Source organism: Vicia villosa, linkage group LG7 (genome assembly GCF_029867415.1).
Source record: "Vicia villosa cultivar HV-30 ecotype Madison, WI linkage group LG7, Vvil1.0, whole genome shotgun sequence".
Lineage (NCBI taxonomy): Eukaryota > Viridiplantae > Streptophyta > Magnoliopsida > Fabales > Fabaceae > Vicia > Vicia villosa.
The window spans coordinates 118,239,455-118,311,543 of record NC_081186.1 but is presented as its reverse complement, the minus strand read 5'-3'; the positions used below and the strand labels follow the sequence as shown (position 1 = coordinate 118,311,543).

General features: G+C 33.2%; 7 protein-coding genes across 13 annotated transcripts; 4 read left to right on the top strand and 3 right to left on the bottom strand.

Moving 5' to 3' along the window:
* Positions 1-35,861: 35,861 nt before the first annotated feature.
* On the top strand, positions 35,862-37,200 carry LOC131618409 (4-hydroxy-tetrahydrodipicolinate synthase, chloroplastic-like). Its single transcript, XM_058889639.1, has 2 exons — positions 35,862-36,018; positions 36,129-37,200. Exons 1-2 carry the CDS (start codon positions 36,008-36,010, stop codon positions 37,057-37,059), a joined length of 942 nt encoding a protein of 313 aa, XP_058745622.1. The 5' UTR covers positions 35,862-36,007; the 3' UTR covers positions 37,060-37,200.
* A 5,991-nt stretch (positions 37,201-43,191) lies between these two features.
* LOC131616715 (4-hydroxy-tetrahydrodipicolinate synthase, chloroplastic-like) lies at positions 43,192-46,075 on the top strand. Of its 2 annotated transcripts, none has more exons than XM_058888137.1 (3): positions 43,192-43,402; positions 44,699-44,782; positions 45,068-46,075. In XM_058888137.1, exons 1-3 carry the CDS (start codon positions 43,338-43,340, stop codon positions 45,993-45,995), a joined length of 1,077 nt encoding a protein of 358 aa, XP_058744120.1. In that variant the 5' UTR covers positions 43,192-43,337; the 3' UTR covers positions 45,996-46,075. The 2 variants fall into 2 exon arrangements, with proteins under 2 accessions (XP_058744120.1, XP_058744121.1); XM_058888138.1 differs by lacking the exon at positions 43,192-43,402 and adding an exon at positions 43,551-43,805.
* A 1,519-nt stretch (positions 46,076-47,594) lies between these two features.
* On the top strand, positions 47,595-50,056 carry LOC131616714 (4-hydroxy-tetrahydrodipicolinate synthase, chloroplastic-like). Of its 2 annotated transcripts, none has more exons than XM_058888135.1 (3): positions 47,595-47,752; positions 48,756-48,836; positions 49,043-50,056. In XM_058888135.1, exons 2-3 carry the CDS (start codon positions 48,811-48,813, stop codon positions 49,968-49,970), a joined length of 954 nt encoding a protein of 317 aa, XP_058744118.1. In that variant the 5' UTR covers positions 47,595-47,752; positions 48,756-48,810; the 3' UTR covers positions 49,971-50,056. The 2 variants fall into 2 exon arrangements, with proteins under 2 accessions (XP_058744118.1, XP_058744119.1); XM_058888136.1 differs by having other exon boundaries at positions 47,637-47,721.
* Positions 50,057-53,642: 3,586 nt separating this feature from the next.
* On the top strand, positions 53,643-56,386 carry LOC131616712 (4-hydroxy-tetrahydrodipicolinate synthase, chloroplastic-like). The gene is made up of 3 exons (XM_058888132.1): positions 53,643-53,880; positions 53,967-54,044; positions 54,139-56,386. Exons 1-3 carry the CDS (start codon positions 53,798-53,800, stop codon positions 55,061-55,063), a joined length of 1,086 nt encoding a protein of 361 aa, XP_058744115.1. The 5' UTR covers positions 53,643-53,797; the 3' UTR covers positions 55,064-56,386.
* Positions 55,442-58,648, bottom strand: LOC131616713 (peptidyl-prolyl cis-trans isomerase CYP18-1). The gene is made up of 5 exons (XM_058888133.1): positions 58,488-58,648; positions 58,327-58,401; positions 57,914-58,075; positions 56,220-56,378; positions 55,442-55,749 (listed from the first exon to the last, which is right to left on the bottom strand). Exons 1-5 carry the CDS (start codon positions 58,488-58,490, stop codon positions 55,666-55,668), a joined length of 483 nt encoding a protein of 160 aa, XP_058744116.1. The 5' UTR covers positions 58,491-58,648; the 3' UTR covers positions 55,442-55,665.
* Positions 58,649-60,973: 2,325 nt separating this feature from the next.
* Positions 60,974-63,071, bottom strand: LOC131616711 (4-hydroxy-tetrahydrodipicolinate synthase, chloroplastic-like). The gene is made up of 3 exons (XM_058888131.1): positions 62,873-63,071; positions 62,709-62,786; positions 60,974-62,608 (listed from the first exon to the last, which is right to left on the bottom strand). The coding sequence occupies exons 1-3, from the start codon at positions 62,950-62,952 to the stop codon at positions 61,684-61,686; spliced, it is 1,083 nt and encodes a 360-aa protein (XP_058744114.1). The 5' UTR covers positions 62,953-63,071; the 3' UTR covers positions 60,974-61,683.
* A 2,933-nt stretch (positions 63,072-66,004) lies between these two features.
* Positions 66,005-71,364, bottom strand: LOC131616710 (pentatricopeptide repeat-containing protein At4g32430, mitochondrial). 5 transcript variants are annotated; one of them, XM_058888130.1, is made up of 4 exons: positions 68,556-71,364; positions 67,983-68,365; positions 67,803-67,863; positions 66,007-66,672 (listed from the first exon to the last, which is right to left on the bottom strand). In XM_058888130.1, the coding sequence occupies exon 1, from the start codon at positions 71,214-71,216 to the stop codon at positions 68,844-68,846; it is 2,373 nt and encodes a 790-aa protein (XP_058744113.1). In that variant the 5' UTR covers positions 71,217-71,364; the 3' UTR covers positions 66,007-66,672; positions 67,803-67,863; positions 67,983-68,365; positions 68,556-68,843. The 5 variants fall into 5 exon arrangements, with proteins under 5 accessions (XP_058744112.1, XP_058744109.1, XP_058744110.1 ...); XM_058888129.1 differs by having other exon boundaries at positions 66,005-67,863; XM_058888127.1 differs by having other exon boundaries at positions 66,006-66,672; positions 67,164-68,365.
* Between the last annotated feature and the right edge of the window lie 725 nt (positions 71,365-72,089).

The following is a 72,089-nucleotide window of genomic DNA, read 5'->3' as shown; positions in this document are numbered from 1 at the left end:
AACCTAGAACAGTAGCCCCCAAACCCTTTTCTCTACTATGCGGGATAACGGATTTGTCGTGTTCATTCCTAGATTGGATGTCAGCCAAGGTAAGTGAAGAGTATTGATGGGACATCATTAATAGAATTGTGAACATATGCATTAAATGATTTCTTGCAATAGATGGTGTTTTCCAAGGAGGTCTTGAAGTGTGTACCTAACTTGTCACTAATGATTTTTCTTTTGTCTTAAGACACCCAAGTGTTCTGACCACCATGGGCGTACTTTGATAGGAAGTATTGGATTTAAGTTTGGACTTACTTTAAGTTCTTTATTTGACCTTGTTCTTCCTTATGATAGAGTCTATCCTTATGATGGCAGCACCAACCATAATTTAGAATGCAAAAGGAATTATGTCAGCAGATTGGGTAGATCAAGAGACGTTGGATATCGTCTCTTCCTTTGATAGCAAGGATGGTCTAGACCGTGGTTTTATTTAGATGAGGTCTTCATTGGATTGGGGGATACTCTCTCCAGATGAAGATAAGAGGGTATGCAATAAATATGACATATGTGTCATCCTCTTCATGAATGCTTATTCTCTTTAATTGGTTTCTCCCTTCTTTTCAACGACTTTAAGGTAGCCATCTTGAACTACTTGGTAATTTATTTTTTGCAACAAAATCGGTGAGTTGGGTGTACATCAAGGTCTTCTAACATTTATGCGAGTACATAAAAAGTGTTCCAACCTTAGGGATCTCCTTCCATCTCTTCAAGGCCTGATGCAGCTCAGCTCATCACGTGCAAGGTCAAGGCTTGATTTTTCTGAGGTAGGGTACCAGGTATTTTGAGGCTTACTCGAATAACATAAGGCATTTTAAAGACAAATATTTCACTATTACTCCCCTTAATGAAGAATCTCACGCGATGATATGCAAAATAGATGTTGGGCCACCATATACGTGTACCAACATATTTTGCATGTTTTGGCATCAGTCAATTCTTTGAGGAGTCTGGATATTACGTCTATATGGAAAATGACTTGTTTGACAAAGAGATGCATCTGAAAAGAAAACTAATATCTTTATTTAAAGGTTTTGGTTATAATGGTGGTGTTACCTTTCCTGATGCAGCATCAACAAAATGGCTGAAGTAGTTCAGTGAGACTCACTTGCTTGTGAATACTAACACAAAAGACGCTAGACCGATTATATTTGGTGGGTAGCACTTGCGCCTTGCTTCTTCTTAATATTTCCTTGGCTTGTTTCTTATCTAATATTGATGTTTTTCATCATGCATATCAGATGAAGTATGAGAAAAAAATGATGCAATATATACTAAACATTCTTCAAAGTTCTTATACCTATTGAAATCCCTCATTCAAATAAACAAAATATTATCTATGTAAATACATGAATAAATGCAGAATATTAAGACTAATTTTTCCAATAATCTAATTTGCTTGGAATCATTCATAATAATGTGGATAAAAAAAACCTTCAACATCTGATTTTCATTGTGTTGGAAATTGTCTGTCGATGAAAACAAGGACCAATTTTTGTAGTAAAGTTTCTAGCAAATTTTTGTAGTATATGAACTTTGAAGAATGTTTAGCATACATTAAAGATTAATGCTAGAAAATGAGTAACCTCAATTTGTGCAATGAGTTACTCCATAATTCCATAGCATTATTTTATGTCGCTTGTTATTTTTTCGTTTGGATTTTGGAATGGATTTTTCAGTCTTTTTATGGGAGATGCTGGTGATGATGGCACAATTCACTACTACAAAATATAACTTTGGTAACATAATATAACTACGGCCGTTTTGTCAATCGTAGTAATATCACATTTTTAATGCGCTTGGTTTTTTTTATTTTATTAAAAGACTTTTCATCATGGTTCTTAATTTTAGTCGTGGTCATAGATTAAGGGTTACAAGCTTCTATTCCCAGCATCAAAATTTTTCTATTTTTTCAATAAAATAGTGCATGTCCCTTGACATGTATTGTTAAATAAAAATTGAATTTTTTTTAGCTACAGTTGTTTTAATCAACCGTGGTTATATTTTCCACATTTCACTTGTTAGAACATGAAATGTTCTGATCAATATTTCTAGTTTTGATGATAACATTATATATGAAGTTTGTATAAGACAATGTGGTACTCTAATTATTCACGTTTTCCATTTCAGGAAAAGACTAAAAGAGTATGCACTAAATCATCATTCAGAAGCTCTGACCCAGAAGATCTGGATGGCTTCATCAGAAAATGGTCTGGAAGACATCAGAAGATGGTCTTGAGAAAATCAGAACATGATCTGGAAGGCATCAGAAGATGGTAATCAGAAGCAAGGCTCTGAAGATCTGATGGTATCACGCTACAAGGAACTTCCAAAATCTGATGACTGAAGTTGCATCTGCACCAACGCTGAAGACTCTGATATTCAAACGTTATTCTACTAGTCTGAGTCCAGAAGCAAGTACAAGATGAAAAAGCTACAACGTCAAATCTGACTGATAAAAGGAATGTTAGAAGCTACAAAAGGCAAAGTCAGCAAGAGCAGTTGAAACAAGGCTCGAGGTAGTTGACAAAAGAGTGAAACATTAAATGCAGTAGTGTACTATTCACGCAAAGCATTTAATGCTATTCAATAGTCACTTTTCTCACTGCCTATAAAAGAGAAGTTTTGGATGCTGAAGAAAATACAACACACGCTAAGAGACCTTACGCTGCCAAATTGATTTTCAATGTTATCATACAAACAGCAAAGAAACTTCATCTTCAACCTCACAAATCTTGTAATATCTTAGTGAGTGTTAGAACTTAATCTTGAGAGAAAATCACTTTGTGATTATAGCTTATTAAGAAGCACTTTAAACTCTTGTAATATTGTTTACTATTTTGTAAAAGGAATTCCTAGAGTGATCAAATTGTGATCTGTATACTCTAGAAGACTTAGAAGTTGTCTAAGTGGAAAACCATTGTAATCAAGGTTGATTAGTGGATTAAATCCTCAGTGGAGGTAAATCACTCTGTAAGGGGGTGGACTGGAGTAGTTTGATTAACAACGAACCAGGATAAAAATAACTGTGTGATTATTTTTTATCTGCCATTTTTAGAAACAACCCTTATTCAATCCCCCCCTTTCTAAGTGTTTTTCACTCCTTCATCACTACGTTGGGTTCAAACAACAGTGGTGAAATTATTTTCTGCAAAATAAAAACATAACAATTTATTTTATTTAGATCATAACACATGCTCTAGCAAACCAGACGACAACGATAACAAAATCTTCATTTATTTCTTGGAACGTCCAATCTTCACCATCTTCGTTCATTTCTTGGAATGTCCAATCTTCACCATCTTTATTCATTTCTTGGTCTCTTCCTCCACTTTGAATTATAGTAAGTTACCTTTTTGTGTTCGTTGTTTATTTTTCATCTTTCATTGTTCAATTCTTGGTCTCTTTCTCGCGCTTTGGTGAGGTTTTCCTTTAGGTGTTGTGGATTTTTGTTTTGTTGCAATTTGATTACTTTGTGTTTTGGTTTTATTCATATTTTGTGATGTTTTTGTTATTATAAGGCTATGTGATATTGTCATGTGTCATGTTCTCGCGCTATGATGTTTTTGTTGCTATAAGGCTTTTTTTTTTTTTACAACTCTATTGTAAATGAAGAAAGAAATGTTGTTTTTTCGTTTTTCAAAATTTGTTATTGATCATAGTTGGATGAAAGCTGATATATTAGGCTCGGTGTATGAGAAAGGAGTTATTGAATTCCTTGAATTCGTGGAACAAAATCTCATGGCAATAATAGTCTCTTTTATTTTCCTTGTGTTAATTGCCAAAATATTAAAAAAAGGTTCAAAGAAAGAAATATTACATCACCTATATTGTGATGGAATATGTCAAAATTATACAACATGGACGTGGCATGAAGAAGTGGATAAAGGTCGAAATGAGACGTCACAAATGTAGAAAGTTGATGAAGATATGTATGATCGACTAGATGATATGATCCGTGATATGGGAGAATCGTATTTTTGTGAAAGAACGTATTTATGATACTTTATGTAGTGATAAGGACACGCCTTTATATAAGGGGTACACATGTTTTACATGATTGTCTACGTTGTTAAAATTTTTTAATCTGAAGGCAAAAAGTGGGTGGTTCGATAAAAGTTTCATGTAATTGCTTGATTTGTTGAAACAAATGCTACTTGAAGATAACGATTTGCTGGATCGTTGTTATGAGGCCAAGAAGATATTGTGTCCAATGGGTATGAAGTATATCAAGATACATGCATGCCCTAATAAATTCATATTATATAAGAAATAGTATAAAATTTGGATCAATGTCCAGAATATGGTGAGTCGTGCTACAAGTTGAAGGACGAAAATGGTGATCAATTTTTCTTGGCAAGGCAATTTATATGAACGAACCATTCATCATGGTTACTCAAACAAAACAAGTTTTTTATGTGACAGACACTTCGGTCTTATTGAGGAGATGATCAATTATTCTCCAAGGAAAATACATTCCTCACAGTGATGAAAATTTTGATATTCCTTCCACTCCTTCTTACGCAACACAAGTGCCTACTTCATATGAAGAAGTTGATAGAGATAATGTGCATACTATTTGTAACGATCATTAAGAAGGCATATAGGAAAATTAACAAGTTGTCATACCCTAATTTTTTACCCTAAGATTATCCAATCATTTGCATTTCAATCATTAATCAAGATCATAATGTTGAGGCTCCAATTTTAGTGTTGTGCTCACTTCATCTTTAGGAGGGATCACCAAGCACACATATTTTTTTAGCTTGTATATGTTATACTAATCAAAATACCAAAATATTTCTTTGTTCCTTTTGTATGTTTGTGTTTTGTAGGTACCAAGCCAAAGCATCCAATCAACAAGGCATTTTTCAAGATTTTCACTAGTGCAGTCGATTGCACTAAGGGAGCAATCAATTGCACCCTTTGTTTTTTCGCCAGATATTCCTTTTGATCAGTGAGAAATCGATTGCACTAAGGGAGCAATCGATTGCACCCTTTGTTTTTTGTGACGAATTTTCCTTTTGATCAGTGAGCAATCGATTTCTCTTAAGGTAAATCGATTGCACCAAGGCGAAATTTGAAAAATGAAGGCAATTTTCAGCTTTGTGGGTTATGGCACATTTTCATTTATTGGGAGAATATTCTTGATCTCATAATTGATTCCCTACTTCATCATCATTAAATTCTATCATACACCCTCATTTGATGACATGTGCACCACTTGATTATAATTTTTGCTCCACATTCATTTACCAAGCCTAATTTTGTTACCAAACCAAACTTCAAACCACCACTAATCCCAAACCTAAATCCTATAAATAGGGGGCTTCTCTCATTCAATTCTGAAGCTTTTGATAGCCAAATTCACTCTTGCAAAATACTCTCTCAATTCTTTCCAAATCCAAAATTTCACTCAAAGCTCCATTTTCCAAAAGTTAGTGATCACATTAAATCTTACTAATCTTTAGTGATCCATTCACTTTTTCTTCATTAGTTATTGGTAGATCAAGGCATTTGGTGGTAGTTCTTGAAGTTTTTATTTGAAGTTTGAGCATAAATTGGTAATTTATTGATTCACTTTCATCCTTTAAGATGTGATACTTTGTGAATCTTGATTGATACATCTTTGGTGTTACTTTGGTGCTAATTGCTTGTGCTTTGATGGAATTTTCGTGCACAATTGTATCCAAGATCACAAAGTGTTTGATATAATGTTTAATCAAGTTTTCTCCCTTTAGATGCTTTTTTTTTTTTGAAAAAACGCACAGTGCAAATCGATTTACTTATGGAGTAAATCAATTTTCCTAGCTGCTTTTTGCGTAGATTTTGAAAAAATGCACAGTGCAAATTGATTTACCTCATGTGTAAATCGATTACACACTAACAGAGTGTTGTTTTTTTTGCCCTTTTTAGTTGTTTTGGTGATTTCTCTTCTTCTTCTTCTACTCATTTCTTTTGATGGTTACTTTGAATTGCAAATTTAGAGGTCTAATTCCTCTTCTAATTCAATGGACTTAGGGTGTTGATGAGGTTGGATAAACATTCTTTAAATCAAATCTATCATACAGTGAATTATTCAATTCATTTTTGGTGCTTTGAATTAATGATATGTTTAGTGTTTTAATCCATAATATTAAGTGATTGAACTTGAAGATGAAATGAACTCTGAATTTGTGATTCCTTTTTCTTCTTCATCTCTTTTATTTTGGTCGATGAAAATCTTCGATATCATTAAAATTCTTTCGAGTTCTTGATGAAGATTAGACCGTTACCTCTTTTCTTTTTGAGCGGTATTGCTTTTGGAGAACGATCTACAGATCGTTTCTCTCGCATGCATTAGCACTCAAATTGTTATTGACCGGCCTCGTTGTAGGGGGAATTCTATATAAGTTACTTGGCGATTGATTAACATAGCGCTACATTTTTTGCCCCGCATCGAAAAAGTCCTGTATCGGAAAATGATCATTTGTGGCATAAATCTATGTTTATAAGCCCAAGAAGGTTGATTATTTGACAATTGGCCCAATACCTTTGAAAGCTTATTGTGTAGAGATTTTGGTTCTATCAAGTCTTCATCAACCTTGATCAACCTTGATCAAGTCTTCATCAACTTTGACAACTAACAATTAACAATTTTGGTTTATTTTTATGCTTTATGCTTTTATTTTACTATTTCTCATTCATTATCATCTTTATGTTTATGTCTATTTTCCCTTTGTCCATTCGGACCTATCTATGTTTATTATGCACTTTTTCTTTTGTCCACTTGGACCCATATATTTTGTGCTTAAGACATTAATAATCAAACTTGAACCTTAAAAAACTTAATGAGGACTTGGACCTTGATTACCTTACCCTAAGCTTGGAGGATGGACTATTGGACTGACACCCCGAGACCTTGATATTGTGATTGTATTATGTTTGTTTGTTTGGAAGTCCTTGGAGTAAAAGGTGGTTCTTTAAAAGTCCTAGATGATTAATTTTTATATTCTATAACATAAATAAATATTACTGAAGATCAAAATATAATCAAAATCGCAATTTTTTTTAAAATAACTTTATAAAAAAATTATTTGAAATATTTTTTAAAATTTTAATATTTAAAAAAAGTTTCATTAAATGATAAAATATTCAAAATAACATTTTAAAAATAATTATTCGAAAATCAAATTTTTATTTGAAACTTTTATAAAAGATTTCTTTGTAAATTTTTTTATACAAAATTTATAATATAAAATTTATTTTTAAAAAAGTCAAAATAAATCTTTATAAACTATAAAAAAAAGTGTTAAATGAGCTTTTAAAAAGAGTAGGTTAGTTAGATAAAGAAAACCTATACGAGTTACAATTTAGTTTAATTAATAAAAAATAATATTAAAATTCCTTGTTAAAAATTTGCAACGAAACAACTTTATAATATAATTAAAAAAATCTTCATAAAATTTATTATTGTACTTCCAAACAAATTGATATGAGACTAAATTTAAAAGGCTGTCTATTCAAATTAGTATTTTTATTGTTATATTTATTATATATTATACATTCGGACAATTTTATCTTTCAAAATTGCGAAGGATTCTTACCGGTTTCAAGAACCGAACGGCTACCAAACAGAACAGTTTGGATTTGAAACATTTCAATTAACTGAGCCCTAAACCGAACTGGAATATTTATAAATCGAACTGGATTGAAACAGTTCAAATAATTGGAATAAAAAACCGAACTGGTTTGAAACAGTTCAATGAACTAGTTAAAAAAACCGAACTGTTGTGAGTAATAATAAACCGAACTGATTTGAAGAATAAACCGAACTGGTTTGAAACAGTTCAATGAACTGGTTTAAAAAACCGAACTGGTTTGAATAACTGGTTTAAAAAACCGAACTGGTTTGAAACAGTTCAAACTGGATTTTTACCGAACTGTTTTGACTTTTGAGTAACTGGATTAATAATAACCAAACTGTTTTGAGTAACTGGATTAATAATAACCAAACTGTTTTGCATAACTGGATTTAAAATAAACCGAACTGTTTTTAAGTAAATGGATTTAAAATAAACCGAACTGGTTTAAAAAACCGAACTGTTTTGAATAACTGGATTTAAAAACCGAACTGGTTTGAAACAGTTCAAACTGTATTTAAAAACCGAACTGTTTTGCATAACTGGATTTAAAATAAACCGAACTGGTTTTAAAAACTGAACTGTTTTGAATAACTGGATTTAAAATAAACCGAACTGGGTTCAATTAACCAAACTGTTTTGAATAACTGGATTTAAAATAAACCGAACTGTTTAGAATAACTGGATTTAAAAACGAACTGGTTTGAAACAGTTCAATTAACCGGATTTAAAAACTGAATTAAAAAAATTGAACCTATTTGAGGAAAAGTATGGATAACTGATTATGAGAAACATATGAATCACCAGTTTTCTATCTATCACCAACCTTCAATGCAAGAAGTAGATTGAATCAAATCTGATCATTATCAAAAACATATCGCAGTTCCAATTTCCAAATCACCGTCGGCAACGTACAGCATTGCGATTTGCATTTCATTATGAATAAATCAAAACCCTAAAATCATTATCAAACCAGAGACTGTGATGATTGATAAATTATTGTGCTTCACGAAAAAGAAAGGTGAGGACTAATTGATGTAAGATGAAGAGAACAAGAAAGCAAAAACGGCTAAACCCTAGTATTTTGTTCTGATTGTCCATTCTTTTTGGGCCTTTTAGCCCATATCACTGTTAGAGATTTTATGGAGGCATTTATCTCCCACCCAATGCTATATATCTCCCACCCCCTCAAATTAAATGAATATGTACCTTTTATAATAAAAATAATGACTCTACAGCTTTTTTTCATTTAATTTTTTATAGCATTCAAGTCCGCTTTTTCAATCCAAATAATTCAAAATTACATTTGGATTCTAAAATATGATATTTTTATTAAAAAAGTTATAATTTATTTTTATATTAAAACTTTAAAATATATATATCTACACTCTTACTATAATTATCTTGATTCATAAACTGACTTGGTAGTTGGAGTGCTAATCATGCAGGCATACCCCTTATTTGGTTCACCGTATCAGAGATTAGCTACATTAGTTCAAGATCAATGTCTCCGATTCAAGAAGCATCAAGATCTACAATCTCCTCAAAAAATTTGCAGAACAATGGACATCATATCCAGATATAGGGTTGTGTTGGGGTATGAGGACGATTTCCATGAAAGTTGGGCCAAAATATCGCAATCCACTGTCCGACCTATCAGCGCCCGTACTTTCCGTCATCACCAGGATGGACTATAGGATTGAGACCCCGAGATCTTGATATTGTGATTGTACTCTGTTTGTCTGGAAGTCCTTGGAGTTTATTACAAGGGAATGGGTTATTTCTCTTTGTGTATGTAGGTGGTTCTTTAAAAGTCCTTGATGGTTAATTCCAAGGCATTGTGATTGGGAATTCATATGTACACAGCCGTTACTCTGCCCAATTTTTGTCTCAAGTTCCATGGTGCATTCCAAAGCTTTGTGCAAGTTATACACGAAGATGTTATGTTCATCTGGACCTTACTTGGTTTTGTGCTTGCTTGGTTATGGTTTAAATCCAAAGGATGAGAAATCTACATTAACTCTTTAATGTCAAGTGTTGGCTTCTTGTTTGGTTAGATTGTTCTTATCTTCAGCTTTTACTTTATGCTTTAGGATAGTCCCTTCATCTCCTCCCATCTTCTTTGATTTTCAAAACCTTCTCCCTTTTTCCTAAACCTCCTTCTCCCTTTTTCCAAAACCTTCTTATATTTGCAAATTTCTTTTAAAACTTTCTTAAAAAATATCTTTTTCCCTTTGTGGCTTTTCTTCTAAAAAGTTTAAGCATGAGTAATTATTATGGTGAAGATGTAATTCTCAAAAGTCTTGATATTGATTGATGTGATGGAACTTTTTCCACTTGAAAGGGTTTGTGCATACCTGATGATTTATCCAAGTTGGAGCCCTTGTTTCATTTGTGATGTAGGTCCATTTGTTCTCATGTTCAAGATAATTGGTTGAGTATCATAATGACAAAGTATTTATTCAGTTTTAAAATCCTTTTGTTTCCCTTTTAGGAGGAACTACAGTTGTTCTAAATTCTCCATTATACTCGCGAGGTATTGTTGTATCCCAATTTTTGATCCAAAGATCCCACCTCATTTACAAATCCGCCTCTGCATCCTTTTGAAGTGAAAAAAAACTGAAAATCGCATTTCATGCATTTTCAGTGCCTCATGCGTCTTCTTGAATTATTCTACTATTTTCAGAATAAAATTTTGGTTCTATAGGCAGACCAGTTAAAGCGATTAGACACTGTGTGGAAAATTAATGGGCAAAATATTTCGAGTTCTGATCTTTAACTAACAATTTTATGAAATTATGTGACGCATAGTTTATTTTGGTGTGCTCGTTTTATTTTTTCAATGATGTTTGTGGTTGAATTTTTACTGGTCAGGGTCTGTTTAACAGAGTATTTTTATTTGTGATTTTAGACTTTTCGAGACTTTTTATGAAACTTCGTTTCACATAGATCATTTTGATAAGTTCATTTTTATTCTTTGATCAAGTGCACGTCTGACTGTTATCTGATTTGATCCCTTTCTTTTGTTTTATTTTTTTAATAATTAAGACACCCAAAAATACTAGTGATAATTTTGTTTCATATTTTCTTTGATTTCTTAAGTGAAACGTCAAGTTTTATTCATAATTAATATAAACCATCTGCATTAATTTCATACATATATATTGCAAACGAAAATGAAGAGAAGAAAATTGAATTGGAATTTCATTTTGAATTGTCATATTTGCAAGTTTGTTACAGTTTTGCATACAAAAGTTTCTGATTGTCCAAAACCTACTACAAGAAAAAGCAAAAGAATAGTATAGCTGGATCAGAAAAGCAACAAGATAAAAGCAAAGTCAGCACCATAAACTTGTGACTAAGTCTTGCTTTAATCCTCCCCTTTACTCTGCAAAACCATGTTGCTGTCCATAATCTGAAAAACCAAAAAAAGGAGGATAAATCACATAGTACAACATGACATAAAAAGAGAAAAAGAGGGAGTGAAAAATATGTATTTTGATCTTGTTCACCAAGCTAACTTAACTTAAGAGTTAAGTTTGCTATCCTTCAGTTTTTATCCCAAATGTCCACCCACTTTCTTCAATAAAAAGCCACCAAGACAAAAGGGAAAGGAGGAGGAAAAAGAGATATCAAACCTTGTTCTCATATTCTGTTAAACCTTCAACTCTCCAAAACTCCCTCCTCAAACTTACCCTGCACAAAGAGAGAAAAATCATCAAAAAAAGCTCACCTGCAAATACACAAAAATTAGTCCCTTAACTTCAGCTCATTCCCTCAAATCCTTGTACAAAAATCAACAAGAACACAACCATACAAAAACTCTCCATAAACTCCTTCTTCAACAGACACAAACCTGCAAAATCATTTCACAAAACCAATAACATTCACCAAAAATCAGACACAATAATACAGAGAAAATACCAAACCAGAACTTGTTATGGTTTTCTTCTAAACCTTCACATCAGTTACAAAACCATATAAACCACTACAAAATAAACCTCTAAACCAGTATCAACAAACAATAGCCTCATCATTCACAAGAACCTGCAATAACAACGATTCGCAACAGAGTCACAATCACTCGACAACAACAAACTTGACGTATTCATAGAAGGGCATAACAATCGGCTAGAGCAAAGAGGATAAATTCACAGACGAAGGAAGAGAGGAGGAATCTCAAAATCTCACCTGAGTTACCGAACCGCCACCGAAGGAGGAAGTTCTGTCTGACTAGCTCCGACTCTCTAAGTTTTCCTACGTTTCTTTATGATCCGCTGTCGCACACGGATCAAAAACGAGTAATTAATAAAAATGATAGTTTAGCGGTAACGACAACTCGAATATCGTTCTCACAAAGATTCTTGATTATTACTAACCAACAGTAAATCGATTTAAGGGGGTTTGGTTTTAGGTTTCAATTTAGAAAATGAATTAAAAGAAGTGATTCTGAAAAATAAGCTAAAAAGTCAACTCGCTGATTCAGTCCCTATCTATCATCGACTATCGTAATTTCAATCTACTAAGCGGATTGTCTATTCCTATTCGACTACAAACTCAGTGACAAGTGCGATGAGTGTTGTGTGATGTATGATCCTATCACCCGAATTAAGCAAACAGGATTAATTTTTATGAATTAAGCAAACATGAATTGATCGGACACGATAACGGATTAAGCTAACACTAACGTGACAATGGTTAAGATCATACAGTCAATCAAATTAAATCAATATAAACTATGCAGATTGGATTAAGCATACAAAAACATAGAATAACATTAAAGGAATTATACTGAATTGAAATTATAATAGTCTCAAGGTCGGAACCTGAATACAACGAATTATCGGAGGAATTAGTTCTTCATCGCAAGATTACAGAGCAAAAAGTATTTTCTTGTGAATAATAAAAGTGAATGAACAGTAGCAGCCAGACCTAACTATAGGGAAGAAACAATAAATTCGGGTTATAATCCAACTGGGTCAAAAACATGAAAAACCCGGCCCAAAACCCGATCCAAAACTAACTGTTTCTAAGCTGCATTTTCAAACGAAATTCTGGTAAATTATGCACTCACAATCTGCCTTTGACTCCAACATGAAAGTTGTAGCTCTTTCTCTTAGCTTTCTGACGATTATTAGAACGCGTCGATCTGATTCCCGTAGCTCCAGTTATGATCATTTTAGTACAGACTGCTAATGCTGAAAATAAAGTGCGAAAATCAAATAAGTGCAAAAATAAACTAATTTATAAAAACACATTAAAATAGAAAAATAACTAAGATAAAGTATGGAAATGCATAATTATAAACATAGAGGAATGTGCATCAAAATGCACGAATCACTTTACACCATAATAATAATCCTTGTGCTTCACTGATTATTGTTAGAGATAGGTGTGATAATCCTGGATATCTTCAAGAATCGTGTTCGTTCACTTTCCGAACAAAGTATTTCGACCCTATACTTGTCTAGGTTCACGAAATCTTTGCGGGGATAATTCTTGAAGAATCAATCTGTTTCTGACAATGGAGAACAGATCAGAATGTAGAGGAAGTATATGATTTCGTGTATCAAATCGAGACCAAAAGACTCCTTATATAGGAGACCAATAATAGAAACGAACAGACACACCTTTTCGGAAAACAGTTATGTCTGTTGGAACGGGTGCAACTATTCAAACGAATCGTTATGTCTGTTGGGAACGGGTGCAACTATTCAAACGAATTGTTATGTCCGTTGGGAACGGGTGCAACTATTCAAACGAAACGTTATGCCCGTTTCTATTATTCATATTCAATTACGCGTTTGGCTCGACGAGCGTGCACTCCGAACTACCCTAACTCATTTCAAACTTAACGCATAATTGCATTGGCCTATAGTAAATCACATTACTACCAAAATGCATTGATGATACTAAAATCACCAACAAACTCCCCCCATTTTAGTATAATCCTTGATTTACTTTACAGGTATAACGATCAAACAAATGCATAGAAGAAAATGTCTTACGATTGAATTTTCATCTTAGTACAAATACACATTCCAAATATTCGAAAATCGGGGTGTCATAATGATTGAACCCGTCAATCCATTTGAATATCTAAAGATATAGTACACATATGTTTCTTACAATACTCTACTATTCATACTTGACACTTTACAAGCCATGTGTCCTTATCCATTAATAAGCATATAGGAAGCCAAGTCCAAGCTTCTTGAAGCGGCAAAACTTCATGCTCACATAGGTGATCCTTTTAATCTTGCACCTGCATTTGCAATTTTTCAAAAGAACCATTAAGAAGATATACTTCAACCTAGCCATCACTTGCAGGTCTGAGCACATACCTTGGGAAGATAAACACAATTGCTCCAATCTTTAACTATGATCTTTCCACATTGAATTCTGCTTCTAACGTTGTATTAGAAGGGAATTGGGTATACCATAACTAATAGATTTAAATGGACTTTAATCCCATCCCAATTACCGACTTCTTCACTAAGTCTCTTGCTAACCCCTTCGTCAAGTGGTCAGCTAAGTTTTGTTGCGACCGAACAAACTTAATAGATATCACCCCATTCATGATTAATTCCCTAATCATACTATGTCTAATACCCAAATGTCTAAACTTTCCATTGTATATTTGACTATATGCTTTAGCCAGTGTGGCACTACTGTCACAACGGATAGAAATTGGTGATATCGGTTTAGGCCATATCGGAATCTCATACACCAAGTTCCTTACCCATTCTGCTTCTTTACCAGCAGCAGCTAATGCTACAAACTCAGATTCCATTGTGGAACTAGTTATACATGTTTGCTTCTTGGAAGCCCATGAGATGGCACCTCCCCCAAGCAAGAACACCCATCCACTTGTAGATGATGATTCTTCAGCATTATTTATCCAACTAGCATCCGAATAACCTTCTAACACCGGAGGAAATCCCAAATATGACAATCCATAATTCATAGTACCCTTCAAGTACTTGAATACCCTAGTTATCGCATGCCAATGATGTCTACTAGGATTACTAGTAAATCTGCTCAACTTTCCAACTGCATAAGCAATATCCGGTCTAGTGCTAATCATAGCATACATCAAAGAGCCTATAGCTCTTGAGTATTCGAGTTGATCCATAGGTTTACCTGTATTTGGCATAAGCTTTTCTCCCGGATCCATGGGAGTACTTACTGGAGAACAATTTTCATAATTGAACTTCTTGAGTATTTTCTCAATGTAGTGAGATTGCGTAATTACAATCCCCTTATTCTCCCGTTTAATCTTAATACCAAGAATAACGTCCGCTTCTCCCATATCTTTCATGGAGAACTTTGATGACAAGAAATTCTTTGTTTTATCAACTTGATTTTGGTCGGTGCCAAAATCAACATGTCATCAACATATAGACAAATGAAAACTCCTTTACCGGATGTATCAAATTTGCTATATACACATTTGTCAACTTGGTTTAGAATGAAACCATTAGACAAAACAACCTCATCAAACTTTTGATGCCACTGCTTCGGAGCTTGTTTCAGCCCATACAACGACTTAACTAGCTTACACACTTTATGCTCATTACCAGGCATTACAAAAGCTTCAGGTTGCTTCATATACACTTCTTCTTCCAAATCACCATTCAGAAATGCTGTTTTGACATCCATTTGATGAATCACTAGATTATGAATAGCCGCCAAGGCAATCAACAATCTAATCGTAGTGATACGGGCAACTGGAGCATAGGTATCGAAATAATCAATCGTTGACAAACTTTTGTTTTGTTTCAACCATCTGCGGAGAACCTTCCTCACGAGGTTCTTCAAATTTCTTATCCTCCTTGATAAGGTTCTCAAAATGCCACATCTCAGCATTCAATAGTTATATGAGACTCCAAATCCAAAAGTCTATAGAAATCATGATTCATCTTCAGTTGATCTTTATATGCCTTATAATAATAAATTTCATTGAATTCGAACTAGCATATTTATCATATTTGAGTCAAATGACCAGTCCCCGGATTTTACTTTCTGTATAATACTTTATAATTTTTACGTGAATCAACTTATAAAGTATAATAAATTGGTTAACTTCTATTAAACCACTTGAAATTTCACTAGCAAGTGTATCTACTAACAAACAATAATAATTTAAAATAAAAGAACATGAATCCTGAATAATATCCATATTATCAAGTACAAAATTAATTACAGATTTATATGTTCATTTAATTTTCATATTTTTCATAATGTCATTTATGTTTTGCACTCAAAAAAATTATTTGAATATTTCATTATCTGACAGCAAGCATTTCAATATTTTGTGAAACACAAAGGCACCATTAATGCTCTAATACTAAATGTGATGTTTGGCCCTTTTACTATAGACACAAATCAAGTAGAAGCAACATCTCTTTTCGTAATACAAAAAAAAAACACACCTTTTCGTATAATTATTCAAAGTAACACATACTTTTTCGTTCAAATTATATATGAAACGGTACAATGGTTTGGTGGAACTGTTTCTCAACGTATGTGCTTGAGGACCAACCTCAGTTGCAATTAACATAATATGTATCAAGGTTCATGCATATATCAATTAATTTAAAATATATTTGTATAATTTAAACATTAAGTGCATATGATCATGACAATGCAACCAATTGGATAGAAACAAATCACTTAACAATGATTAATACTTACGAATAAGTAGCCAATTTCATAAACATATCATAGACTCATACAATAGAAATGTGTACCTTTCACCGTGATCATAAATAAACAAGAATGATTGTTCATTTCTCCATCAAAGTTGCAGTCGTTAATTAAACACAAATGAATCATAAATCGAACCTTTTCGTTCAAATCCTAGATCGAATGATGCAATGGTCCAGTGGCATTGGTTCCCTCTGTACCTTTTGTTCAAATCGAATCCGTAGTAACACGTAGAGTTGTTGCTTTGCATCTCCAATTTCACTTTATATAATTCACATGCAAAAAACAGTATACATGCCGACTTATGATGTAAATTTTTCGTGTGTTCACCATATGTAAATTGTCCTTGAAACTTGTCCAATTTTCCAAAACTCTTAGTCATCTCCTTGACGGTGCTTCCTCCTCCAGCCATGATTATCAGAAAAATACTTTGTTCGTTTGTTAGAGATAGGTGTGATAATCCTGGATATCTTCAAGAATCGTGTTCGTTCACTTTCCGAACAAAGTATTTCGACCCTATACTTGTCTGGGTTCACGAAATCTTTGCGGGGATAATTCTTGAAGAATCAATCTGTTTCTGACAATGGAGAACATATCAGAATGTAGAGGAAGTATATGATTTCGTGTATCAAATCGAGACCAAAAGACTCCTTATATAGGAGACCAATAATAGAAACGAACAGACACACCTTTTCGGAAAACAGTTATGTCTGTTGGAACGGGTGCAACTATTCAAACGAATCGTTATGTCCGTTGGGAACGGGTGCAACTATTCAAACGAAACGTTATGCCATTATTCATATTCAATTACGCGTTTGGCTCGACGAGCGTGCACTCCGCACTACCCTAGCTCGTTTCAAACTTAACGCATAATTGCATTGGCCTATAGTAAATCACATTACTACCAAAATGCATTGATGATACTAAAATCACCAACAATTATTAACCCTTTGCCAATCGTTTGAATCCTCGCCATAATGCCATTTAATTTGATTTTGGTAATCTAGGGTTCATGATGAAAACTTTGATATTAGTTGACATTGGTTGAGATTTTATAAACTTAAGACACAAATTTAAATTCTAAGGTGAAATCGGCCATGATTTTTGTTTTATAGATCGAAAAGAGAGAGATCGCGTTAAGAGGGGATTTTACCTTATAAGTTTTTTTTTTTTGCAGAAAGGCTCGTAAGAGCACAAAGAGAAAGAGGTAGCGATTTTGAGGGAGAGATATGGCTCACACTTGTTTAGAGATATGGCTTTGATTAAAAAATATAAAAAAATACCAAAAATATTTTAGACGCATACCTAGATTTATGTTTCTAATTAATTTCTTTCTTTCATAAAATTACAAAATATTTTCTCTTAGAATTAATTTTGTTTGAATTTGATACTTTCGTGTTCCACTTGTTAACTTGTGTACCTATTTGATTAATTCATATACTTCTATCATATACTTTTGTCATATACTTTTATCTTTATATGTTGTTGACTAACCCCACTTGAGATGTTTATCCTTATTTCTTGCGTGAGATTTTTAAATCCTCATTGATGCTAAAATCCAAAGGAATGAGAATGGTATTGACTAAAATTGTCAAGGTACTCAATCTCTCTTCCAGCTCTTTTATCTTTGTGCTTAGTAATGTTAAAGCTTTGCACACTGTTCTCAGTTTCAAGAAGAGACAAGAAGCAACCAAAGGAACACTACAACTTCAATAAAAAAATTGGAAGGTCAAGTGGGTCAGATAGAACAACATTTATCTCTGCAGGCCCAAGGTACTTTTCTGAACCCAGCTATGCAAAATCCAAAAAATCAAGAGAATATGAATGTTGTCACGACTAGAAGCCAGAAAGTGTCAGAGTCTAAGGAAAAAAGGAAACAGATGACAATTTGGTCATAGAGGTGGATTTGGAAGTGATGGAAAATAAGAAAAATTACGAAGAAGTTGTGCCACCAGCAAAGCCAACTGAAGAGAAAAATAAAAATGAGTCTAAATCGGTGATTAAGCTACTATTCTCAACTAGAGTAGCAAAGAAGGATTCAAAATATAAAGATTTTAAGAAATTCACTACACTATTCAAAAAGTTAGAGATCAATTTAAATTTTTTGAAGAACTTGAGCATATGCCCTTGTACAAGAAATTTATGGAAGAGGTGATTTCTAAGAAGAGACCAGTAGGAGATGAGCCGGACATTGTAACAGAAAAGTGTGGTAGAGTCTCGCCAGAAAGGAGGATCTCAATCAAGAAGAAAGACCCTGGAGCGGTTGCAATACCTTGCTCTATCAATGATAGAACATTCAAGACTTGCTTTCCTTCACTTTTCACAAATTAGGAACAAATTAAATCAAATTAAATCTTAGTTTTATAAAAGCTGAATCTGTTATGACAGTAGGACAAGATGTTACAAGATCTTGCTCAACATTAGATAAGAACCATGTTTTAGCAAAATTAGGCCAATTACAAAAACCATGGAACTAACAAAAGAAAAAAAGAAAAAAAATTCAAAAAATAAGGATCACCAGAAGTCTTTAACAAAAAAAGCAAGAACAATCTTGTATGACTACCAAACAAAAAGTAGATGACTGCCACTTCAAGAAAAAAACCTCATTGGTTCTCGAACCATCACATCTCTACCTTCAAAACCTCTTGGAAGTTGAATGTATGTGTTGGATTAATTGAATGTAGGACTGGAGAACATCAAGGAGAATGGGGTGGGTTAAAATCACATTTTGAGCCTTATATCCTTTTGTTTTGAAAACCATGAACCAGGTCACATTACATCCCTCAAAAGACCTAATAGAAGCAAGGTTTATTTTGAAAGTATACGCAACAAGGTTGTGTTAGCCTGACTCTTAAAGATATTTGCTAATCATCTGTCATGGTACCAAATTCCATCATCATTTTTCACACTCTGAATAAACCAGTGACCATTCACTATTTCTTCTCCACATCATTTCAATAATGACGTTGATTTCAAATTTTGCATAAGCATTGCATTAAAATTACCATTTTGAATAACAAATCTTATCTGCAAATTAGCACTTAGCATCAAAGAAGTTCCAACAGTGAAAAATTAGCGAGGAATTCAATCATTTGTAGAGGATCCAAGTTGGGGCAATCCATTCCAAGATTCAGTCAATCTGGGGCAATCACTTCAAGAGCACAGTGAAGCCAATCGCTCAAAGAACTGATTAATCAGGGGCAATGCATCTAAGATGTTGGGGAAGGCCATCTCAAGGCCAGGTTATGGCAAGCTGCTTCCAGATATGTGATTCACCTTATTGGCACCTGAGTATATATTTCGGACTCGCCTCATAAAACATGGATTGCCCTAGGAAGGTTATAATGGTTACACCTTATGCAGATAGGGAGAGAAACGAGACTAAATCACTTCTCCTTTTCTAAGCCCTTGTGCTTGAGGGACTGTGTATTAGTATGCTCGGGACGGGCCTACAGGGGCGACATGGGAAGAAATTGGTGTAACATCTCACCCGCGATGTCTTTCTGATCACTCGTTTTCTAGATCGAGCGCACATTTATTGGAAGTGACACTCTTTCCTTGAGAATGTCGCCCTTTTCCAGTGTGGCCCGTCCAAAACGTGTGAATATGAGAAGTGATGTATCCCTGGTCTACAACGGTGTAGAAGTCAATGAAAAAATAATTTATTTTTAATTTATTTTTTTATAAAAAAAAGGACAGTCCCTTAATTTTAAAGATTTCACTTTGAATCATTCTGAAATCGTGGTAAAAAACTTGTTAAAAAATATATATTTTGTTGTAGTCATAATAGAGATAAAAACAATATAAACCGACAACAAAAACAATAAAAAAATAGGTGAATTCTTATCTACCCAACACAAAAAGTTGGGTAGAGTTATCTCTAGTGTAAAATGCATTAAAAACAACCAAAAGTGTATCATTTAATAAATAATTAAATATGATAAAATTAAATAGTATTATATGATTGGTTGAAGGTACATTAATTAACTAAATTTTTGTGATGCGTAGAGAAGTTGTCAGCTAAAAACATACTTGCAGTTAGTTGTCATCTACTACTAATATAAGAAATTTGAAACCTCGTATATTTACATACTAATCATAAACTAATCTATGGGCTACTCAATTTTTAAGGATAAAAACGTCATTAGGAAGTTTTTAAAACTTCCAATTCCAATGAAAAATTAATTCTACCTCTATTATCATTTCTTAATCGTTGCTAATTATTAATTCCTTATTATTCAAATATTTTATTTAAACGGTCTTTCATCTTTTACGGCTCTTTTCTCTTACCTAGATTAAGTCATCATTTCTACAACTTTAATGTAAACTTTCACATTCCAAAGCAGACAGAGAAAAAGCATTAACCGCGTGACCACTTACAACTTTTTATATCTAACCTAAATACTTTCTAACTTTTCCAATCTATCAGAATCGTCGTCATCAACATTGAACCCAATTCCTTCGTCGTTCTCAGTCGAAACCCATCTATCAGAATCAACTTTTTCAACATAAACCCAAGGTTAACGCCGTTTTCCATCGAAACTCCCCGGCCGTCACAACTCTGCCCCAATCTCCAACCACCACCGCATGCTCAATTCCATGCTTACACCAATTCCTCATCACCGATTGTTATTGTTTCAACGAGTTAGGTTTTGTTGAATAGCTGATTTTCGATCAAAAGGTTCTATTTTTATTTATGTTTCTGTTTTCTGAATTTTGTGGTTATTATTATAGATTTGGAAGAAATTGAAATTTTGTTGTTGATTATGAATTGAACAGAGAATGTGGAAGTTTCTTTTGGAGACGATGAGTAGCGTATTTCAGTGATATGAACGCCAATACTGCGAGCTTTAATGATGGTAGTTGAAATCTACTAGATTTCACTCTTTTTATTTTTTGTTGGTATTTTGAAAATTTTATTGATGGGTGTGATCTTTGTTATAGAATAATGATGGTAATTATAAAACAACCAGTTCTTTGACAACATTTGATAATTTATTTATTTCTAATCATAAATTTGGTTGTTTATTAATATATTTGTTGAAATTGCTTTATTTTTTTTGAAGGTTGGGCTTAAAGAGAAGTCTACAATCAAATAATAGTGTGAATGATCCAAGCACTTTTTTCGCTTTCAAGTTCAGAACATTAATGATACTTTTTTTTCATTCTTTCATATTTTTTATGTTTTTATACTGTATTGATGTTTCAGTTTTCAAGTTCTTGAGATTGTTTTCTCCAATAAATTGGACAATAATTTCTAGTTCAATTCTTTCCACCATATTACCAACTATTTTATGGCCACCTTAAGCATTTTGTTCTAACATCGTCAGTGAAAAAGACACAATTCAATGAACATATTACTATGATTTGTATAATTCACATCATAATTTTTCTGCATCCATCCAGCAAGTATCCAAACCCAGCTGATATTGATAAAAAAATTTCAGCCAAAATACCTGATGTGGAATCTGATACAGAGTTGTATAACTTGGTAAAGGTACATATGATACACGGTCCATGTGGAAGTGGTATCCGAAATGCCCCGTGTATGAGGTATACATGTATTTCTATTCAAATTCCAAACCAAGAACTTAATTGATTATTGTACTTTTCAGCTTTTATAAATTATGTGATTATCATCATTCAATAATCTTTGGTTGAATAATTTATCTTATATTCATGTGTTGCTTTTTGTTGTGTATGTTGGTCCCTACCCAGAAACATGCATTAATTGTCTTAGTCGGGAATTTATTTCTTCACATTAAAGAAATGTGAGACAGATAAATGATAATGTTGTAAAGTATCCATGTTGGAACAATCAATGTGTTTGGATTCCATAATGATACCAAAGATTTTTTATAAAAATACATTTATAATTTTTATGATATCTTCTATTTAATATAATAAAATAGTTTATAAGATATGTAGCATATTAAGTTTTTTTTCATAGATCTACACATCTTTCCTTCAGCCTTAGTCTCTATGATAGGAAATTATAAATGTTTTCATATTGAAGAATTGTTAGAGATGCATAAAGATTAAATATGTTTAGTCTCCTATATTTATAGTGTAATATGATGATATATGACATGATTTTATTAAGCCACACAACTTAATATCTAATGGAAGTCAAAATTATAAGAGGAATAACAATTGTTTTGTTTCAATTCACCAACAAAACCCTTAAGTTATGTTTGCGAGTTTGGAGGGGAGGGAAGGGGAAGGCTTCCGAAAACGAAATTTTTAAAAAATATAGAAAAATATTTGACATTTTTTGAAAAAATAATGTTGTTTAGAATGATAAAAGAGTCATTATCATTACTAAATTTTTAATTTTCATAGTATAACAACCTAAAAGATATTTAGAAAATTTATGGAAGCCCTCCAAAACCCTCCTTCAATACAATTTTTGAGTTCCACATTTTATGGGATTTTTGGTGTTATGAATAAAATGAAACCCTCCAAAACCGTCTTATCCAAAATCTTTTTATTATTTCCACTTAATTCTTCCTATTTTCCATAAATATTTGGAAGGGAATTGGATCCCTCCCAATTTTTTTTCTCTCATAATATTGAATCATTAGATTAATCCAACAGTTAAAATGTAAGAAAGAGAAAAACATACTATTTAAAGAAGAAAGAGAAACATACTTTAATTTTAATTTTTCTTTTATTTTTTAATATTAATCTAATATTAAAGAGCAAAGATAAGTTAATTTAAAAAGATTTTTTCTTTATCCATCTCCCTATGGGGGTCACCCCCAGCGAAAACCTCATTTTACCCTGCTTCAGAAATGCATTTCTGAAATTTTTTTTTTCTAAATTTTTCCAGACTTCGGAAGTGCATTTCCGAAAAAATCCCAAAAATTGGGATTTTGACTAATTCGGAGATGCATCTCCGAAACAACAAAAAAAATCTTAAAAAATCCCAAAAATTAATTTTAGGATATTAATTAATTCACATATCATAAATTTGATATAATTTATGAGTAATGAATAATAATAATTATATATTTTGATATAATTTATGAGTTATGAATAATAGCTATTATATATTTCTATCCTGATTCATATTTTAAAATTTAAAATAATTTTAATTAAAAAAATTAAAATAATTTCACTTACAAAATAGGTTATAATTTTTTATTTATATATTTATAATAATTGTTATATATTTATAAAAAAAATGAGTGTTTTAATTTATATATTTATATAATAATTATAATAATTATTATATATTTATAAAAATTATTATATATTTATATATTTATATAATAATTATTATATATTAATTATAAATATATTTATATATTTATATAATAATTATAAAAATTAAAAAAATGAGTGTTTTAATTAATAATAATTATTATATATTTATATATTAATATATTAATTATTATATATTTATATATTATATATTTATATAAGTTAAAAATTATTTTTAACTTTAAAATTGTTTAGGAAATTTTGATTCACCTTGATTTTATTGATTAACCTTCATTTTATTGATTCACCTTGATTTTATACCTATTAATTGTATAGATTCACCTTGATTTTAATTTTTTAATAATTATTGAATTCTTTCGGAAGTGTATATCCGAAACATTCCAAGACCAATTTGGTCTTGGAATATTTCGGATATGCATCTCCTCCGAAGACACCCCTCCCAAAAAAAGTGTTTTCGGAAATGCATCTCCGAAAACCCAAAAAAGGGGTGTTTTCAGAAATGCATCTCCGAAAACACCTTTTTTTCGTGTTTTCGGAAGTGCATTTCCGAAATAAGATAAATTTTGGAAAAAAAAAAGCGTTTCGGAAATGCATTTCCGAAGTGAGGGTATTTTGTGTTTTTCACCGGAGGTGATCTAGAAAAGAGGGAGGTAGGGAAAGAAATTTCCATTTAAAAATAAAACGTTTCACATTTCTGTTTTTAGTTTTTATAATTTTTGTGGTATTCCTTGTCAGCATTATTGCTATAACAGTTACTTCAAATTGATTGTGGCTAAATGAAAAATATTTGGCTAAATTACAATTTTGGTCCCCCTGTTTTGATATTTTCACGGTTTTAGTCCCTCATTTTCTTTTTAAACAATTTTGGTCCCCCATTCCAATTTAGATCCAACTGTTCATGTACGGTTGTGTACTATTCATGTACTGTTCATGTACGGTCGTGTACTGTTCATGTACGGATCATGCACTGTTCATGAACAAAATTGGGATGGGGGACCAAAACTGTTTAAAAAGAAAATGGGGGACTAAAACCGTGAAAATACCAAAATAGGGAGACCAAAACTGTAATTTAGCCAAAATATTTCAAAATTAATTAAAGATCAAAAAAATCATCTCCACAGTAAATAAAAATTAAAAGTTTCATAAAAAATAAAATGTATTTTCAATATAATAAAAAACTAATGTGTCACATTTTATTGGTATATTATAAAAAAATTATTTTAATTAATTCTTTAGGTACAAATTTATACTGTGTATATTTTTTTAATACATTATAATTAACATATTATAAATATTTTCGTTTTAAATTCGAAAATACACAATATTTGATTAATTAATTAATCATGATGATTTATGAAAAACAAATAAAAATTTTAATGTGTAAGTTGTATGCTTCAAAGACTCCTGTAATGACTCATTTTCAAATAAAATATCTTTAAAAATGTAAAGTTTGAAAAAATAGGAGTTGATATATCATTAATTTTTATTTTTATTTAAAAGATAGAAAAAAAGTTAAAATTGACTAATTACATTAGTGACAAATAGTTTTCTCATATATAAATTGTACATTTTAACGTCTATTTTTAGCCTATTATTTTCAAAAATTAACTTTTAATCAGTAAAGTATAATAAATTATAATTGACTTATTATAATTGTTTTATATATTGACATTATTATAAAATATTATTTTTATAAAGCTTTTACTTACATAATTTTTCTATGATGTTAATAATAAATTATTATTATTTTGATTATTCTCGTTTTTACTAAATATAAAAATTAATTTTAATTGATTGATTAAATATATTTAAAAATAATTTAATTATCATCAAATAAAATGTATAAAAATATTTATTAGGTAAAGAATATTAAAATTTTAAAAAAAAACAACGTATTTTTGGCAACAAATTATATATGATGATGTGGTCTTTTTGATAAGTACCGTAGTATTTTATACATGAAAAAATAAAAGAAAAATTAAAACTAAAGTATATTTCTCTCTTCCTTAAATAATATATAAGACTATTTTAATAAATGAGACTCATTTTATCATTGAAATTAACATAATTAATCTTTTTTTTTAAATGTAAAATTTTTAAAAATAACACCTACTATTATGCAACAGTGGGAGTATGTTTTTCTCTTTCTTGTATTTTAACTGTTAGACAGGGGCGGATCCAGACATTAAATATTAGTGTGGCTAAATATAAAAGAAATTATGAACTAAATTATATTTTTTTTAAAATTATATTATTTAAATAAGTATATTTATAATGAAAATCGTCTACTATCCATTTCTTGAAAATAAGTTCAAATAACATGATTGTTAATTGTTCCAAGAACATGATTGTTAACATAATTTCTATAAAAGTTACATACTAAGGGTAAACAAAATTATGAAGAGGTTGAGATAGTTTTGATTTATGAGAAATTGATAAAATTGATTTTATTTAATAAATTGGGGTTTTATGGCTCAGTAAAAAAGGAGAACAGAATAAGAATAAATTGAATTGAATTACTCAATTTACTTTTGATTTTTAATAATCCATAAATAAATATAGTCAAATTAAGTAAAAAAATTGGAGAAAAAGAAATGACTGTGAGAAAGAGAAAACGCTATTTAAAATAGAGTCTGAAAAATAAGTTATAAGCTCGTGATTAAAACGCTATTTAAAATAGAGTGAAAAATAAGTTATAAGCTAGTAAAATAAGCTATAAGCTCGTGATTAAAAGACTGTTACCAAACAGGTCTTTTATTATCATACGAACTTATAAGTTATAAGCTAAAACCTATAAACTCAAAATATGGCTTGCCAAACAAAGCCTAAGTTAATGCATATATAATATTAAAAAAAAGAAAGTGATATACTATATAAAATGATTTATGAGAAATTAAGAAAATTGATTTTTTTTTTAAATTGGAGTTTTAGAGTTTAACTCAAAAAGAGAAAAGAATTATAAAAATTTAAAATATTAACTTTCTTTTTTATTTTCAATCAGCCATATATAAATTCAACAAAGGTAAATGAAAATATTGGAGGAAAAAAAGGGAATACTAAATTAGAAAATATGAAAGACGGTGGAGTTTGAAAAGAAGCCATTCATTGAAAAAAAAATTATGTAAATATGAAATATGAAACTATGTATATAATATTAAGAAAAAAAATTGAAAAATCTGGTGTGGCTATAGTGACACCCTGCCTATGAATAGATCTGCCCCTGCTGTTAGATTAATCCAATGGTTTAGAATTACATATGAGAGAAGACATAATTGATAGAAAAAATTGGAGAGAATCGAATTCCATTTGGAAGTGGAGGAAAACAAAAATTTCCATTCTATATTATTTTCTATAGGAGACAAATTTATAGGAGATAGGAATAGGAGATGCTTTTTTATTGCAGAAAAGAAAAAGAGGATGAAAGTTGCAGGAAATTATATAGCTATCTCTAATGCTCGTGCTGTGTTTTTGTTGTTTTGTTGATAATTCAATAATTTGATGCCTTTCCATATTGATGCTTCTCTTGGGAGTGTGTGCCTTTGGCATTTAGTATAAATCACTATTAAAGTGGTTAATGATGGTCTAATTCAATTTTAACTAATAGATTAAATAGAATTAGAATTTTTATCATAACTCGTCAACATCATGTTTCTTATAAACTATTTTCAGCTTCACCATTTCTCTACCAAACAATAAGATGGAATATCATCTAAATGACTAAAAAGATTGCTAGTATTTTTTATGTGCACATAAAGTCCATTCTCAATATACTAATTTTATATGCAAGGATCATAAAATGCAATGAAACAGATTGTTAATTAACCAAACTGGTTAATAGTTTTCTGGCTATACTATTTCTTTTCACATCTATATAGTGGTTTAAATCATCATGTAAACTTCTCTAAGTCGTTTGTCTTTTTTTTTTTTATAGAAAGACCCATGATATATATTAAGAAACGGTCAAAGGAGCCAAAGATACAATACTCTCCTCTAATTGAGGGATAAAACCTAACCAGGAGCGAGAGCCAATTTGCCATCCCAAGCCAACTAACATATGGGCATCGGAGACATTGGATCGACCCACAAAAATAACAGAAACAGAAACAAAAGACTTAAATAAAGATTGGCAATCTAGAGCTATAGATTCAATATCTGCAATAAAACCTACACCATTGATATAGTCAACAACCCCTAGAGCATCCGAGTGGAGAATGATATTCTCAATCTGAGCATCCTTTGCCAACTGCAATCCCCATTTGATGCCAAGACCTTCAGCCACATACGGGGATGCGAAGCAGGAGAGACGTTTAGTCGCAGCCAACACAACCTCACCATGAGGGTCTCTAATCACGCAACCAAGAACCACCACACCCTCTTCAAAACGCCCAGCATCGGTATGAATGGTCCAAGAGTTTCCAAAAGAATTCTCCACCTGCTGAATACGCAAGCCAGAAACATCCACCTTCACAATTGCATTGAATTCATAGATCTCAGAACTCACCTCCTGGGCAGTTAATATGGGACAAGGCACAGAACTCCTAAAGACTAAAGAATTCCTGGCCTGCCAGACTTTCCATAAACCAAAACATATAACCTGTAACACCATTGGATCCTTGCTCCTAAAGACTTGCAGCAGCCAGTCTCCAACATCCCCAACAACCGGGACTCTCACTCCCAAAGGGGCAGCAAAGAACATACGTTGACAAATGCACAGTGAAGAAAGAGATGGGAGGAAGTTTCGGGGCAACTTTCGCACAAAGGACAAGAGGGATCAATGATAATACCTTTCTTGCAAATGTTGCTACGGGTAGGAAGAATATCCTTCACCAGTCTCCATACGAATTCCTTGGTTTTGTTAGGGATAGCAGACTTCCACAGCGGTTTCCAAATAGAGTCTATCGCACTAGAGGAGGGACCAGGCATGTTCCTAAGTCGTTTGTCAATTTGAACCATGATAGGTATTTAGTTTACCTTTTTGGCAAGGAGGATTTGGAAGGTAATATTTTTTTTAAAGCTTAAATAGTTAATTTATTCGGGTAAGTTGGGGAATTTTTGTTTTTCTTTCCTATATTTTTTTTTGTTGAAAAAAAATTCATAAATATTGAGATTCATTTAGTTTTCGTGTCTCATATCAACATTCCATTACAAAAAAGGCAATGTGGCAAACAATGTTAATGGGGACTTTGTTTTTTTTAAGTTTCAGTTGGTGAATCAGATTGTGACATGGATTATGCAGTTAGAAGGTTATAAAAGGAAAGACGAAATAAAAAAAATGATATTTCAAATTCATATTCTTCTTCCTCATTCAAATTTGTTCTTGCATTACATTCTTCTTTCCTCTATTTCTGTATATTGAAGCATGTCTACCTCCTATGTTAGAAACTCAACCACGTTTGAAATCCCAGTATGTGGTTGCAATAGATCAATGAGGATGTTCATGTTCAATTCCAATGAAAACTCTAAAAGGAGCTATTGGAAATTTGCAAATTCAGGGGTAAGATTGACTTCAACTTGTACATTATTCATTTGATTATGGTAAAGATTATTGTTGATTTTTCATTGTTCATTTGATTATGTTAATGTTCATTGTCCAAATTCGCAGGCAGTGAAAAGTTGTAAGCTCTTATGGGATGATGAAATTAATGGTCATCCTCTACATGTTCGCTACATATCAAGTGAACCTAAATTTATAAGCGCTTGAAATTTCTCAGAGGTTGTGAAAGACTCTAGCATTTTGAAAGACTTTGAGTGTAGGAAATAGAGGAGATGAAGATGAAGGTTGAATTTGTAATGAATAAATCCAAGTTATTTAAGATTTTGTTGATTGTCTCTTGGATATTGTTCTTTGCATACTTAAAGATGTGTACTTAATGTTTATAAAATGAATTTGAATGTAATATTTGGAACCTGTATCTTTTTGGTTTTCATCCCTGTAAGTTTGGAAGCTTGTGACTTTCGTCCCTATAATGGTTAATTAATGAATGAAGTTGAAGATTTTGAAAAAATTATAGAACTGTTATGTACATAATGCACAAAGGTGTCTACTTAGTGAATGTGAAGTGTTCGAATGTAATAATCAAATGTTAATATTTAATTGATTGTTGTCCTTTTATGTTGGGTTTTTTTTATTTTTGTCCCTATACCTTAGTGAATTATCCCAATGAACTAAGATCAAGAATTTGCAAGAAGTCCAAAACCTGATTAGTTAGAAATTCTCAAATTGAACCTGTCTAACATAACCAAAATGCATATAACTCAAAAGGCATATGAGTTTGCCATCCATAAACCACAAGACTAGTAAAAATTCTTGCATTATGGTCATGTATATCACATCTTGTGCAACAATAACTTCTTTGTCTCATCAGGTTCCCTCCTCCTCAACTTCTTTGGTATTCCAAGTTCTCTTTTGTATGTTGCAAATAGCATTTCTTCAATGTCAATCTCAGGCCACATATATTGTCCATTAATAAGACTTCAATTAAAAATATAACATGCCATATAAGTATCCTTGGAGTAATAATCATCCACAAATTCTTCAGGGTGTTGGTTCTTGAACCCAAATGCAACTATTGTGTGTCTACAAAGGAAGCCTAGTGATTCCCAAAAATGATAGGTACATGTTCTTTCTTAAGTGACAACAATGAGGCTAAGTTTGGTATGCACGTGTTCGACTTGACATATTGTTTCACCAGACCAAGTTGGAATCCAATTACCTACATGTTAAATTTCCTTATCTAACCTAAGTCTAGGTCTAGGCATTATTCTATGTTTCCGTCTATCAACTATTTCTCTTAAAATAGCATTCATATTCATCAATTAATTTCTTATCCATTCACATATGGTTAAGATTTGTTTGTCTCTTGGAACTAATATTGTGTTATTAAATGCTTCAGACACATTATTCATACATCACATTTGGGATAGAAAGAAAATGCATGCTTATACCATGCTTTAGTACCTTCACAACAAGCTGTATTGATTTTCTGCATCACTTTCAATCAAAGCTATTGCAATCTTTTTAGCCTTCCATGCCCTATTCATAGTTATTCCAACAGAATAATTACTCCTAATTTCAAACACAATATTGCAAATCTTAACACCACTAGAAGATGCCATCCTAGCCGCCACAGTCTTAGCTACCCACTTGAAATTTACCGAGCTATTATTCAATACCTTAGCAAACGTGTGATTACCAAAACATCTTTTTCATTCTATACGTACGCTTATTCCCAACTTTACCCACAAGTGCCAAAAACCCACATTTGCCCTTGCAAATTACCCTTACTCTAAATTTTTCATTTTTTACAAATTTTATCTCACTCCCATTCAAAACTGATCATTCAGTAATTGCTTCTTTAAATTCATCAAGTTATACAAATTTCAATCCCACGTTTAAAATATAATTCTTATTCAATTCTTGCACCCTACACTTATCATACTTTGGTTCCTTATCACTATCTGAAGCATTAGGGTCATTGCTACCAAGCTAATCTCTAGCATAGTTAACCTCCATCTCATTATCCACAACTACATGAACCTATATTATCAACACCACTCACAAATTTCTTTGGAGTGTGCATGTGATTCTTCGCAACACATTTTATCCTACCTTTTTTTCATTGCCATCACTTGTTTCATAAGCTCAAAGACCCAATAACATGTTTATTTGAAAGTTATATTAACTAGATAGGGTTTGATTCGATTCAAGGTAAATTACAATCCTTCTTATAGAGATTTTAAATGGCGAACATTACACTAATAAGTTCAGTATGCATCGCAATAGTGATGCCAATTTTTTAAGCAAAGATACCCAAGATAACAACAAAAGTATCTCTAAATATGTTTTCACAAGAAGTAGGGTATGGGCTAGCAAGAGAAGTGCCATCAAGTTACATTGGTCCAATAAACTCTATAGTTTACCAAAAGACTTCCATGATCATATGAGAATTAGGAAGATAATGCTTAATCATGAAATACTTTAGAATTTGAAATGCCTAAATAGAAGGAAAGGTTGTTGACCATGTATTATTTCAAGACAAATTAACATGGGCACTAATTTTTTTTAATGGTATCTATTATGGGTGGGCCAAAGGACTGATACAAGAGGATCCACGTGTTCAACCTAACCGTGCAAAGCTTGATAAAGTTAACCATAATATATAATCTACACACGCGGGATTCAAGGTACATTTTTTTGATCTCAAATTTCCTTCACTCATGTTGGATTCTATAACTGACTTGAGCGTTGGAGTGCTAATATTGTAGATCCATCTCGAGCCACTATAACAGAGTTCAACACCACAGTTGCAAAAGTTTAACATCGTTAATCAACATCAATTATGGTTCCTATATAGAACAACGACGCCATCTTTGGGAATCAACTCCAGATTCATGTGAAATTTCATGATCAAAACATTTCATCCCCAACCTCAGCTATCTGATAATCTCATCCTTTTTGAAAGGGAAACTGAAATAATCCATGAATCAATGCTATCACAATTGAAGAAACAAGCCTTCGCAATGAATTAGAAATCCATGAATCTAAATTCATAATGGAAGCTTGATTGGTCCAAGTATATATCGAGACGAACATGAAAGTAGATCTACCATACACAGGCCGAAGACGGATGAAAAGGAAAACTCCACGAAGCTGGCAAATTTTTCAACGTCATATGGAGGTAGACATATCAACCTCCTATTCGGGTAAGATGAACTAACACACACATAAAATCAATAACTAGGTGTATTTTCTAAATGACAAAGTTGTGTGGATTCTCACACCCAAAGCAGACAATAGCTGAAGTGGTGCAGACTTCAGACCAAGCGATGCGAAATTTTTTGCCAAAAATTTATGCAACCTACCTCGATAACAAGAAAGGCGATAATCTGAAAAAATGTTGGCCCGTGAGCGAAACACCATATACGAAAACCTATAGGAGCTGAGCCTCGTGACTCATTGTAAAGAGAAAAAGCATGCATGGAAATAAATTTTGTTGATTCATTAACCACCAAGGGTAAAATTGATCTTTAGACAATAATGTAGGGACTCCTAGTGTCCATCGTCCAAGGAACGCATGCCAATCCCATCCGCATGCAAGATAAGTATTTCTTAACAATATGGAATATATTGTATTTGTGAAATAGGATCCCACTAGGCTGAACGCACTTGAAGCGCAAATGGCGCACCTCTTTTTAGGATCTAGCCATTCCATTATCATAGGAAGTGGAGCCTAGGAGACGTCCACTCCGAACCAGAATAAAACCTAGGGGCAGGGATAGGAACCCAACCTTTTCCCGGGCCGGTTTCTAGTGAAGCTAAAGACGTGCACTAACTCCCCATGACTGGGATGTGTAATGAAAAGCTTAGCAGTTTCACTAGTTTCCTTCAATTGGAACGGGTTACGACAGCGCTTGGTAGTTACTCTGGCTCTCATCGATCGGGAAATAAGATAATAAAGTTTAACGGTTATGCTGATTCTCACCAAAGATATAGGCGACATGGAGCTTCAAAGACCTTGTTGGTTCCCTCTCAATAAGGGACCTAGATAAGACAAAACAAACGGTACAAGCCCTAACTTAATGGGATAATCAAATTTAATCATAAAAGAGAAAAAATCACAATTTTATGCGAAGCTAAAAGGTCGAGTGAAGAATAACCCAGCTAGTACAACATGAATATTATGAAGAATACTAATAACTTATGACAAGCATAAATAAATCATCAAACAAATTAAGGTAAATAAATAGATATTATTATTCATACATGTAACAGGAATTATTGATTTCATTCAATATTCATTACAAACATACACTAGGGTATTTATACAAGTGGTGGGCTACAAAAGCATCAAGGAAAAAATCAGAAAAAACAAAATGTTGGATCTGTAATCGGCTAACACGAACATGTAACTGGTTACAACTGACAAATACAAGAAAAATACAACCAGGTGTAATTGGTTTCTACGATTGCGTAACCGATTACGCCAACTCCAAAATTGCTTTCATGCAGCTTATTTGACCCTTTTGATTTCTGTAAACGATGACACCCCCCATGTTAACCGATTACACCAATTTTAATTACCAACAATTCTTAACACAACACCTTAATTCATGTTTTCCAAGTCTTCCAAGCTCATGTTTATCTTCAACCTTTTGAGCACGTCATTAGGGACTCCCTTAGTCAACAAATCAGTCACTTAGTTCACTTCAACAATATCTCAACCTTAACTATAATAACTAAATTATAAATATTACTAACACATAGGCCATGTATATTAGGCAACATATTATCTCTTTTGTTGATGGTAAATAACTTGTATTCTAAATTCTTCAAATTTCTCCTATGGACCAGAGAATAGCATTAAAGGCTCAGTAAGAAAGAAAAAGTTCTGGCTATGTTTAGTGAAAACCTTTTGAAATAAAATTTTGACTAGGAGTTGGTAATATTCCTAACATTCCAAAATATGATCTTCATTTAGATGATTGATTATTTCATCATGTTGTTATGTTTTGAGGTATTCCTCTTCCTCTTTTCATTTTGTTACCATTCGATTTTTTCTTCTTAGAGATGATAGGTATGATTCATCTTCTTCCTCGTCATTATGCTTCCACAAATCAATCATATTTTCTTCTGTATCCACCATATCTAACGAACATGGGTTCAAAACTTCCATATATTTGTTCATAATTTCTAGAATATTTGCTTGATCATCTGTCACCACTTCAATATCATGAATACAGGGTCATCTTATTTTATAGCAGCAACTCTTTGAGGAAGGAAAAAGTTATCTTGATGATTGTTTATTTCATCTTATTATTATGTTTCCAGAATCAATCATAAAGGCCAATTATTATCATGTGTTGAATCATTATGATTAATAATAGGGTTAGATATCTTTTGGTTCACCTCTTCATGTCAAGTATTTTCGACTACTTCCTTGTTGATATGCCTACTAGCCACAACCAATTAGAGTTCCTAATTTTTCTTGGTACTTGCTCTGATTTCTTCTTAGCCTTTAGATGATTATAATTTTTCGGATGGGATGACCTTATATTAAAAACTTTGTGATAATGGAAATCTCAAATTTCTATTCTTGGGGACTAGACGTAGACCTCATGGCTTTACGTAAAACCAGAATAAAACATGGTTTCTTCTTCACTAGCTCTGAACTCTTTTAATGTTCTCATTTACCATGTCATTCTCTTCTTCTTCTGCACCTCTTTTTTAAATCAATCTAAAATCGACTTGATTTTTTAAGTCTTTAGATAAAATATATCATAATTCACTCTCTCACTCTTGTGTTTGAAGCCACATGTAACAATTATTTATAAGGGATATCAAAAGGGATAGGCACATTAGTTGCTTGAATAAACGTATAAAATATAGGGATGCAACAAAATGGGGCATTTGTTTACACCTAAAAATAAATAAATGCTAATCGAGATCAACATAAAATTGATTTTAGGATTAGCCGATAGTGCTCCAACCAACATAGAATCAATCGAGCATGATCAGCCACCCGAATAAGAGTCAACCGAATCATTCTCAAGTCTACGAGATATATCTTGATCGTCAAGACTCTAGACTTAGTCAAAAGCATAGTAGAGCTGAAAAAGTGAATTTGGGTCAACGAAACATGCCAAGGGATAAGAAGTCGCAGTTGAACATGAGGGGTAACATATCCCACAAATAGAAGAAAGAATCACACACTACTTACGAAAATAATCAAATAAGGCAGCAATTTGAGTAGACCACAATTATATGACCAATAAAATAGTTTTCTATATAAATATTTCACTCGGTAAATTTCAATAGATATGCAATCAATCAAACAATCTATTTACATATTTTACTATTTTTATCAAACAATCTATTTATATATTTTACTATTTTTATCTTTAATTTTTTTTATTAGTTCTAATTTTGATCTCTATTTTTACACGCACTTAGAATTTGATTCTCCAATTTCAAATTCCTATTATTATTAAAGGCCCTCTATTTTTACCCATTTTACATGGTAGTCTATACTCAATGCTAGTTGGAATAATTAATCAATTCAATATGAATTTTTTAAAACAAATAAAGTTATAAAATTAAAAAAATATAAAAATATACTAATGGGACAAAAACTATTACTAAATAAATGAAAACAAAATATTATCAACAAGCCAAATAAAACAAAAGAAAAATAATATGATTTAGAAATGAACACACCCAAGAAAATAATATAAAGAAGAATTTGTATTTTGACACATCATGGACTAAAATAGTGACTCACGCATTGGAGATGCTTACTCATTCTCTTATATATATCACCAAATATACCCTTTGAGACCGTGCCACTGTCTTGAGTCTCCTGTCCTTCTCCTTCTCTTCCAAATCATACCCCTCAACAAGCAGCTCAAAGATGAATACTAGGTAGGTCTATTTCACTATTTGATGATTTTTCTTATTTTATAGGAACCATTTTGTATACTTATCAATATGGAATATACTATTGAGTTTGTATGTATTGTATTAATTTACAGGAAACAACAGATTGATGAGATAAGAAGTCTGAGATTAATAACTGCTGTGAAAACTCCATACCTACCAAACGGCGATATCGATCTCGAAGCATATGATAACTTGGTGAAGATACAAATTGAAAATGGTGTTGAAGGAATTCTTGTTGCTGGAACAACTGGTGAAGGGCAGTTAATGAGCATAAATGATAAAGTAATGCTAATTGCTCACACTGTCAACTCTTTTGGTGATAAAGTAAAAGTCATTGGTAATGCAGGAAGCAACTCAACATCACAGGCAATTACTATAACTGAGCATGGTTTTGCAGTTGGAATGGATGCTGCACTTCATATAAACCCTTACTATGGAAAAACCTCAATGGAAGGTTTGGTTGAACATTATAATAGTGTGCTTTCTATAGGACCTGTTATTATATACAACATACCTTCAAGAACTGCTCAGGATATTCCTCCTAGTGTGGTTGAAGTTTTGGCTCAAAACCCTAATTTTGTTGGTGTGAAAGAGTGTGTGGGAAATGAGAGGGTGAAGATGTATACTGATAAAGGGATTGTTGTGTGGACTGCAAATGATGAGGAAAGTCATGAAGATAGATGGGAATATGGTGCTGTTGGGAACATGTCTGTTGCAAGTAATTTGATTCCTGGTTTGATGGTGAAACTTATGGTTGATGGAAAGAATCATTTGTTGAATTCAAAGGTTATGCCTTTGTTTGATTGGCTTTGTTTAGAGCCATGTCCTATTGCTTTGAACACTGCTCTTGCTCAACTTGGTGTTGTTAAGCCTGTTTTTAGGCTACCAAGTGTGCCTTTGAGTAGGGAGAGAAGGGTTGAGTTTGTCAAATTGGTGAAGGAAATTGGAAGAGAGAATTTTGTTGGAGAAAAGGATGTTGAAGTTCTTGATGACAAGGATTTTATCTTGGTTGGTCGTTATTAGTTTAGATTAATTGTACTTTTTGATTAAGTGTTGTTTTGTGTTACTATTTCTGTTGGGTTTTGTATAATTATAATTTCATGCATGTAATATAAAAAATGTTAAGTGATATGTATGCAAATTTGTGTGAGCATTATCATGTCATTGCACAATTCACCCCGAAATAAATGTTTCACTTCAAACTAGTATTATATAGCTATTGTACTTTTCAACATAAGTGTGAGATGCTCGGTTAGTAGTAAAGACAACTAAAAAGGAGATAGGAGTACAGTTGGAATATATTTCTAATGTCTACAAATAATTCTTAATGGAAGACAATAGTAATTTCAAATGTCTACAAATAATTCTTAATGGAAGACAATAGTAATTTTGTATCAAACCAACTAGCATGTATGTTTTTCTAATGGTGGACAACTTCTTGTTCCCGCGCGAAATAGTGGCGCCGTTTGATGAATTTGACATCAAATTCACGCAAAATTTCACAATTAACTCCCATTTGATCCAATGTCAAATTATGAAAAAATTGTATATGAAGCTCATTTGATTTTGAATCTTATGGTGGAATACATTTCCTCTTACATCCCTGATCTAGCTACTGTTTCTGATGACTATAATTGAGAAGATCTAGAAGGAAACATTAGGACAAAAATAATCCCTTCGTTATCACCAGATCTTGCTCTATTTGAAAGGAAACCAAAAGCGGATTAGCATTATCGCGCTCAGAGGAACGATCATCTGTTGTGGATTTAATATCCTTATTTATATCAGATTGAGAAACTCATTCTACAATGTAAATGGACAAGATCCAAATATAATTTGGGATAAACATGAAAAAGAATCTCTTACATACTGACCAAAATAGAGAAAGAAAGTAAACCTCGTGGATCCAAAAGATATGTCGATTGGCTACGGAAGGAGGCATATTGGCCGAATATGCTTATACCACCTGGCTAGATGAACTGGCATACGTAACGAAGAAGAAGGCAGCCTCAGGAGAAGGGTGAGGATAGTGCGAGCACAGTAGAAGGATTGTTAGAAGCTAACTTCATTTTTTAAGTAAAATACACTGAATAACTCTCTAACTTTGCACTAGTTAAGAAAGCTTCCAGAAAGTGGAGGTTGCATATCGACTATACTGATCTCAACCGAGCATGCCCAAAAGATTATTGATGCGTGTTATTCGCAAGTATACGAATCGCATCAGAGTAATATAAAAGATTATCGATCCCACAGAGACCAATCGTCAATCTATCAGCTCTATTGTTAAGGTGCTTATCTAAGGCGGATCGATTTAGTTGAGATGTGTGCAGTGCATGCAAATAAATAGATAAAATAAGTGCAGATAAAAGATAGACTCGAATGTAATTCACATTTATCAAACAATGTTCCAGTTGTATCTAGATAGAACTACTTGTGGGGAAATATTTTATACTTATAGAAAGGAACAATTTATCAGGAACTTGTCACTTTCACGTACTAAGAACCAAGTTTACTCTTTAATCCAATCCTTTTATTGTCACTTATAAAAGGTGCTTACCGCCTTAAATATGCAAACCTATTTTTAAGAAATTAGTTACTTAACTTAGTAAAAAAGTGATTTTAACTTGGAAAGATTAACTTAAAGAGATTCTTGGCTTTAGGCCAAGAATCAGATTTCAAACCTATAAATGCGTCCGTACACAATTTTAAAATTGTTTTCTAAATATATTAAAGATCCCTAATGAACTAAACAAAACGCTTCCGCCCTTTTTGAACGGTTAAAAACTAATCAAGTTTAATCTTTAGACTGGACGGCTTTCGATCTTATCCATGAAAAAGTTAAGTACAGAAAACTTGAGTTAAAAGTTAAAACATCCCCATTAGTGTTTCTATTAATACAACATTTGGAACACTATCATGACAATGATTCTTACATTCTAACCTTTAAAAGTTTAGCCAGACATGGAAGTAAAGATAAACATATAAAAGCAGTCAACATGGTAATAAAAGCAAGGCAAGAAATAAAGTAATTAAAACAATGTAAGGCAAAGCGATTAAATAAAATAAAGCATGTAAAGAAAATGGAAATAAAGGCAAGCAAGGTAATAAATCAAGTAAAGCGAGTGCAAGACAGAAAGCGATTAAATAAAAGTAAGACTCTAATAAAGAACCTGCTCCAAACGGAGTCCTTAATCTTGTACAACAGAAAGTAAATGCAACTGGAAATGAAAATGGCGGCAGGATTAACTTCTACCAAAATGCTCCAAACTCTATTACAGACTCTATCCATGGTGTGATTACTCTTCGATGTGAAAGGATTATCACTTACAAAATCTGATAATATATGGCTTAAGCATGTAACTAAGCTTGGATGCCTTGCAAATGAAGTAGAACCGACTATTTATTGAGGTTCTTGAAGTTGTGCTTTGACAGAAGTGCCCATCAACTCCTTTTGAGTGGGAAATGAAAACTAAAGGCCGCGGCCGCGGAGGGGGTGTCCGCGGGCGCCGAGTGTGGAAAAGGGGAGATCATGGGGGACGTGGCATTTGTCCACTGGATGAAGTGGGATACGTCACGACGCCTCCTATAGCGGCCGCTGAGCTGGACGCCATGTGCACAAAACGACTGAAAAATCCTGTTTTCTTGGCCTTTTCGCTTGGATTCTTCAAAGGGAGCTCAAAAAAAGGCACAATACCTACAAATAAGCCAAGAACAAACAAAACACAAGAAAATAATGCTAAAAACAATGAAAAACATGTGCAAATCAAGTCAATTATGCAGTGTGATTCAATGCGATCAATTATTATTTTAACTTAGAAAAAATGGAAAACAACTCGACCAGATACAAGTTACTATCATTAATGGAATCTTATTACGTGTGCAACCATATACCTATGTTTGGACCTATAGGAAGAAAACAACATTCATAATCGTGCAAGCTAACTACCAATATAATATGATACCGTTTGGATTAGAGAACACGGGCGCTACACTCCAAAGAATGATAGATAATGTCTTTCGAGAGAGGATAGATGAGATCTAGAGGTATACATGGACTCATATTATATTGAAGATAAAACTGATTGCTAGACGGCCAGGTGCACACTTCCTAGTGTTGATTGTCCAAGAAACATGTATCAATCCCCTCTGCACATAAGAAAAGTATCTCTAAAGATTCTGTTATTTCCGCTGGTGTCTCTGTGGTGGAAGATGGCGTTGTCGCGACCATCTTCTGAGGAGGGGGTGATGTGTGACCATCACGTAGCTGGGAGACGGTGTTGTTGGGAGGTATGACGAATCCAACGTCGTCTTTTCCCAGTAGCGTAGCATCACGGGTGGAGAGATCTTTGCCGTCGCCGGCCATGATGAATGAAGTGTGTAAGCTTTTGGTTCCTGAGTTCTTGATGACGCAAGAAGCGATCAAGAAGTGCAAGAAAGAGGACCGGGGAGGCTTAGCTGCTTCCCATAGACGGCGCCACTGTTATTTCCGGTTGAATAGGTGATCAGCAACAGTAGGCTTGATCTTCGGTGATGGTTGAGAGAAAAAAAAGGGTTGTACCTGCAAGGTACTCTGATGCCAAAGTAAGTGAAGGAACAAAGAGGTACAATAGAAAGTATTAGATTTTGGGTGAGAGAAATGAATTACCTTGCCCTCTAGAGGTAGATGACTATTTATAATGGTCTCTTTGGATTGGATCCCCTACTTTCGTGGGCTTGGGCGCTATTTGCGGCCTAGACTACAAGAGTTTGTTAGACTGGGTTCCGACCGGTTGTGCCCGGGGGAAATAGCCGTTGCCGAGGACGGGATCTTTGCGTGCCCGGCGGAAAGGGATGTGCCTTTGCCTGTGGATGGCGTGCGTTGGGCCAAAGAGTGGATTGGTCCAATTGGAATAGTTGGGCTAGTCCAGAACTGATTCTTTTAAATTCGAATAAATAAATCTTTTTCCTAAAAGAAATGTTCTATGCACAAGTACAACTATAATCCTTGGCAATATAGCATAGATTATGTTTATGAAATAGGATCCCATTAGGCAGAACGTGCGCCTCCTCTTAGGATCTAGTCATTCTAAGAGCATAAGCGATGAAGCTCTAAAGACGTCGATCCTGAACCAGGAAAAACCAAGGGGCGGGTAAAGGAACCCTACATTTGTCCATGGACGATTCCTATTGACGTTGAAGACTCGCACCAACTTCCCTCGACTAGGACGAGGAGCGTCAGACTTAGCAATTGCACTAGTTCGTCCCTTCGGCTAGGATAAGTAACAACTAAGCTTGGTAGTTACTCTAACTCACATTTATTGGGACAAAAAATTTAGCCAATGTGCCGAATCTCACCAAAGAGACAAGAGGCAGTGAGCTTCAAAGATATTGCCAACTCGCACTCGAGAAGGACCCAAAGAGGACGATAGTACTAATAGGGTCAATCCCCACTTATAGAAACAGTCGAATTCAATCATGGCAAGGACAAGAATCATAAGCTAGTTAGAAACTTAGAGAACGAGTCGAGAACGACTCAAATAGTAAATTGGAAATACCATAAAGAATATTAAGTAAATTACATCATGCATAAAGGAAACATTGAATGAAAAATGTAAATAAATAAATATTGTTATTCATACAGTAAAAATACAAAGGCAAAACACCATGCTTACATTAAATTTAAAATGATATCAAGTCTCTCCACCTTTAGATGAAACACCATTATCCTACACCAAGGCCTCGTCCCAAACGACCTTGAACGGGTCAATTTACAAATGGGGAATTTGACAAAAAGGCCTAATGTGTCCCTTATCACCACAATAATGACAAATATCTTTATATGAAATGCTTCTTCTATTTCTCCTAGTGACTGTTAGCTGGAAGTTTCGACGCCACGGTTGATTTAATATGATAAGTAAAAAAGGAAGTATTTCTGAAGATATTGTAGGATTCGACAGGAAGCTTGTTGGAAAGTTCTAGTCGAAGTCATCCTTGCATGAGAGGAAGATGTTGGATAGGACTTTGAAATATTTTCTAAGTTTTGAGTTACAATTCAACGAAAGCAATACTGAAGTTAAATTCAACGAGAAGTTTTGAATTTGAATAAGGAATACCTGCATTTTCTCCTTATCTAGTTTTAAAGTTCATTTACATTTCCAGAATTTATCTTTATTGCAATTTCCTTTACATATTCTGCAAGTTTTACTCTTTAATTTTTTTAAGCAAACATTCTCCAAATCATGAATGTTGTCGAAGTGCTCATCATTCTAGAAAACATAATCTTAACAATAGCACATGTCCTAGGATTCACTGGTTAATCCTATAAAGTTAATCATTTTTAGAGACCAGAGGTTGTTTACCAAGTTTCACGGTAAAAAGATGAAAAGGTCATTTAATGCACTTGTTCCCAATTACTTATGTAACTGCTCAATGGCATTTTCACTTCAGCTTATGGTCAGATGTGATAACAAGATGTTGGATGTGACTTTGAATGACTTCCTTGACTAGTAAACACTTGGCAAGCCTCGAAGGAAATTCATTTGGGCCGACCAACGACCCAATGTGAGAGTCCAACCATGCATAACCCGATTAAAATTATTTAATATATATAATCAACACATCACACAAGTTCTACTTCACTTTTTTACTTCACTTATCTTAAATTTTATAACTGACTTGAACGTTAGAGTGCTAACATTTACAAGTTCACTCGCCACTATATAAAGATTCTGCATGAACGTTTTTAATTCAATATTCTCAGCTTATATAAAGATATTTAATTAGAAATTAATAATCTTTTTCTTTCTATTATTTATATAATTTTTCAATTTTTCAAAAAATCAATAAAATCATTTTTTAAAATGAAAAAATCTTAAACATATTTTATAAATTACAATAATTCCTCAACATATTACACTCTCTACTCATTTTTATAAATAAATTGATTTTTTAAATAAACAATTAATTCAATATATTAATTGTTTATCAACTCAAATTTATTTACAATACTTATCCGATGATATATGAAGTTTTAAGAATAAAAACTCTTCCTTTGATAAAAAAATAAAAAAATAAAAACTCTTAGACAAGAATATTTGCCAAATCTCATGCCTATCTTCGCCCATAAAGATACAAACTGAACACTATTAATTTAATATATCTATAAATCATTTTGTGCCTATTTTTATTCGATCCTCTCACCTGTCCCATTCATTCATCACACACCGTCTCTACTTTCTTTATTTTCGCTCTCCGAATCTTCAATCGGGTCGGATCTCGATTTCGGACCTCCATCCGCTACCTCTTCGCCACTTCTTCTACCCATGGCCATGTTGAGACGACTCACCTCCCGAATTTTCCGTTCACTTGATAGAGCCACTAACCTCAGGTTCCTTTTATATCATACTAATAGCAATAAATTCTTTATTTTTTTAAATTAGTATAGCGGTGGAATTCACCCGTGAATAAATAGAATGTCGCGGGTTGAAACCTGCCTCTTACACGTGTCCCTGTACAACAACCAGAGCTGGGCGAGACATTCTTTATTTTATTTTTATATTTATTTTTATATTTCTCGTTTTTCTTTTATTTCTTTTATTAGATAGATTCTGGTCTATGCATGCGAATTGCTTCATTGACTATAATAAAAAAAGTTCTTTCATTGATTTTGATAGATTTTTAGTGAACTAGGTTTCATATCGTGCTTTAACTATTCCTGATCCTAAAATTACTGCACAAATGGCTTCTACGGTCCCACTTGGAGTAGCGCACTGTTTTGCTAAACCCTTTCGGTGAGGTTGATTTTGAGTATATTTTGTTTTTCTTTGCTGTAATTATTTGGGTTTTAATAAAATTAACTTTTTAGTTAATTTGTTTGTTCAGATTGTTTTTTGAGATTCACTTTTTGTTGTTGTTGTATGAATAGGAGATTGTCTTGTCATAAACTGGGCCTATTTGGTTTGAGTTGTGTTTGTTATAAAGTTGAAAGAAGTGCAATTATTTACTTTGAAGTGTGTTTGTCATTTGTGATTAAGTTTAATTTATTTTATTTTTTCAAATTATTATCGGTGTCGTGGGGTCAGTGTCGGGTTTAAATTTGGGGTGTCCGTGCTAGTAATCAATGTGCACTCACTCTTAAAACTTCACTTTTTGGCCATTTTTTCTTAGTTTCTTAATTTTATGTGTATGTGATCATTACGTGCATTAGTTGTCTGTTCTTTCTGCAGTTAAGTTTTGAAAATGATTGTGAGAGGCATACTCACAGAGCAGTGAGTTTTTTGTTCTGGTAAATAATGGTTGATTACCGCTTGCTTCCACAATTCTGTTTCATAGCTGCTATCCCAACCAGTCATCCGCATCAAAGAGTTTTGGAGCATGATATTGCAGCGGGCCGTGATGCAAGATGCAAAGCGGTGGACTGATAGACCAATATATCATGAGAATATTGGTTGTGGTAGCAGTGCCGAAACAGCACCGTGGTGGTGGTAATCGACATTTGTATACTGGTACACCGCACACAAAACTTAACTTAAGCTGTGTACAAGAAATGCCACAAAAATTCATACTTGTGGGGTTGGGGTTGGCACACTTGAATCCCCTATGCCGCAGAAATTTATCAAATCTTTGCAGCTGTCAATCCAATTTGCTGTTGGTTTATCATACTAAATTTTTTTATGTCATGTAGCACCTCGTACCAGAAGCCGTCACCACTGGCAAATGCGCTACCCACTTATGACCGCTCAATGAGCACCACGGGGTTGAAAGAAAGGTGGGTTTGATTAATGGATATGTTGTTGTTTCTTGTTGATTTATTCTCCTTTTGACCTCCCAATGAGCACCACAAGTTTTTTTTATATTGTGTATTTATTATATGCGTGACTAGTGTAAGATTAGGTTGAAATTTTGCAATATCTAGTCAATAGAATTTATAGAAAACTGTTAGGAATTTATTTTCTAATCTCCATTTAGAATATAATATTTATAGTTACATGTATTTGTTTTCTTTTTTACATTTACTGAGATTTTAAGTTGTGTGTGCTGAATTTATGTCCAGGACTTCAATGGAGGAGTTGAGGAGTCTGAAAATGGTAACGGCTGTCAAGACTCCATACCTACCGAATGGCCAATTCGATCTCGATACATATGATAACTTGGTGAACATGCAAATTGCAAAAGGTGTTGAAGGTATCCTTGTTGCTGGAACAACCGGTGAAGGCTATTTAATGACTTGGGACGAACAAATAATGCTTATAGCACATACAGTTAACTCTTTCGGCGACAAAGTTAAGGTTATCGGCAACGCTGGAAGCAACTGCACATCAGAAGCAATTACTGCCACCGAGCAAGGTTTCGCCGTTGGAATGGATGCGGCAATGCATATAAACCCTTACTATGGAAAAACCTCGTCAGACGGATTGATTGCTCACTACAATAGCGTGCTTTCAGTCGGGCCGGTGATCATATACAACGTACCAACCAGGTCTGCCCATGATATTCCTCCTAGCGTAGTTGAGAAATTGGCTGAAAATCCTAACTTGGTTGGCATCAAGGAGTGTATCGGAAATGACCGAGTGAAAATGTATACAGGTAAAGGACTTCATGTTTGGACGGGTAACGATGAAGAAAGCCATGAAGCTAGATGGGAATGTGGTGCTACTGGACTTCACTCTGTTGCAGGAAACTTGATTCCTGGTTTGATGAAGGAACTCATGTTTGAAGGTAAGAATCCTACCTTGAATGCGAAGTTGACGCCTTTGTTTAAGTGGCTTTTTCATGTGCCGACACCGGTTGCTTTGAACACTGCACTTGCCCAACTTGGAGTTATCAGACCAATTTTCAGGTTACCGCATGTTCCTGTTCCTGTTGAAAAGAGAAGAGAGTTTGTGAGTTTGGTGAAGGAAATGGGTAGAGAGAATTTTGTTGGTGAAAAAGATGTTCAAGTTCTTGAAGATGATGACTTCATTGTCGTTGCTCGATATTAAAAGCTGAAAACACCGTATGTGACATTCCATAGTGTAACATTAAGTTGACAAATAAAATAAGGTTTATTTTTCGGTTGAAATTTGCAGTGGAAACTAGTTTAAATTATTTGCTATGTTACCTGGCTAAGCATTTTGTTTTAACCATGCGTAAAGATGCATATAATTTTATGAAAAGGGATTGTATATTAACCTGCATAGGCTGGAATAAAGCTCTTAAAAATAAACAAAAACAATATGATCATTCAAAACATTTATTCTCCCGGATCAATTGACTGAAATCGGAATTAAAAATTATCAAAGAATACACCTATTAAAGAGAAGAACAACCTCTCGAGCAATTTGTGATGGCCTGGAACATCATATTCGTTTTTCCAATGTTGATTCAATTATTAATGAGTTGTAACTAGACTGCTATGTTTGGTTTGGCGGCAGAATACGCAGAAACGCGGTGAAAAGTCACGGTAGCACAGAAGCTACACTTTGTGGCTTCTCGTTTTCACGGAAAACTGCTATCCAAACGTGCGGTGGCGGTGAAGAGAATCTGATCCAAACACACACGAAATGAGACTTAAGTTCCTTTCTAATTTTATTTCTAATAAATAAATTCTCCACACTCCTCTATTTGTTTTTAGTGCCCCTATTCATAAAATACGGTCCAATAATATTTGAGAAACTCTTATTATATCTCTTGGAGTTTTTAAGCATTAAGTGTGCTTTCAAATTTATCCATTTTTTAGAGGTGTATCTTCAGACACATCTTATTTTTATTTAAAAGTGAAAATGTTCCGTAGATGCATCTAAGGTATCAGAAAAATTAATATTGCAACGATAAAAACAACATTCATAGATTAAAATTGACACTACATTGATGATTTCAACAGAAAATTAAATATTACATTTCAAGTGGATGCTTGCACATCTCTAAGATTTGCTCGACCGTTTTTTGTACCGTCGCTACGAACTCGAGCGGAATTTTCTCTTTGAAATTGTAATAAGTTTGTCACATCTTCAAAACATCCTCGAGGTTCTTGAGCTCAAAGTTGTTATAAACGACGTTCCCTTCGTTTCAATAGTTCAATGGAAACTTCCGTAGATGTAGTTTAAAAAATAAATTGGCAAAAAAAATGCTTCCTAATATGTATCTCCGAAATCAAAAGGCATAAATGAAATTTCGCTCAATACATTGTATCTAAGTGGTGTGTTTAATTTACTTAATAGGCTTAAATGCACTTTTGGTTCCACTAAGTTAGTGAATTTTTGATTTTCTGTAAAAAAAAATTGTCTGAATCTCTATATCTTACTTTTTTTGCTTTGGGTTTAGTCCATATATATTACTTTTTGCTTTTAGTTTAGTCTTTAAACCCAAAATCTGCAAGAAAATTTTTAGATTTCTTGTAAATTTTTCTGCGAATTTTCATTTTAGGGACTACAACGAACAAACGCGAAAATGAAGTATAGAGACTTAAACAAAAAAAAATTATAGGAACAAAAATAAAAAACTATCTAACCGAGATCAAAAGTGTATTTAAGTCCATCGTTATCATCACTTAATACTATAATTTTTTATTCTTGCCCGATCTCATCATTATCTTCACTTATTCAATACTCAATTTGTCTATTTATATTCACACCACCATCTTCTTATCTACTATCCCATCATCACATTCACACCTCTCTATATTTCCTCTCTGCTCTCTCCATTTTCGCTATCCGAATCCTCAATCAGGTCGGATCTCACCCACTACCAGTAGCTTCAGGTCTTTTATATCATATTAATAAATTCTTTATTTTGTTATCGATGACTTCGTTTATTTTATTAAATTCTTGTCTAATTGTTTCATTGATACTATTATGCTATGAAGCACGGACACCCCTAAATCGACCCCGACACTGACACGACGACACCGTTAATAATTTGAAAAAATGAATAAATTAAATGTAATTGCAAGTGTCGGTGCAGGTGTCCGTCATCGACACGGACACTGACACGCCTGGTTTCAGAGGTGTCGGTGCTTCATAGCTATTATGTATATATGTTATGGAAAATGATGTTAGTGAAATACTGTGTTTGATTTTTAGTGAGTTAGGTTTCAAATTGTGTTTTCAAGATCAATGGATTATGGAGTAGCACACTGTTTTATTATACCCTGTTCTGTAAAAGATTGATTTTGAGTTTTGGGTTTTCTTGATTCTGATTTTGTTGATATAATTGTTTGGGTTTTACTAATAAAGTTAGCTTTTTGGTGATTTTTGTGTGTGTCTAAATTGGTTGGTATTGTGGGTGTTTGATTTGAAGTGAACAGAAGAGATTGTCTTTGTCAAAAACAATTGTGTTTGTTATAAAAAGTGGAAACAATTGCAATTATTTACTTTGAATTGTCTCTGTCTTAAAAGAAGAAATCAATTTGCATTTGTATACTGGTACACAAAAAGTCATACTTGTGGGGTTTGGGTTGGGGTCAATGTAGTCAAGTACGAGATCTTGAGTAGGATCGGTTGGCTGGTGAAAGATAGTTGTAAAACTCGGATCGTTAGCAAAAAGTTCGATCTTGACCAGCCGACGATGAAACATCTTTCTCTAATCTGATTGTAGCACTCTCAAGCATCCTTTGCACGTAAGATTGTAAGGTCTTACGATGAACACTCGATCATGACTACATTGCTTGGATCCTCTATGCAGCAAGAAAGATACCAAATTTGTAGCTATCAATCCAAATTTTTGTTGGTTTCATTATACTAATATATTTTTATGTGATGCAGCACCTCACACCGGAAGTCTCAATTAGCAACTGCGCTATCCGCTTTTGACCGCATAATGAGCACCACAGGGGTGAGAAAAAGGTGGGTTGGATAAATTTATATGTTGTTTCTTGTAAGTTTATTTTCCTTTTTGACCTCTCAATGAGCATCACATCACAAGTTTTTGTAGATTTTGTATATTTAGTATTTGCAATCTCAACTCTGGTTAGTAAAATTTCCATAAGCTTTTGATGAGGGAAACTTGTTCTTGTTGTATTAAGTTTTGTATGTATTTTATGAATCTACAGGGCCACAATGGAAGAATTGAGGAGTCTGAGAATGGTAACGGCAGTCAAGACTCCATACTTAGCCAATGGCCGAATCGATCTCGATACATATGATAACTTGGTGAACATGCAAATTGCAAAAGGTGTTGACGGTATCCTTGTTGCTGGAACAACTGGTGAAGGCTCTTTAATGACCTGGGACGAACAAATAATGCTTATAGCCCACACAGTCAAGTCTTTTGGCGACAAAGTCAAGGTTATCGGCAACGGTGGAAGCAACTGCACATCAGAAGCAATTACTGCCACCGAGCGAGGTTTTGCTGTTGGAATGGATGCTGCAATGCATATAAACCCTTACTATGGAAAAACCTCATCAGAGGGTTTGATTGCTCACTATAATTGTGTGCTTTCAATCGGGCCGGTGATCATATACAACGTACCAGCTAGGACTAATCATGATATTCCTCCTAGTGTAGTTGAAAAATTGGCTGAACATCCTAACTTGATTGGCATCAAAGAATGTATAGGAAACGACAGAGTGAAAATGTATACGAGCAAGGGACTTCATGTTTGGACCGGAACCGATAGAGAAAGCCATGATGCTAGATGGGAATGTGGTGCTGCTGGACTTTATTCGGTTGCTGGAAACTTGATTCCTGGTTGGATGAAGGAACTCGTGGTTGAGGGTAAGAATCCTTCATTGAATGCGAAGTTGGCGCCTTTGTTCGATTGGATATTTCATGTGCCGACGCCGGTTGCTTTGAACACTGCGCTTGCTCAACTTGGAGTTATTAAACCAGTTTTCAGGCTACCACATGTTCCTGTTCCTATTGAGAAGAGGAGAGAGTTTGTGAATTTGGTGAAGGAATTTGGTAGAGAGAATTTTGTTGGTGAAAAAGATGTTCAAGTTCTTGATGATGAAGACTTTATTATTGTTGCTCGTTACTAAGCTGAAAAACCATGTCCATATATGACATTGTAGTGTCATATTAAGTTGACAAATTCAATAAGATATGCTTTATTTTTCAGTTACAATTTTGAAGTGGAAACTGTTTTTCATTGATAAATTTTGGATGCACCTAATTCAAAGAAAATGATTGAGGTTGTTTTCTTTGGAAAAATAGAAGTGGCATACCATATATTAAAATTCGGGTCAAAGTACAACTACCATAGTTGAATATGGTTTTTTGTCGAGTAATGCTATTCATACACCCAACTTTTACACCAATACTTACACCCAACTTTTATACCAGTGTTTTAAAACCCGGACCGGCCGGTCGAACCGGGCGGCCAGGTAACCGGTCTGGTTCAATAGCTGGATCGGAAATGTCATTGAACCGGTCAAAACTGGGAAAATCGGCAGTTTTTGTGAACCGGGCGATTTGAATGCATTCTTTTTAATTTTTTTAATTTTAAAAAATTAAAACAACGTCGTTTTGACTATTTTAATTAAAAATTAAAATTAAAAAATAAAAAAAAATAAAAAAATAAAAAAATTGTTGCAGATGCGGTTGATTTTGTTACCGATAATTTTGATATTGAAGAAGGAGATTCCAACATTGAAACAATTTTTCTTTTATTGAAATGAAATTTAGTTGACAATGGAATTACTTTGTTATAAATTATTCAATTAGATTATGTTGCGATTAAACTTTTGTTTGTAATTATATTTTATAATTATGTACTATTTTATTGTGTGTGATACCTATGTGTAAAAGTTGAATTTAAATTATGAACTTGTGAATTTTTTTATAATATAATATTTTTATAATATAATATTTTCAAACTTCAAGTGCTAGTTATATTTTGTAGAGACTGAATCATCCGGTTCGACAGATTTTATACCTATATAATTTTGTTATAACGACCGGTCTATTCAACCGAGTTATCCAGTTTAGTCATGTAGTTCGACCAGTGACCCAGTGGTTCGACCAATAAATCAGTGACCCAGTACCCTCACTGGTTTGATGTTCGATCCCGTTTTTAAAACACTGTTTTATACGGTGAACATTATTTTTTTAATTAAAAATATTTTCATGAACAGTAACATGTACATGAACAGTGAACAATGACAAAGTTGGTTAATGAAGTATAAAAGATTGGTTAATGAAGTGACCAAGTTGGTTAATAAACGCCAGAATGTTAAAAATAATTCAGTAGTAAAACAAAGTTGGTTAATGAAAAGTAAAAAGTTGATTAATATAGTGATGAAGTTGGTCCAGATATTAAAATAATTTTTAATAGTAAAACAAAGTTGGTTAATGAAGTGTAAAATGTTGGTTAATGAAGTTATAAAGTTGGTTAATAAACACACAGATATTAAAAAAAATTAATCGTAAAATAAAGTTGGTTAATAAAATGTAAAATGTTGGTTAATGAAGTTATGAAATTGGTTAATGACAATTTTATTTCAAAATCTTTTAATCTAAACAAATTTAAAAAACTAAAAAGTATTTATTATTATAATAATATTTTACTGTTCATGTTACTATTTATATAATATATATTTTATTTACAAAACAATATTCACCGTATAAATACGGTGAATAATGTTGGGTGTAAATATTGGTGTAAGAATTTGTCTAGTGTTAGTTTTTTTTTTTTTTGTCACTAGGCCAATTGATTGTTACTGATATTCAAGTGCTTTTAATTTTTATATTTAACTCACAAATTATATTAGTACTTTGTCTTCAATTTTTTTACTTCTATTACTTTTTTTCTTAATGAACTAATAATGTTTTGTTATTATCTATTCACTAGCTTTTTATTTTAAAAAATAATAATAGTAATTAATAACATAAAAAAGTATGCACTTTAATTTTGATATTAATAACAAATAATTTCTTACATAAAATATTAAACATAGATAAAAATATCTGTAAATAAAATTATAAGTATAATATTGTAATATCTTTATGTCTAATTATATAATACTAATATATAAAGTGTGATTTAAGAAAATTTTGAAAATTAAAAAATTTGTATAATTTGATTATGTTATAAATGGGATGCTTTTGGGATGGAATGTGAGGAGTTTTAAGGTTTTTAGTGTATGATTGATTTATCTTTTGAATAAGTTAAAAACAATTTTAACAGTGTAAAATTAGTTTTAAAAAGATTTTGAGTTGTTTGATTTTTTTAAAGTAAATTTTTTTCATCAACCCGAAATCCATTAAAATAAAAAAGAATAATACAAGAGAATGGGAACATAAAGCATTATCTAATAAAATAAAATATTAAAGTAAATTTGAATTAGAGATATTCATATGTAAGAACCACTCACGGCGCGAAACCAAATTGCAAAAAAATATGATATTTGAATTGACAATCACTAATGTAAGATTTTGAAAACACCAAATGAACTCAACAACCAACACGACAACGAGTTTATTAATCAATAATTTACTCATAAACTGCAGTAAGTAATTACAGTCATTTCAGGCCAAACAGTATGAAATCAATCACAATCGAGTGAAGCAAATTTTAAGACCGCATAGCAGTAAACTCAAACCAGAGTAAGAATCAACAAACCACCGTCAGTCCGAACAACCAAAAATTCTTTGACGAAATGAAGACAAACAAAATCTCCAAACCTGCAAATCTCAACAGATCTAGAACAAAACAGAGATTCAGGAATCAGATATGTCAACACTCTCGCATTAGAGAAGTTGAGACTCAGATGCAGCAAAAATCAGCACCGGACTGCAAGTTTATGAGATCCATTGTAGAAAGAGATGACACAACTTTAACCGAGTTGCATCATGCAACCACCATCGGTGGACTCTTTCTCCACCCGCAAATCAAAATTCAGTGGACTCAACCGGAAAAAACAAGATGAAATGGAAAAATCATCACAACTTCGAATCTAAAAAAATCGGTTGTCGATCTTTTTGGAGCAAGCATTAACCAGCCAGACCAATTGTCGGCGAAAACCACCGGTGCTGAAGGAACTAAACCACCACCAGAACACAAAGGAAATTCTGAGGACTAAGACGCGACTTAAAGATGGTGAAGGTTTGAGCGGCATTTTTTAGGCCGCTCCACCCAATAAACACAAATTAAAGTGTGGACATAAATAGTGGATGGTTCAATAGCAAGGGATCAATATACTAAAAAAAACTTTGATATTTATAATTGAATATGATACAATCCATAAAAAAATCAACTTCTCTTTCTTAACTCTAATCAATGCCCATTTTTTATTTGGTAATCAAATGATTTATTATATACTATTAATGTCTATTACTCCGTTCGTTCCAAATTATAAAATGCTTTGGAGAAAAAAATTATTTTAATTTATAAGACACTTTACAATTTTAACAAAACATTAATACAATTTTAATAATTTACCCTCTATCATTTATTATATTTTATTTTCCACACTCTTTTAATTTTGCTTTTCAATATCATTATTAAATTATTTTATTTTCTTATAAAATAATAATTATCTTTCTTAATTCGTGGGAAATATTCAATTATAATTTGAGACGAAGGTAGGATTATTCAATGATAACATGAAGTTCTATTTAAAGAATCTTTCAAACATTTTTTAGCATGTCCGAGTAGACAAACTTACTACGTCTACTTCATAATAATTTCCCCTTAAACATTTATTTATTCATTTGTTCATTATTTTATTATTCATCATTACTTTTGATCTTTGTTAAGTTGGAACTGGTCACTGATCATTCTTCTTTGTATCCTGTTTGTCTGTCTACTGTTATTCTTCTTTTGACCTTTCCTATTCCCCCAACTCATCCAAACGTGTTTTGATTGATGAACATGTTAAAAGGTTATTGTAGTAGCTCCTTCTTCACAAGATCCAATTCACACCTTCTCCCCTCAAACTTCAATACCAGGTTATTTATTCTTCTCTTTACTTTATTTGCTTTATTTTAGTTTCTTATACCTTATTCTCTAATGTTTGTTCTCATAATCATTTTAGATTTTGCAAACTTCATCAAGCAGTTGCAAAACTTGATCTTCCCCTCCAGATGAGCAGCTCAGCAGTTGTCAAAATTAGGTAATTTTTAATTATATATGTTTTACTTCATATATATGAATCCAGTTATTTTGTATATTTATGTTTTTATGTATTATGTGTATTGTGTTGACAGGACATCCATTGAGGATGTACGTAGTTTGCGATTTATCACAGCGGTTAAGACTCCGTATTTACCTCATGGAAAAATTGATCTGGAAGCATATGATAACTTGGTGAATATACAAATTGCGAATGGCGTTGAAGGTATTCTTGTTGCTGGCTCAACTGGTGAAGGCCAACTAATGACATGGGATGAACAGATAATGCTCATTGCTCATACCGTAAACTGTTTCGGCGATAAAGTTAAAGTTATCGGTAATGCAGGAAGTAATTGTACGAAAGAAGCGATTGAGGCCACCGAGCGAGGTTTTGCGGTTGGAATGGATGCTGCACTTCATATAAACCCTTACTATGGAAAAACCTCAATGGAAGGTTTGGTTGCTCATTATGATAGTTTGCTTTCTATAGGGCCTGTCATTCTATACAATGTACCATCAAGGAGTGGTCAAGATATTCCTCCTAGTGTGGTTGAAATATTGGCTCAAAATCCTAATTTTGTTGGTGTGAAAGAGAGTGTGGGAAATGAGAGGGTGAAAGTGTATACTGATAAAGGGATTGTTGTGTGGGGAGTTGATAGGATGAGCCATGAAGCTAGATGGGATTGTGGTGCTGTTGGAGTTCAATCTGTTGCAAGTAATTTGGTTCCTGGTTTAATGAGGGAACTCATGTTTGAGGGTAAGAATCATGCATTGAATTCAAAGCTTATGCCTTTGTTTGATTGGCTTTTTATAGAGCCGAGTCCAATTGCTTTGAACACTGCTCTTGCTCAACTTGGGGTTATCAAACCTGTTTTTAGGTTGCCATATGTACCTCTGAATATGGAACAAAGGGTAGGGTTTGTGAATTTGGTGAAGGAAATGGGTAGGGAGGATTTTGTTGGAGATAAAGATGTTCAGGTTCTTGAGGATGATGATTTTATCATTGTCTGTCGATATTAGTTTAGATTGTCATCTTCATGTCTTATTTTAAGTTACTTTGTGTATTGGCTTTTATATTGTGAAGTACTTATATATAGAAGGTTGCTCCTATCTTACAAGAGATGCTATTTGCTGACTGTATTGTGTTTGAAAGGAAACTTCTCATTCATTTCATAGCAGATATATGGCTTAAAAAGCTTCCCTTGTATGCACCTTTCTCCAAACAATAGTGACTATTTTCCAATATTTTCTATTGTCACTAAGTTTAAACTACCTTTGGAGTTTGTGATATTTTCAAGTCTCATTTATGAAACATTTGTAATGCTTAGTAGTTATCCTGAAGGTGACAAAATATCCATAAAAAAGTGAATGGGAACAACAGAACCAAGACAACAGGAGTATTTAAAGCTAAGAAACTCAAGTAACTTTTGTCATCACACAAAATTGTCTCAAATATGTTTGATGTACATTATACTATTTTACCAGATTAAATCTTTGAGTCAGAAGAAGATATGACCAAGTACTCAATTCGGCATGTAAGAATCATCTTTGACTCTACTTAGTTAGATCTATTGTTTTGGGAAACTGAAACGGCAATTTTACAAGAAACTGTAGAAACCAGTCTAACCAGCAAGTGGATTAGAATGCATTGTTACACGATTGAGCCTTATCTCTGCAAGTGGTCGATCTTGTGCCCCTGTTGGAGTCTGCACAATAAAAAAAGGTATATCATTTATTCTTAGAAGTTTAGCAAGTGTGCATATTGCGCATGAATTCTAAATGGGGCATTTAAATGATTACGGTAACAACAAAAAATGCACAAATACAACATTGTTGCATAAACGTAGAGACCTTTATTGTGTTTCCAAAACCAAAACCTGGGATATATATGTTTGGATTGACGGAAATAAATGGAAAGGGTGAAATAGAATGGAATCATAATAGGATCAATTAGTTTGATCGTTCAAAATTAGAAGAAAAAGGATGAAACATGATAAAATTCATTCCATCTAATACTAAACAGTCTTCTTTTTTTATAAAAATATTTATTGAATGGAACGATAACTCTCTTCCGTTGTGTGTGATCTCATTCACTCTTCATTAAATATCTAAACATAGCCAAACAAGTCTGAGGTTCACTAAAAATAAAAATAACATCAGCAGAAGATTAAGATACCTTTTCCATGAGATCAAGAACTTCAAATCCGTGAATTACTCTTCCAAACACAGTGTATAGTCCATTCAAATGCGGCTGCTTTGCATAACTTATGAAGAACTGACTTCCGTTTGTATTTGGACCACTGTTAGCCATTGACAACATTCCCCTTGCATTGTGCTGGAACACACAAAAAAGCAACCTATTAACTACCACAATACTCAGATAAAGAAAAAATATGTAATAGCTCCATAAAGCACGTCACAAGAAACGCCCCATTAAGCTTATGCTAATCCACAGCATAAACCAAAAATGATCACAAAAAGATACATAAATATAACTACTGTAAGATAACTATATTTCAAACACAGAAAATTTGACCTTTTACTAGATAATTAAGTGTTGGAACTTGGAATGTCATTTTTCATATGATAAAGAGGGGAGATCACACTAGGTTTGACAAAATAGATATTTAAAAAAAATGATAAAATCTCATAAATTTACAAAGTTAAGAGGTGTAAGAAATAACACTGAGTTAGTACTTCTGAAATTTTAGTTATAGAAAAAATCTCAATTATGAAATAGCTTGAACTAATTTAAAAAGCCGTTTTGATTGCAGAGGTGTTGTTCAATTGGATTATCTTGATAACCGTAGTTAATCTTAATGCGATGCTAGCCAAAGTGACATCTATCCAATAGAAACTATGCGTATAGACCCAGATTTCATAGTTCTGATATTGGCATTGATTAAAAAGTATAATAGACTGCCAAAGGTAGCACTTGACTCATGGACAAAAGAGAATAAAACAGTTGATTTTGTTGTAATTGATTCCATCCATTTTTTTCAGTAGAAGCAAATATACTTTGTTAAACCCACATCAACCGCTGTCCATCGCAGGTCACGGAAAATAGCAACTTTTTCAAATTCCATTACGCTAGTTACTCGAGTACTATAGTGCAACTATAGCTGTTATTTGACAGCATTTTGAACTATATTGTGGAACAACAGTGATTTGCTCAAAAGAGTAATCATTCCTGGATAGCGGCCGACCCCAAAAGTCGGATAGCGGGATAGCATACAGCGGGATGACCGCTCCATTTGAACATTTTTTTAACAAATTACGTTTAATAATTATAGACATATTTAATGTAAAATTAAACAAATAACTACTCATAAAATATTCATAAATCAAAGCACGCATGACTCTTGAAGTGCACAAACGACTATGAAGTATGAAGGAAGGTTAAGGTTGAGTCTCAACTCAAATAAGATCGAAAACTCAAAAATTATCCTTAAAACATTGTAAATTTAAGGGGTAATTTCTGTTTTTTAGAGGAGAAAAGGATAGCCGGCTAGAAACCAATGAGGGCCGGGAATTGCTCTGCTCCGTTATCCCATTATTTACCCTATAGCGGCTGCTATAGTGTTCTGCACCGCTAAGGCTCTTCCCTTCCCATAGTGGTCGGCCTCTGCTATAGCGGGATAGTGCCGCTACAGATTACTTTGGTTCAAATTCCTAATACCACAATGCTATAGTCTCTATTTCGCAACACGCTATGGGTCATTCGTCTTTTAAAATGCACCAAACATAAAAATCCATACAGTATATTCTTCCCTGCTATAACAACCCTAATACATACAACCCAAACATAGGCATAACCCCCAAAACCACGGTTTCAAACTTCATAGTTACTAACCACGCAGATGAACTGACCTTCAAAGATTCTCTTATCTCATCATTGAATTTCTTGCCCCATATGCTAGTCCCTCCTTTGCCAGTACCAGTTGGGTCTCCACCTTGAATCATAAAACCTTTAATATTGCGGTGAAATATAGTCCCATCATAGTAACCGCTCGCACACAGCGCTAAAAAGTTCTGGATTTAAAAGCATTTACACATGAAAAATGAATTGTTAGTTACAGAACCCTTCAATATAGAAGAACCAATAAAAAGGGCAAGATTGACACTTTATTAACTTGACCTAAAATTGAATAGGTGATGCTGTCATAGTAATATGAATGAATTTAAGGGTGATGGATAATTCATTATGATAGTAATGATTGAATTGAAATTGATTTTGCAATGAATTGAATTGTTGAAATATGAATGAGTGTGAGAAGAAGTACCTCGGAGGTTTTAGGGACTTCGTCGCAGAAGATTTCGCACTTGATATCACCTAGGTTTGTGTGCAGAGTAACCGACTGAAAACGAACAAGAGATTAAGTAGAATAGGAGAGAAGAGAGTGATAGAATACAATAAAGAGAAGAGAAGATTGTTGGTAGTTACCATTGAATTTGATTGAGAGAAGAGTGCGAAATTGAGAAAAGAAACGAGTAGTGAGATGTGTGAACGTGAATTTGAAGCTGTCTGGTTGATTCTTCGGAGAAAAGATGGAGGGGTTAAGATATTCGGCACCGAAGCTCAATTTATTTGGGGCCGGGAGTTTTGGGGTATAATGAGAAATTAAGAAATGAGCCATTCTTGCATGGACACCGCCCTAAATCCATATTCTTAGGCACAGCCAATAAGAAAGAGTCTTTTTTTAATTTATTTTAATTTTAATTTTGTTTTTAATTGGATTCATGGGGTGGTTCAAATTATGAAAGAGAGGGAAAATCAGTATTTATTTTTTAATTAATTAAAATTATGTGATTGGGTTGTGTGTAAAATAATTTTTTAGGTATGTGTTCACCTAAGAATTTTCCGTCTTTTAAAATGTAGTTATTTGCTTATTACATTCTATATTTTTTTTCTCGAATTGTATATAATTTGTTAACTTTTTTAAATCAGTTTTGTAATCATAACTAAAAATTTATATTTCATTTTTTTAAAATGTGGTTATGATTATAAATCATCATCTATTTTATAATTTATAGATGTATATGATTTGGTTTTTAAAAATACCTAAAAATTTGTGGTTGGTGTTGATTGAAATGTAGTTATGATTATAAATCATAATAAATTTTATAATTGATAGATGTATATGATTTGGTTTTTAAAAATAACCAACCATGAACACTCTTAGTTACATCTTTAAGAGAAATAAAATGGTCGAGATGCTTGCTTGCGAAGATTCTTTACATAGAAAAAATTGATTTATGTTGTCTTGATTCACTGTGATAGTACCCTGACTAATGAAAAAAAAATCATTATTGCAACAGTGTAAATATGTTGTACGAACTCATGTAAACTTAACTAATCTTTTGACAAAAAAATCTAAAATACATCCAAAAGGATGAGGTTGTTGTCGAGAGATCAATGAATCACTAATAATGGTAATGTGACATAAAATTCTGGAGATCTAGAGAATTAGGTTCAATGAATAATAAGTTGTGAAGTGATACGAGAATGGACGTGCTAGCGATAATGATTCAATGGGTTATAGAAACTCTTAATGAAAATTATATTCTACCTAAAGTTGAATATTTAGTTACATGAGTACTCTTGATATACTCACCTTTATGAATGTGGAAGTGGGGTCGTTTCCCATAAAATCTCATACATGAATCCTAAAGTGTTCACAAAATTAGGATAGACATTGTTATGATCCTAAAGACCCAGCTTAGTGTCAAGTTCAAAGTTGAATGAAGTGGTGGCCATCTACATTCTAGAATAAGTTTGTTAGCATTTTTATTATTATTGGGTTACCAATTATATTATGGAAACCTCTATATAACTTTGTATTGGCTTATGCAATCATTATGAAAAATGAAAAATTAGTCTTTTCTTTCTTATCTTCTTTATATGAGCCTTCTCTATCCTCAAATGAGAGTAATTCTGTTTCCTCAACCATAACAGACATGCATGGTCATGATTGCACAGACTTTTTCAGAATACACCTAAAAAAAAGTTATATGTGACTTAGATGTTAGTGATAAAGTTCAAGACTACAACCATTCTTCTTAAATTTGAATCTTACTCACTATGTTGAGGTTCAAAGAAATTGGAATCTTACTCACTATGTTTTCTCACTATGTTGAGGTTCAAAGTCTATCAACCCTTTGCTAATGTACTACTTTATAGAAGCACTTGATCCTACTTCTTAAATATATTTTTTAAATTTAAAGGGAGGGTTTGTTGAAACAATTAATGTTCAAGCGTTAATAATAGAACATCTCAAAGAGTATACGAATTTTGCAAACAAAGAAAGTGATATAAATAATTAATACAACACGCGGTCCGGCCAGTTGGCTCAAGTCATTCCGAGCTTAGGCATATGGCTTAACTTGGGATAAAGAAAACATGGAACAATTAGATAAGATTCAAATTAGTCCCAACATGTTCAGTCGTCACTCAATACTTAGAGACATTATATAGGAACTTGAAATATGCTAGAAGCTTTCATTAGGAGACATGTTCAAATTGTAATTAGTACTCTAGTATGGCCATGACGGATAGCAGTGGCGGAGTTTTTGACAACTGTGATGGCGGATTGTGAAGAATAGCAGCTAAAAATGGCTTTCTGTGATCCGCCATAGATAACATGGTTCACTTACATGGTGACTCAGATAATTAGCCACGGCTTTCTTGCCCTTTTGGTTGAGCTACTCTGCTATGCTTTTCGATTCCAAGAACTGAATGTCCATGACTAATAACCAGTACCTGTACCATCACATAGCATATTACTCAAATAAACTTTTCAGATTAACACAGCATATCACATTTAATGTGAGACACTCAACAAGTCCATTAGAACCATTACATCAAAGTTCATATCATGAAATTAAGTTTGGCTTACAAATCATCTATAAGTCGAGACAATAAGACCAACATAGCAAACATTAATATTGTAGTTCAAATTATTATTCTCCTCAAATGATTTACATTAATATTGTGTGCTAGTTTAAGAAATGATATGCTTTTTTTATTGTGCAGACTCCAACCGGGGCACAAGATCGACCACTTGCAGAGATAAGGCTCAATCGTGTAACAATGCATTCTAATCCACTTGCTGGTTAGACTGGTTTCTACAGTTGTTTATGTAAAATTGAAGTTTTGATTTCCCAAAACAATAGATCTAACTAAGTAGAGTCAAAGATGATTCTTACATGCTGAATTGAGTACTTGGTCATTCCTTCTTCTGATTTAAAGATTTAATCTGGTAAAATAGTATAATGTACATCAAACATAATTGAGACAATTTTGTGTGATGGCAAAAGTTACGAGTTTCTCAGTTTTAAGTTAACTTGGTTCAGTTGTTGCCATTCACTTTTTTAATTGATATTTTGTCACCTTCAGGATAACTATTAAGCATTACAATTTTTTTATAAATGAGACTTTGAAAATATCACAAACTCCTAAGGTAGTTTAAACTTAGTGACAATAGAAAATGTTGGAATTATTTGGAGAAAGGTGCATACAAGGGAAGCTTTTTCAGCCATATATCTGCTATGAAATAAATGAGAAGTTTCCTTTCAAACACAACACAATAGTCAACATCTCTTGTAAAATATGAGCCACCTTCAATCCGTAAGACGGCAGTCTAATACCGACTTACTATGATAAAATCATCATCCTCAAGAACTTGAACATCTCTATCTCCAACAAAATTCTCCCTACCCATTTCCTTCACCAAATTCACAAACTCAACCCTTTGTTCCCTATTCAGAGGTACATATGGCAACCTAAAAACAGGTTTGACAACTCCAAGTTGAGCAAGAGCAGTGTTCAAAGCAATAGGACTTGGCTCTATAACAAGCCAATCAAACAGAGGCATAAGCTTTGAATTCAATATAGAATTCTTACCCTCAAACATGAGTTCTCTCATTAAACCAGGAACCAAATTACTTGCAACAGATTGAACTCCAACAGCACCACAATCCCATCTAGCTTCATGGCACAACATATCAACACTCCACACAACAATTCCTTTATCAGTATACATCTTCACCCTCTCATTTCCCACACACTCTTTCACACCAACAAAATTAGGGTTTTTAGCCAATATTTCAACCACATTAGGAGGAATATCTTGACTACTCCTTGAAGGTACATTATATATAATGACAGGTCCTATAGAAAGCAAACTATCATAATGAGCAACCAAACCTTCCATTGAGGTTTTTCCATAGTAAGGGTTTATATGAAGTGCAGCATCCATTCCAACCGCAAAACCTCGCTCGGTGGCCTCAATCGCTTCTTTCGTACAATTACTTCCTGCATTACCAATAACTTTAACTTTGTCGCCGAAACAGTTTACCGTATGAGCAATGAGCATTATCTGTTCATCCCATGTCATTAATTGGCCTTCACCAGTTGAGCCAGCAACAAGAATACCTTCAACGCCATTCGCAATTTGTATATTCACCAAGTTATCATATGCTTCCAGATCAATTTTTCCATGAGGTAGATACGGAGTCTTAACCGCTGTAATAAATCGCAAACTACGTACATCCTCAATGGATGTCCTGTCAACACAATACATATAATACATAAACATAAAAACATAAATATAGAAAATAAGTGGATTCATATATATGAAGTAAAACATAAATAATTAAAAATTACCTAATTTTGACAACTGCTGAGCTGCTCATCTGGAGGGGAAGATCAAGTTTTGCAGCTGCTTGATGAAGATTGCAAAATCTAAAATGATTATGAGAACAAATATTAGAGAATAAGGTATAAGAAACTAAAAGAAAGCAAATAAAGTAAAGAGAAGAATAAATAACCTGGTATTGAAGTTTGAGGGGAGAAGGTGTAAATTAGATATTGTGTAGAAGGAGCTACTACTACAATAACCTTTTAACATGTTCAACAATTAAAACACGTTTGGATGAGTTAAAGGAAATGGAAAGGTCAAAGGAAGAACAAAAGTAGCAGCCAAACAGGGTACGAAGTAGAATGGTAAATGACCAACACCAAAGATCAAGAGTAATAGTAGTACTAATGAATAATAAAACAAATAAATGATTAAGGGGAAATTACTATGGAGACGTAGTAAGTTTGTCTACACGGATATATTAAAAAATGTTAGAAAGATCCAATACGTCTTTAAATAGAAATTGAATTCTTATTTATCTAATACTAAAAATTAGGTAGAGTTACCTTAGTATAAAATACTTTGAAAATAACAAAAAAATATATATTATCTAATAAATAATTAAATAGGATAAAATTAAATGATTCAATGTGATTGATGGGATGTACCGTACCCAACTTTTTATGATAGATAAAGAAGTTATACTTTTTTCGGTCTTAATTATAAGCAAAGGTCTTTTAAACATTTTGTCTATAAATATAAGTAAAAGTCAATAAATCTAGACATATTTAATGCTTTTAATATAAAACTGTCCCTACATTGATTAATTACTATTGTTATGAGTTAACAATTTAATTAAGGGTACATGCGTAAATGTGTTATTTCTATTACATGAAATCAAGAAAATTAAATACACTTCACTACCTTTTTTAATAAACGTGAAAAATGTATTTTTTTTGCTTATAAATCATACTCCCTTTGTCTCATATTATTTGGCGCAATTGATTTTTTTTTATAAAAAAAATCAATAATAAAAGAAAGAGAGAACAGTGACTTTACCAAATTATCCTGAATAACTATTGGTCTATTCAAATTAACATTAATGTTAAAGTGAGAAAACAATAAATCAAGAGTATTTATTAGAGGGTACAAGTGGAAGATTAAATATAAAAGTACATTGGTAATCTAAAGTGACAGGTATTTTGGGACAATTTTTTTTGTTAAATGTGGCATCCCTAATTACATCTTTAGCTGATACAGATGGTTGAGATGCTTGTTTGAGGAGATTCTTTATGTAGAAAAAATTGATTTTTATTACCTTGATCCATTATGGCAGTATCCCGACTATTGGAAAAAATGAGAATTGTTACTACAACAGTGTAATATGTCGTACGCACGGATGAGAACTTAACTAGCCTTTTGACAAAAAATATTAGCTAGAGAAAAAATCCAAAATACATCTAAAAAGATGAGGTTGTTGTCGATAGATCAATGAATCACTGAAAATGGTAATCCGACATAAAATATTGGAGATTTAGAGAATTAGGTTTAATAGATAACAAGTTGTAAAGTGATATGAGAATAGATGTGCTAGTGATCATGATTCAATGAGTTATAGAAACTTTTAATGAGAATTATACTCTATCTAACATGGAATATCTAGTTATATGAGTACTCTTGATATGCTCACCTTTATGAATGTGAAAGTGAGACCACTTTCCATGAAGTCTCATACATGAATTCCTAGAGCATTCTCTAAATTCAGATAGACATGCATGGTTATAATAGCACAAACTTTTCGAGAATACACCTAAAGAAATGTTGTATGCGACTTAGATGTTAGTGATAAAGTTCAAGGGTTTGATCATTCTTCTTAAATTTGATTCTTACTATGTTGAAGTTCCAAGAATTTTGAATCTTCCTCACTATGATGAGGTTCAAAGTCTGTCAACCCTTTGTTAATGTACTACTTTATAGAAGCATTTGATGCTATTTCTTAAACATTTTTTTAAGGTTTAATTGTAATTTTGGTCCCTCTATTATGTTTTTTTTTTTTGTTTGGGCTCCCTATTTTAAAATCCAGAATTTTAGTCCTTTTATTTTAGTTTTTAAGGATTTTGGTCCCCTTGAAAATTTGGAGGTAATTTTTAATGAAAAAATGGAACTCACATTGATGACATGTTCAACACAAATCTTAAATAAAATTAGTTTTTTGAACAATTCACTGTTGATCTAGCACTAACACATCATCAATGTGAGTGTCATTTCATTTAAAATTGCCATCGAATTTGCAGAAGGACCAAAATCCTCAAAAAATTAAAATATAGGAACTAAAATTCCGAATTTTAAAATAGGGTGTCAAAACCCAAAAACAAGGATATATCTTAGAACATCTCAAAAGTATATGAATTTTGCAAACAGAGAAAGTGATATCAATAATCAATACAAAACTTGGTCCGGCCGATTGACTCAAGTCGTTCCGAGCTTAGGCATGTGGCTCGACTTGGTATTAATCCTATTGACATGTCATTTGTTTGTTACTCTGTGATTGATAGTCTATTTGCAAAATTTTAAACACAGTTGGAAAACATCTTAAAGAGAAAAATCTTATACACAACTAAGTCAATCGATTTTCAAAACTTTTTAAAATTCAAAAATATGTCCCAACCAATGTTGTATTTAAGGAGTTTTTCAATTGATACCCACATTAAAACTTTAATATATATTTGATTATGACTTCAATTTATATATGCAAAATAAAAACAATTGTGATTTCAGATTGAGGTTTGAAAATAAGTTGGAAATATAAAATAAAATAGAGGTTACAATTGCAAGGTTATTCAAGTGATTACTTTTTCAACCTATATACCAAATATGCAAATCATTATCCAATGGTAACATCCATCCTACATGAACCAAAAAGAGGGGAGAGTACACCACTCTCTCCGTTGAATTAGATTTGCACTTTTTTGTCCAATAAAGGAAAATGTCAGTTTTTTTAATGACAAATTAATAAATTAATAATAATATTGAAATAAAACTCTCAGTACTATATATATGAAATTAGTTTAGTGGTGATTGACGTTGAACTTGATAGAAAATACCATTGTTCGATCTCTCGTAATTGCAATTGGGAGGGGGCTACTGTTAATATCAGAATTGACCCCTGAACTGAACAAAATCGGTGGTGAAAAGCCAAAAAAAAAGGTTAAGATCGAGGATAGGATTCTTGAGTCAATCAGAGAAAGAGAGAGGAGGCTACCAGTTAATGTCAGAACTGACCCTTGAACTGAACAAAATCGGTGGTGAAAAGCCAAAAAAAAAAAAAACTAAAATCCGCTATAGGTTAAGATCGAGGATATAATTCTAAAGTCAATCAGAGAAAGAGAGAAAGAATATATCAGGGCTAGCACTATTCCCAACATGTTCATTAGTCACTACAAACTGTATAGAGAACTTTTGCTCAAATTTCTGCAAGGTCTCATAACAAGAATAAAAAGTGTTTGAACATTGATGCACCCTTCCAAAAATAAGGGAAAAAGAAAACGTGGAACAATTAGATAAGATTCAAATTACTTGCATTTATTAACTCATGAACTACATTAGGTGTATGTGTATCTACAAACAAGGGTGGAAGGCTTCTGGATTCTGCTATTAACACCTCAAATAAACAAAGGCACTCAATACTTAGAGACATTATATAGGAACTTGAAATATGCTAGAAGCTTTCATTAGGAGACATATTCAAATTGTAATTAGTACTCTAGTATGGCCATGACGGATTGCAGTGGTGAAGTTTTTGACAACTGTGATGGCGGATTGTGAAGAATGGCTGCTAAAAATGGCTTTCTGTGATCCGCCATAGATAACACTGGTTCACTTACATGGTGACTCTGATGATTAGCCACGGCTTTCTTGCCCTTTTGGTCGAGCTACTCTGCTATGCTTTTCGATTCCAAGAACTGAATGTCCATGACTAATAACCAGTACCTGTACCATCACACAGCAAAGTTCATATCATAAAATTAAGTTTGGCTTACAAATCATCTATAAGTCGACACAATAAGACCCACATAGCAAACATTAATATTGTAGTTCAGATTATTATTCTCCTCAAATGATTTACATTAACATTGTGTGCTAGTTTAAGAAATTAAGAAAGCATATCATAGCACAACATGCATTAAACACCTGAGTAACTATGTTGATAAGCAAACCAAAATAAAAACTGAAGGTCCAGTCAATGAAAAATGCATCAACTATATGCTTTTAGATAAAATTCTTTCGCCTATTCATTAGAGTAAAATTTAAAAAATGAAAAACTTTGATGCTCTTGCAAGATGCTTGGAACCTCTAAAGCTTATAACAGTTCAGAAAGAAATAATAAAACAGGGTATTAGATTTGAGAGAAAGAGATTATAGACATTTCTTAAACTATTTCTGTATTGAATATTCTAAATCATGAGTTTGTTACAACTTACAAGGAGGCCGGTCAGCTATATGGGGCTGACCACGCTAAGGCTAACTTGCACCGACATCTGAGTTGGCATTAACTAACATTTACAAACTGTAGCTTGCCATGCAAGCTACTATTACAAGATGAAGCTTCTCTTGCAAGCTATCCTGACAGCTGGCATGAATACTAACTAGCTGATACAATCAGTTTAACTAACTATTGCACATGTTCTTGTACAGGGAAATAGAAACTCATAACATTTAAGTACAACCCAACTCAATTTTTTTAAAGACATAGACAAAGGCACATTACTGAAAACAACTACTACATCTCTTCAAAAAGGGAATTTTGGAAAACCGGCAGTGAGATGAGAAGTAGTTGGAAAGAATAGAGGACACAAGCCATGAACTCACAAGAATCAACCATGAACCCAAACAAACAACAAAAATACATTTAAAAATTGCTAGATTGCTGAACGATTCAAAGCAGAAACACAGACAAAGTACCTGAATGGAATGATTCAAAGTGGATAGCTAGACGCCTAACCGGATTCAGCAATAATGAAGACAGGAAATCAAAATGACAGAACAGAGAAATACCCAAGTAATTCAAAGCGGATAGATAAACCGGATTCAGCAATAATGAGGACAGAACAGAGAAATACCTGAATCAAAGGAATTCACAAATGTCTGTGGTGATGAAACAAATTCACAAATTCAAATACCCTGTGTGATTGGGAGAGTTAAAGAGAGGATAGATTAGAGAGTGGGGGGAAAAGTTAGGATTTACAACTATGAACTGAATTACAAAATTGTAACTTTGGCAGTTGAATCAAATGAGTTACATGTTAAAATCTTTATTTTCCTCAATTGGGAAACTCCAGAATGCAAAAGAAAAGAGCTTAGAAGGAATTCTTTAAACAAAGTCATCATCCCTTTTTTCCCTCCTTATATAAACTCCCAAACTCAGTATAGAATGTAGCGAGTTTAACACAAGCACCGTCACAGTAATGGCTACAACTTTCTGTAATGAGATTGCAAGCATTTCTTCTGCACTCAGCTGCAAGTTCTTCCATCACACCCTACTTCACCAACTCCCTTGTTTGTTTTTCCAATCAAAATTGTATTTGTAAATCTAAACCCTTGCTTTCACCTCTCTCAGGTTACTCTTCAAATACCCCTGTTGATGAATACTTGTGTGCTCCATAAGCATACTCAAGACCATAATCTGAAAAACAAAAGTTCAAAAATAAAAAACATATAAAATTTCACAAACTCATTACTAATCAACCATGACTGAAACAAACAAACAAACAACAAACAACATTTAAAATTACTGGATTACTGAATGGTTCAAAGCAGAAAGACAAACAAAAGACCTGAATGAAATGATTCAAAAAGAAAGAATGAATAAATACCTGAATCAAAAGAAGCTATTAACAAATATTTGTGCTGATGGAAAAAATATGCTCGAGAGAGGAAAAGGCCGAGCAGTGAGTGTGAAAGAAGTGGGGGTTTACAACTCTGATCTAAATTGCAAAATTGTAACTTTGGTGTTTGATGAAATGAGGCTACACAACCATAATAACCCTCTCAAATTGGGGAAAACTCCTAAATGTAAATGATAAGGACTTTGAAGGAATTTTTTCAATAAAGTCCCCATCCCCTTTCCCATACTCTCTTTTGAATGAGCACAATCAAGTAAGCTATCCATGACTCATCTGTTCAAACTCTCCATACCAATCACCTTCCTTCACTCTACTCTGTTTTGAAAATATCATTTGCAATCCCAAAAACTCTGCCATTCTACAAATAGTCTCAGACTCTGGGTGTGACTTATCCCCAGATGAGAAACCGTGCAAATGCAAGGAATCAACATTAGCAACATCCACCCAACTAAATCCCACTTCCTTCTTTACTCCCCTACCTCTCATCCCTTTTCGCACTTCAGCAACTTTCTCCCACTTTCCCTTCTCAGCGTACAAGTTTGCCATTAGCACATAAGGACCTGAACTTGCAGGGTCCATTAGTATCAAACTATCAACAACCCTCTCTGCCATCTCCATATTCCCATGTAATCTACAAGACCCAAGCAAGCTTTGCAACACTGACAGTCCAGGTCCTCCTGGAATCTGATGCATCAACTCTTCCGCCTCATCTAGACGTCCCACACGGCCCAACATGTCCACCATAATTGAATAATGCTCAGGGGTTGGTTCAAGTGAATGTTTTATCACCATAGAGTCAAATATTCTATGGCCTACATCAACCATTCCCTTTCTACAACATGCAGCCAAAACAGAAAGGAAAGTGATGGAGTCAGGATTGCATCCTTCCCTTTCCATTTCCTTAAATAAACTCATCACTGACTCATAGTCTCCATGGCGAGCATAGGCAGATATCATCCCTGTCCAAGAAAACTGAGTTTTCTCTCGTGTCTCATCGAATACTCTTTGAGACTCGCTAATGTTTCCACGTTTGCCATACATATCAAGCAGAGCCCCTGCAACAAATGGGTCAGTGTTTAACCCAAGTTTGATCAAGTGAGAATGACATCGTTGCCCGTGTTTCAAAGATATATCCTCAGCTGCGGCAATGGCATTTAACACACTACCAAATGTGTATTGGTTGGGCTTAATCTCCTTCATTGCAGACAAAAAAGTAAGGAAAGTTTCTTTACACAAGCCATTTTGAGCATACCCTGAAATCAATGCATTCCATGATATTGTTCCTTGATAATTAAGCTCCTCAAAAATCTTCTTTGATTCTTGAATGCATTCAAACTTAGCATACATGGTAATAAGGCTATTGGCGACATTTTGTTCTAATGAAAAACAGCTTTTTATGCATAACCCGTGAACCATTAGACCTTCTATCACCATATTCCTGGTTGTTATACCATGCAATAATCCTATAAACGTAACATCATTTGGATACACATCATCAACTCTCATAGCATTGAAGTGAGACACCACATTCTCTTCATCAATAGAAATCATTGTCGTCCAAGACACTACATTTCGATTACTCATGTCCTGAAAAACTGACTTAGCATCTCCAAGAACCTTACATTTTGAATAAGTCGAAGTCAAAACATTGCAAACTGCGACATGTGTTCCATAACCTAATTTTTGAGCCAAACCGTGAATCTGCTTTCCTAACTCCAAGTTTCTAATATAACCACAAGCGGAAACCGCACCCGTAAACGAAACATGGTCAAGCAACATACCTTGTCTCACCATGTCAGCAAACAACAAAACAGCTTCCAACCCATAACACTCTCCCTCTTGAGCATACCCAGAAAGCATTGCATTCCAAGAAACCAAATCTCTTATAGGCATTTCATCAAAAACACTCCCAGCCCCATCTAACTCTCCCCACCTTGAATACATTGTCACAAGTGCATTCCCAATAAAAACTTCACAACCAAATCCACATTTAACCACAAGAGAATGCAACTGCAACCCAAATAAAAACCCATGATCATCCTGATTCCTATCCCAACAAAACGAAAGCGCAGTAGTGTATGTCACAGGATCAAAAACTATCCCATTTAAATGCATAAAACACACAAAATTCAAAGCTTCAACACTCTTCTCAAACCCAGAAAGAATAGTATTCCAAGAAACAATATCCGGATAACTCAAACTCTCGAACACACGCAAAGCACATTCGAATTTCCCAGCTTTGCAGTACATTTTCATCAGAGAATTCGACACGGTGACACGGGAAATAAACCCGGTAGATACAGCGAATCCATGAATTTGGGAACCCAGATTAAACTCTCCTCTACAAGCCTTGAATGACAGTGCAAGCGTAACCTCATCGACATTTTGAAGAAAATGAAACTGGGAGTGTTTCTTGAATATGGAAAGGGCTTGAAAGGGGAGATTTTTGTGTAAGAGGTTAAGCATGGAACGGTTAACTGAAGAAGCATTTGGGTGGGGAGTATTGTCAAACAGGTTGTGTTCATGTTGTTTGAGTGAGTGGAATAGTTTGGAACATGTTTTGAATGATTGTTGTAACGGTGTTTCGTGGAGATTGAGGATTTTGGAAGGTTGTAATAGTGAGTATAACATAACATGAGAAACAATGATTCTTCTGGAAAAACTGGTTCGAGGTCGCACTCTATTTATTTGGGTCAAGGGGGAATTTTGTTACGGTTTTTCTTTAACCAAATGAATTTTTTTAGCTGAGTTACATTCACATATTAGCATTTGTGGTTTAGTGGGGAAGACCGGGTATTTGAGAGAGTTTGTTCCTCTTGTCAAACATTTAAATTAGGTTCATGAATAAAATGAGTTGAGCTGAATTTGAATTCGATTAATTTTATCAAGTGAGCTAAAAATAATTATATAAATAAAATCAACGTCCTATAAATTCCAATTTGATAACTTTTCTTTTATTTTTATATTTTTATTAAAAAATATTATGAGATGAACCTAACGAGTTGAACTGAGTTTGTGACGAACTCGAACTGATATTTAAGCTGGACTAATTTTTAATGAGTCGAGCCGAGTTGAGCCGAATTCGACTTGACTCGACTCATTTCCATCCCTAATCTTGGGGCTTAATTCAAGACATACACAAATCATGTCTGGTTCATAAAAATCTCGTACTTTGTTCATTAAAAAAAAAGATATTTTAACATCTATCAATTATCTCTTACTTGTCAATGCAACCATCAATTTTATGGTGTCAATTATGGGAGTTTTTACGGTAAAGTTGCAAAAACGACAATTTTAAAAAAGTCATTCGAGAATGGATCTAGTGTTATATGAGGATATGTAATTTTCATTCTTTGAATTAATCTAACCGTGAACTTATTATATTTATTTTATTTATAATAAAAAAATTTAATCATCATCTTCAACCTTTAGCCAGATCAACTCAACCCGGTTTAGACTCACAATCATCATCTTGACCATGACTTAGATCTTGCTAAGATAGGT

Bases quoted from the DNA above. Each gene is read 5' to 3' on its own strand.
- LOC131616710 (XM_058888126.1), bottom strand. From the start codon at position 71,216: ATGTTATACTCACTATTACAACCTTCCAAAATCCTCAATCTCCACGAA.
- LOC131616714 (XM_058888135.1), top strand. From the start codon at position 48,811: ATGAGCACCACAGGGGTGAGAAAAAG. The intron at 48,837-49,042 runs GTGGGTTGGATA...ATGAATCTACAG, and splicing joins ACCACAGGGGTGAGAAAAAG to GGCCACAATGGAAGAATTGA.
- LOC131616712 (XM_058888132.1), top strand. From the start codon at position 53,798: ATGAACATGTTAAAAGGTTATTGTAGTAGCTCCTTCTTCACAAGATCC. The intron at 53,881-53,966 runs GTTATTTATTCT...TAATCATTTTAG, and splicing joins CCCTCAAACTTCAATACCAG to ATTTTGCAAACTTCATCAAG. The intron at 54,045-54,138 runs GTAATTTTTAAT...TTGTGTTGACAG, and splicing joins TCAGCAGTTGTCAAAATTAG to GACATCCATTGAGGATGTAC.
- LOC131616715 (XM_058888137.1), top strand. From the start codon at position 43,338: ATGGCCATGTTGAGACGACTCACCTCCCGAATTTTCCGTTCACTTGAT. The intron at 43,403-44,698 runs GTTCCTTTTATA...TATGTCATGTAG, and splicing joins GATAGAGCCACTAACCTCAG to CACCTCGTACCAGAAGCCGT. The intron at 44,783-45,067 runs GTGGGTTTGATT...ATTTATGTCCAG, and splicing joins ACCACGGGGTTGAAAGAAAG to GACTTCAATGGAGGAGTTGA.
- LOC131616711 (XM_058888131.1), bottom strand. From the start codon at position 62,952: ATGTTAAAAGGTTATTGTAGTAGTAGCTCCTTCTACACAATATCTAAT. The intron at 62,787-62,872 runs GTTATTTATTCT...TAATCATTTTAG, and splicing joins CCCTCAAACTTCAATACCAG to ATTTTGCAATCTTCATCAAG. The intron at 62,609-62,708 runs GTAATTTTTAAT...TTGTGTTGACAG, and splicing joins TCAGCAGTTGTCAAAATTAG to GACATCCATTGAGGATGTAC.
- LOC131616713 (XM_058888133.1), bottom strand. The intron at 58,076-58,326 runs GTACTTCTTCTC...TTTTAAATCCAG, and splicing joins AAGTCCCTAAAACCTCCGAG to AACTTTTTAGCGCTGTGTGC. The intron at 55,750-56,219 runs GTATCTTAATCT...TTTATTGTGCAG, and splicing joins TTCTTGATCTCATGGAAAAG to ACTCCAACAGGGGCACAAGA.